The sequence below is a fragment of the Rutilus rutilus genome (assembly GCF_951802725.1).
Source record: "Rutilus rutilus genome assembly, chromosome: 8".
Taxonomy (NCBI): Eukaryota; Metazoa; Chordata; class Actinopteri; order Cypriniformes; family Leuciscidae; genus Rutilus; species Rutilus rutilus.
The window spans coordinates 39,864,685-39,925,632 of NC_140222.1; the positions used below are offsets into that span (position 1 = coordinate 39,864,685).

The window sequence follows — 60,948 nt, forward strand, 5'->3', positions numbered from 1 at the left end:
GTTCATTTTGATTTCATCCTATACTTCTGAACCTATATGTTCTTCATGTACATTCTATTTCTGCTGTTTTTGGCTCTGCATTGCGCTAGAGCCCTTTCAGCGGCTTGGCCCCATATTGCTGCTTGCAGCTATCACGAGGAAAATAAGTATTTGAACACCCTGCTATTTTGCAAGTTCTCCCACTTGGAAATCATGGAGGGGTCTGAAATTGTCATCGTAGGTGCATGTCCACTGTGAGAGACATAATCTAAAAAAAAAAAAATCCAGAAATCACAATATATGATTTTTTAACTATTTATTTATATGATACAGCTGCAAATAAGTATTTGAACACCTGTCTATCAGCTAGAATTCTGACCCTCAAAGACCTGTTAGTCTGCCTTTAAAATGTCCACCTCCACTCCTAAATTAGATGCACCTGTTTGAGGTCGTTAGCTGCATAAAGACACCAACTACTAACATGGCCAAGACCAAAGAGCTGTCCAAAAACACTAGAGACAAAATTGTACACCTCCACAAGGCTGGAAAGGGCTACGGGGAAATTGCCAAGCAGCTTGGTGAAAAAGGTCCAAATTTTCTAATGAAAAAGCAATCATTAGAAAATGGAAGAAGCTAAACATGACTGTCAATCTCCCTCGGACTGGGGCTCCATGCAAGATCTCACCTCGTGGGGTCTCAATGATCCTAAGAAAGGTGAGAAATCAGCCCAGAACTACACGGGAGGAGCTGGTCAATGACCTGAAAAGAGCTGGGACCACCGTTTCCAAGGTTACTGTTGGTAATACACTAAGACGTCATGGTTTGAAATCATGCATGGCACGGAAGGTTCCCCTGCTTAAACCAGCACATGTCAAGGCCTGTCTTAAGTTTGCCAATGACAATTTGGATGATCCAGAGGAGTCATGGGAGAAAGTCATGTGGTCAGATGAGACCAAAATAGAACTTTTTGGTCATAATTCCACTAAACGTGTTTGGAGGAAGAAGAATGATGAGTACCATCCCAAGAACACCATCCCTACTGTGAAGCATGGGGGTGGTAGCATCATGCTTTGGGGGTGTTTTTCTGCACATGGGACGGGGCGACTGCACTGTATTAAGGAGAGGATGACCGGGGCCATGTATTGCGAGATTTTGGGGAACAACCTCCTTCCCTCAGTTAGAGCATTGAAGATGGGTCGAACATGACAATGACCTGAAGCACACAGCCAGGATAACCAAGGAGTGGCTCTGTAAGAAGCATATCAAGGTTCTGGCGTGGCCTAGCCAGTTTCCAGACCTAAACCCAATAGAGAATCTTTGGAGGGAGCTCAAACTCCGTGTTTCTCAGCGACAGCCCAGAAACCTGACTGATCTAGAGAAGATCTGTGTGGAGGAGTGGGCCAAAAATCCTGGCCCAAAACCTGGTGAAAAACTACAGGAAACGTTTGACCTCTGTAATTGCAAACAAAGGCTACTGTACCAAATATTAACATTGATTTTCTCAGGTGTTCAAATACTTATTTGCAGCTGTATCATACAAATAAATAGTTAAAAAATCATACATTGTGATTTCTGGATTTTTTTTTTTAGATTATGTCTCTCACAGTGGACATGCACCTACGATGACAATTTCAGACCCCTCCATGATTTCTAAGTGGGAGAACTTGCAAAATAGCAGGGTGTTCAAATACTTATTTTCCTCACTGTATATTTATTAGGGGCCAAGCCCCGAAGGGGATAGCCCCTATTGTATCTGTTAGTTTACTTTATTATTATTTTTCCCAAATGGGAGTCAATGGCAGCCCTATGAATCGTAAATAGGAAAACGATGAAATTTGGCACAATTGTAGAGATGGTCATGAAAAGTAATTGGACCAATTTTGGAGTCTCTAGGACCAACTCTATAGTGCCACCACCAGTTCAAAAAGTCAATCTTTTAAAAGTTATAACATTTGAACCCTTTCAAATTCAAAAAACTTTATTATCTATCTCTAAATTTCTATTCATTTCCAGTGATAGAAATTTGTCTTAGGTTAAAAGGCTCACATATATACAGTACAATCACACACATCACAAAACACAATTAATACAAAGAAAGTACCTTACAAATAAATAAATAAAGGCTTAAAAACAATATACTAATACAACTTTTTAGTCTTTTTTTAAAATAGAAATTGCAGTAGGAATAAAAGAGTTCCTTTAAGCTTTCTTTTTGGCCAAAGGAGCTCTAAAGCGGCAACCTGATGGCAGTAACTGAAAAGAGGGGAACAGAGAATGAGAGGGGTCAGTAACGATGGAGACTGCTTTCCTCTTTACTGCACAGTTATAGAGATCTACAAGTTGAATCTGCAGGGCCCCAGTAATTTTAGATACGTGTTTGATTACTCTGGATATTTTTTTTCTTGTTTTCAGCAGAAAGAAAATTAAACCAGGATGAAAGGTCATAACTGATTCAACAAGAGAGTGATACACTGCTATCAGGATATTCTGACTTACATTAAAAACCTTCAACCTTCTCAAGAGAAATAAGCGCTGTTGAGCCTTCTTATAGACGCCATTCACATGCTGAGTAAAGGATAGATGCCTATCAATCTCAGTACCCAAAAATGTGAATGTCTCAACTTGTTCCACTACCTGCCATCCCCCACCCCCCAGCCTAAGTGGTTCAGATAATGAATGTAAGGTATTTGATGAACCAAACCTCCCGCAACACGACTCCTTCGCCTTACTTATATTCAACTCCAGAGAACTTTCTTGGAACCTTTGGACCATATAATTAACATATTGTCTATATGTGACCAGGGATTGCTCATCTGTTATGCAAGCCACCAAAGCCATGTCATCCGCATATTTCAAAAGTGACATACCATTAATATCACACTTGATTTCGTTTGTAAATAAAATAGGGGATAACACACAGCCCTGAGGAACCCCCGTATTTATAATAATACTATTCGATTTAAACCCATACATTTTAACATGTTGGGGTCTATCTTTTAAAAAGTCCTTAATCCATAAAACAAGAGTTGAGTTAACTTGTAGTCTCTGCAGGCAATTCAGTAATAGAAAATGTTCGGAAGGTCCAGGTGTCCAGTCACTGTATCCAAGAGAGTTAAGCTGGCATTCTCAACTCCCCGTTTTGGCTTATAGGCAGACTGGAGCGGGTCCAGACACTCAGTTACCTTGGTGGTAAGCTCCCTCGCCACCACCTTCTCCATGCACTTACAGTAAATCGAAGTGAGTGCCACAGGTCTAAAATTTGTCATCTCCTTGACATTTTTTTTAGGAATAATGGTTTTCTCCTTCCATGCTCTAGGTAAATACCCTGTGTTCAGTGACAAATGGAAAAGCTGAGTCACCATCCCACCTAGTTGGGCCGAACACTCTTTCAACATGCGGCCCTCAAGTCTGTCCGGACCAGGGGCTTTCCTTGGCTGTAATTTGGAAAGGATGGAAACAACCCTTTGCTCATCCATACTGATTGGTGTAGAGGCACAGAAATCTTTGGACTGAGCCGCACAGAAATGAGTGAACAGATTTTTTTTTTATTCATCTTTGTTCAAAAGTTATGATGTCGCAAACTTAACAAGGTCAACCCAAAATTGGTTCAGAAGCTATAGCTTGACCAAACTTTGATCAATCGAAAAAGAAAATTGGTACACTTCATAGGAGCCATGAACTGAGGGTCCATGCCAAAGTTGGGAACAGCGGTCATAAGATCTGGAAAAGGGCTATTTTGGCCAATAACTTTTTAACAGTTTGTCAGAAAATCACAGATGTGGTATCTATGGATTCCTTGTGTCATTTTGCCAGGATTGGATGTACCACCATTGGATGTAACGCCATTTTGAATTTTGTTATAAATTGCAATATCTTTTAAAATATTTGACATAACAAAATTTGGTAGAGATGATCGACACCATGTCCTGAAGGTACATGAGAAGTTTGAACACACGCCACCTAGTGTTCCAGAGATATACATTTTTTTTGTAGAAACGCTTATAACTTTTAAAAACATAGTTCAAAATTTGATTTATTTATGTTCAAGTTCAAGTTCAAGGTATCTACGATCATTTTGAGGTAGATACCCTAGAACCTCCGCTTCAGAACCAGACATGGAGTTTCCAGACGCCTGGCGTGGGTGCTAACGGTGCCCCGTCCCTGAGATGTCTCAGAGGAATGGGTCAGGAAGGGGCTGTTGAGAGAAGCATAAGTTCAGGGGAACTAGGTCCAGTTGGGCCATTAAGGGGCAACTAGGAAGACCTGCTCCTTCTCCTTCCTGACTTAGCACAGTGTTGTGCAAGAAGGCTCACTGGGGAAACGCATCTTTGCGTAGGCCCCAGGGCCAGCTGTGTGCCAGCGTCTCCGTGCCCAGGGTTTTCCACTCGGTTGGGGAGTAAACAACCGGCAGTGGGACGAGTTCGGAGAGGCAAACAGATGTAACTGAGCGGTCCCGAAGTGATCCCAGAACAGCTGGACCGCCTGGGGATGGAGTCTCCACTCTCCCTAGGCCACAGGCTGTCGTGAGGCCTCGTCAGCGGCACGATTGATTAGGCCGGAATTTTAAATGGATGAAGCGACCTCAGAAGCTTCTGACTCCATAGGAGGAGGTAGCGGGAAAGTTGCGACATGCTACCTGTCTCCACGGGTTGGCAGGGTGTGTGTGAGAAGGCGTAATTAGGTCCTCGAACTGCACCCATCTGCCGGGTGGTGACACAAGAGGGGCCTGAGGAGTGCAAGGCTTTACAGGGTCGCACACCGCCAGTCTGACCCTCTTGGAACCCAGGAACAGAGGAATTTGCTCTTTCTTTCGACAATTCGGGTACTGTTGGACTCCGGGGAGCCAGCGGCGGAACGGTAACCATCTGAAGAGCTCTTTCCCCCATCCCTGGGTGGCCTGTCTCAGGGACGCTTGGTCTGACGCTTGCCACCTGGTTTGGCAGCGCCTGAGACGGGCTGGGCGGCCTGCCTGCCTGCAGCCGGCTCCACGTTGAGGCCTGGTTGGAGGCTGCTGCCGTGGCCTAGCGGAGGCGGAGGCGGCGGCAGCGGGACGCCCTCGGCAAGATGTGCACCTGGGCGGCAGAGAACTGTTGGGCGCAGTTCTCTAACGTGTCGCCGAAGATCCCAACCTGGGAAATAGGGGAGTCAAGGAACCGAACCTTGTCCGTATCCCCCATATCGCCCAGGTTGAGCCAGAGATGGCACTCCTAGACCATTAAGGTGGACATCGGTACCATTGAATGAACTGGGCTAAGCTAAGTGCTATCAAAGTTTCACCGCGTGCCAGAGCGATTAAGTTCACGCACTGAGACGCGAGAGGTATCAACTCGTCTCAGTTAAGGGAATAACACAGTTTAATATGAAAAAACGGTGGACCATCCCTTTAATTCAAAGGCCTTTTTGCTTAAACACTTTGCACCTACCAAAAATGGCACTTTGTTTGTATTGATTTCCTGTTCTGTGTTAAACAAATCTTGTCTTGTTGGATCTTTAATTTGCTCTAGTTTGATTGATGTTTGTTTGAACAAGAACTGTATTAACGTTTGAACTGGAACATCATTCCAACATCTCACATTCAGTCCAAAATCTCAAATGGTCTTAAACCGTGGTTGTCCAGTGAAGCTGCTCATGCAAAAAGACAATTGTACCAAAGTGTTATTTGATTAAAAGAGTTTATTGCATTGGTAAGTCGTATTATAATTCACTACATCATAGTTCGACCAGTTAATGAAGTATCTAATTAAATATTCCTTAAAGACCCTATGTGAGTATATCTGAAGCAATAATAACCATGTGCTACTTTGCAACAAGCATTAAATGACTTGAATTGCACTGACCTTACGTCTATGTTTATAACTTTTTCATTTGATCCTGCTGATGATGTCTCCACTTGAGCTTACTCTTGTAAAAATAAATTATTCAGGGGCTTTTGATGCAATATTTGAAAAAATTACACATATCATTTCTTATTGTTATAAATATGTTACTGACGATTAAAGATGTTTAGACTGTTTTTGAGTCATTATTGTGTTGTTGTCTCTACTTGATCACATGCTCTAAGGGAAAACAAAGAAAAATGTATTTAAACTTTATTTTCCTTAAGTCTGTACTTTTCTATTGCTTCATCCAAATGCACCACATGCATATGATTACAAGTGCATAACCTGTGATTATCAGCAGGTAAATGCGGAAGAGGAGGAAGTCCAGGATGTATCCCACGTGGCACCACTGGTTCTGTAGATGGTCTTCCTTTCGTAGAATGGTCAAATAAGAGTTCATCTCACTAAGATCCTTACTGATCTGTCTGAGTTCAGGCACATCCAGTGTCATGGTTCCAGACACTAGGGGACAAAAAAAAGCAAACATTTAACATCTGAAAGTTAGTATGCTATACTTAAGCTGTTTCCATCCACCTCTTTTTATGCAACTTTCAGGATTTCACATGTAAAAACGCTGGATGGAGACACCAAGATGCTCAAAAACTTGTGCGCTCAATGGGGGCGGCTAATTTTTTTATCCGATAAGAAGACATGTGCATAAACTACAATGGAAACACATTTAACGAATGAATCCCTCGATGTGCTACAAAAAAAGTAATATGACTTTGCCTCAACAGTAGCCTGGTCCTTCCAGACTCTCGTACATTTCATTTGTACAGGAAATCTGGACACTCCCCATTGACAAGCATTAACGTCCTTGAATTCGGGTACTCTGTTGAAGTTTAAAACTATTGGATCTGCCCAGAGCCACTCTGGATCTGCCATAACCAATCGCTAACGTTTGGTCGTGACATAACCCTACAACTCAAACTAGCGCACAACCTCAACGTCATCGTTCTCAGCCACTCCCTCTGTTTGCTGATTGGACAGGTAAAAATTGGCCGGAGAAAATCCGCGAATATACCACAAACCCAGATGACTTACTGAAGGAAAATTTAAATTGAGAGGAAGTACGTAGGAGGGCGGAGCCAGGCTACCTCAACAGAGCATCTGATTGGCTTTACTGGACTAACCAGCGGACTGATTTCATCGCACAGCATCTCAAATGTTGGTTTAGTCGTTCTGAAATGATGACGATCTCATGATAATGATGACCTCTCAGAAAAATATCACACGACTGTGTTTCCCATCCGCCCCCGACGCAGATGTGACAGTTTTTATTGTGATTTAGCGCTCTTAGAGTGTGTTCACACTTGGCATGGTTGGATTAAAACAAACTCTGGTGCGATTTCTCTGTTAGTGCGGTTCATTTGAATAAGTGTGAACTGTTTTGACTCCTTTACGCATTTTATAAGCTCTTCAGCTGGTCAAAATACCATCATATAATGTAGCTACACACATGCAATGAGCCATTTAGCCCTGAACACAGCATTGTTTTGGGTGTTCGGTAAATTCCGTCGCAATATATATGTAATAAAAGCCGACCAATCAGGTTGTGAACGTATCCTTATGCCTTTAGGTTCGGTCTCTTTAGGTTCAGTGTTAAAATGTCAATGTGAATGCTAAGAAGACCAGGACTAAATTTAATTTAATTTAATTGTTTTGGTCCAGACCTAACTAACCAAGCGAACCGAGCTATAAGTGTGAACACACCCTTAGATGCAAGTAATTTATGATGTATGAAAAAAAAAACCCACAGTGGTATCCCCGACTGCAGCAACTTCCATTTTTATTACAAATATTTTGCGCCAATTCCCAGGAAGTAATGATTTTGTTCTCTTGAACACATGGAATAGAAACGGTGCTTTATCGTCAAAATGTTTTATGCCATGTTTAAATTTTGCACACAAGTTAAATTCACAACTTTGGGTGGAAACATAGCTAGTGAAATTTTGCTGGGGCGTCTTACCATTAGTGGCTGTCTGTCGACTGAGTGTTGGGTTGGTGGCTTGTTTCTCTTCTAGTTTGGCTAAAGGGTCTTCAGGGAATCTGTAGCAAATAAGCCGAGCAATGAAGTGCATCACCAGCACCTGTACCCAGTGCGGCACCTCCCTGTACCTCATTGAATTATGGTGGAGAACGCAGGTAATGAGGACCGTCTCCAGTAGACTTATGACCATGAATGCCAAACACACAGAGAAATAGATACCTAAAGAGGTGAAACCAAATTTTAGAGATTGATGAGTGTTCACATTATACCACATAAGTAAGTTCTTGATTCTAATTGATTAACACTCATTTCAAGCACTCTGGAATACTTGTTGGTCCACCATGGTCTAGTATGTTTGCATAATGACTGTTAAACGGGACAATTCACCATTGTCCATGGCAAAATACTGGTGATACATTCATGTCTCTCGTATGTGTTTTGTTTAGCTAATGGCCTTGGAGGACTTCAGTATAAAGCTGAAAGTATACAACATTTGATAGATGGTTAAAAGCTAAAGATTCTCCAACTGAAGCAAGAGAACAAACTGTTGCTCAGAATATTAACCACTAAAAGATAACTAGTCCATAATAAAGTTCATAACACAATAATGCAAATTTATCAAATGTTTAATACTAACATTGCTAATGCTAATGGGTTAACTTTGTAAATGAACGTGAAGTCTGACGAACTTCTTCATTCAATGATGCTGGGATTATGTTTGCTGTTAAACTCCTTGAGATTTAAATATACCTATGAAAATTGTCTTTGCATGGACACGAAGTAATCCAGATTTATTGAATTACCAGCATGACGGTGAGTAAATAACCAAATGTAATTTTTAGATGACCTGCTCCTTTAAGTAGAGTCTTAATAAAGCAGCCTACTTTACTCTCCAGGGTGTATTCGACCAATGTTCATCATTTGACATTCACACATTTGGCTAATTGACCTATTAAAGGTGTTCCATTAGCAGTGCTGGGAAGCAGGTCATTCATAATGAGAAGAAACACCGTATAGCCCAGAATGAGGGTCATTTTGAAGGAGGCTCGATCCACGCTGTGCGGCGGCAAGTAGAAGGACAGGATGTCAATGATCATGAGGAAGGAGCTGGGGATGATCAGGTTCACCACATACAGAATCGGTCGTCGCTTAATCACCACCTGCAGGATAGAAACAGTAAAGGTCCGTTCACACCATAAATGATAACTATATTAGTGTCCATACCAACGCACATTTGCAGTTTTGTCATCAGCTGCTTTAAATGCTTAAGCTCTTTAAAGCAGGATGGATTCTGATTGGCAGTGAATGTTTTTATTGTTCATCATCTAGAAAAAAACATTCTGAAAGTGATTTCAACGATATTGTTCATTAAGGTTACAGTTGGTGTGTACTGCTACACTTTTAACTTTAACGCTCAATATAGCTATCATTCTTGGTGTGAGTGGGCCTTAAGATGTGGACTGACATTTCATATCCGTTTATTTTTTCTCTTTAAATCATGGAATGAATTAATACAATGTAAAACAAATGAATAAGTTTTGCGGACAAATTATGAATTGATGATATGCAAAGTAAAAAAAAAAAAAAGTGGCCATTCATTAAGAATTTGGTCCCACTACTTAATAATTCGGTCCCTGATTTTAGTTAAGCTGTGGCCACAATGTAATTAAATTAAAATTACTAAATACATTGCAACAACATGGCAAGGATTTAACTAAAATGAGGAAACCAATTAATAAGACATAGAAATTATTTCTTAATTTCTTAATTCATAACATAACAAAAAAATTATTTGGTTACTCACGTAATCTCGGTTCCTGATAATGGGAACGAGTATTGCATCAGATAATCTTCTCTGATCGCTATTGGCTATTGTTTTCTCAGAATACTGAAGCCTGATTGGTTCACATCTGTGAATTTCACAGACGAAAGGCATTTCAGCCCACCGAGATGAAGGCTCCCGTCGAGAGGCCATGGGTGGAGGCTCCACAGCTCGGGCTGGGTGCCACAAGTAAGACTGAGCATCTGTCCTCCCTGATTTGGCTGATGACCTGAGGGTACAGTGCTAAGAAGGCATAGAGGCGCAGAGGAGGCCAACTGTGGGTCAGTGCGTCTAAAGAGCCACTTATGCCTGTCCGAAAATGCTCCAAATCATGCTGACCGTCAGGGGGTGGAGTCTCCATTAACTCTGGAGGTGGTCCGTTCCGGGACAGAATATCTGCTCCTGTGTTCATAGAGCCTGGCACATGCAGAGCTCGTATCGAGCAGAGATTGTCCTGTGCCCACAGGAGGAGGGCTGCCAGTCTGTTCAGAAGATGGTTCAACCCGTCTTGGAGGCATCTGTCACGACTACCTTCCTTCTGGAGACTGAGCCCAGTTCCAGGCACCTCTGAAACAGATGTGTTGACTTCCAGGGGGCCAGGGCTCTGGCACAACCGTGGATCACCTTGAGAATGACACGGCCCTCGCGGCACGCTCAAGGTGGGATGCGGGCCTTCAACCAGTTTTGTAGAGGCTGCATGTTTAAGGCCCAAGGGAACTACTGAGGAGGCTGCTTCCATGTGGCCCAGTAGCTTCTGAAATGTTTTTAAAGGGATGTTGCTCCCCGGTTTGAAAGCCGTAGCTAGCTGCTGATATTTCAGGGAGCGATCCAGTGAGATCCAAGCCTGCATGTTGGATGAGTCGAGTACTGTCCCCAGGAATGCAATGCGTTTGCTGGGTGACCACGAGCTTTTGCTAAGTTGTTGAGGAGCAGAGATCTGTGAGTGCACAGCTCCTCCTTTGACGTGAATTCCCCTGTTTCAATGGGGAGAGAGCCACATCCACGCATTTTGTAAAGGTGTGTGGGGTCAGCGACAGTCCGAATGGCAGGAAGGTTTATTGATAAGGTCTGCAAGAGGATGTGTTTCAAGGTTTGCATCCTGAACGGCCCAACTTATTAGAGCGTGGTTCAGAGATCTCAAATCGAGGATAGGCCTGAGGCCACTATCCTTTTTGAGGACCAGGAAGTAGCGGCTGTAAAAGCCTGACTCGCTGTGGGCTGTGGGTACCTTTTCTATTGCGCCCTTTTCTAGCAGAAGAGAGTTGCTGAGACTTGAGAGTTAGTGTCCGAGACCAAATTGTATATTACACCCCTGAAGCGAGGGTGGGGTCTGCGAGCGAATTGGAGCGCGTAACCCCATTTTATTGTCTCTAAAACCCAATTTGACATGCCCGGAATGGCTTCCCAAGCCTGACTTCGGGCGGCGAGGGGTTGGAGAGTCGCAGATGGCTATGAAATAAAGTACCATGCTATTCTAAACATAGCCATTTATACACCCTGTTTTTGTCCCTTTCTTACCCAGAAAGTGATGATGTCCCATTCGTCTATTCCAAACTTCAAAATGTTTGCGTCACCCAGTATAACCACCAGCTCCCATTCTCCACTGGCCTGCAGGTATCGCTGTGAGTTTCCGGTCATCTCCGCAAAGGACAGGGCAGGACTGACACGCACATCCTTTACTGAAGGGGTTACAATTATTACAGGTATAAGAATTACAGTTCAGGACACATTCAGGAACCTGCTTTGCCTAATCAGCTAAATTAGTTGTTGAATTGTAATCATTTGTTTTCATGTCAACATGAAATCAGTTTATATTTTTTTGTCATATTTATACATTTTTTCCAAAATACATTAAAACTTCCATGCTATTCCCGCATACAATGACTTGAATACACAGCTTCTATGAGCATGTTTTAATTGCTGTATTAACACTTTTTTTTAAAAATCTGCCCTGATATCATTAAAAGAATGAAATTCTTGAAAAGAAAATCTTAAGAAGCTTAGAATACAATTCTTTTTTCTTAGTTTATTTTTATTTTTTAAGTTATGTATAAAGTTATGTATTTATTATGGAAGCTTGTTTCCACCACAGAATCTCACAATTCGGACTATATATATATATATATATATATATATATAGGACTATATATATATATATATATATGAGTTTTTATATCTCACAATTCTCTCAGAATTGCGGGTTTATATCTCACTGTTCTGAGAAAAAAAGTCAGAATTGTGAGATATAAACTCACAACTGTGAGTAATATAGTACGAATTGGGATGTACACTCACAACTGTGAGTTATAAAATCCAAATCGTAAGATATAAACTCAAAATTGTGAGTTATAGTCTGAATTGTGAGATATAAACACAATTGTGAGTTATTCAGTCTGAATTGCAAGACGTAAACTCACAATTATGAGTTGTAGTCTGAATTGTGAGATATAAACTCACAATTGTGAGTTATTTCATCTGAATTGTGAGATATAAACTCACAACTTATATTTAAACTGTTCAAAACATTTTTTTATTGCCATATGCCATATTACATTACTACATGTGAAAGTCCACAGAAACTAAGAAACGTGGACCTTCACAGGCCTCAGAAACACACAAAAGGAAACGCCTCTATGGCGGCAGGAAATGTGGAGAGCAATGAAAGCGGTGATGTTACTGGTATGCATGTAGGAGCCGAAGGTGAAAGAGCAGTTCTGTATGTCGAAAGGGAAGCTGAAGATCTCAAGGTTACAGGCGCTAACAAGCCTCAACATCCTGTCATAGCGGATGTGGCCCGTGTGGTTCACATACACATAAGGACAGGCCTGAGATACATCGTCATCCACACTAAGAACCACAAGAGAGAGAGGACAAATAATCATTTGAGTTGAAATTATTTTATATTTCACTTGTAGCCTATATTATTATCTTCTGCTAAGACGTCCATTACAATTTACAGAATTGGCCTAAACACAAGATGAACACTGCAAAAATATTACATAGCTGATATTCATACTATAAATCTTCTGAGGTCATTGGATCAACTGAGACGCAAAATGGTGCCAGTTTCATTTGTATGAAAAAAGAGAGAGATTTTCAAAGATTATAGGTTTTACAGGAAAAAAAAATTCTACTTCAAAATTTCACGCATAATACAAAGTGTTACTTACCATTTCTGTGTAAATTTCTGAGTGAAAATTGTTTCAAAGACAATTTGTTTTTTAAAGCCCTTTCACTTCAAGAAAGGTACAGTAACTATAACAATAACAATATTAGCACCCAGCGGACGATAATTTTCTATTAATTAGAAATACGCTGCAGTTTTGTCATCTGCCGCTTTAAATGATTAGTTCACTTCAAAATGAAAATTCTGCCATCATTTACTCACCCTCAAGTTGTTTCAAACCCGTATGAATTTATTTCTTCTGCTGTACAAAAAAGAATATATTTTGAAGAATGTCGATAACTAAACGGTTCATGGGCCCCATTGACTTACATAATATTTTTTTCCTATAGGGTACATCAACTGTCTGGTTACCAACATTCTTTAAAATACAGTGGGTACGGAAAGTATTCAGACCCCCTTAAATTTTTCACTCTTTGTTATATTGCAGCCATTTGCTAAAACCATTTAAGTTCATTTTTTTTACTCATTATTGTACACACAGCACCCCATATTGACAGAAAAACACAGAATTGTTGACATTTTTGCACATTTATTAAAAAAAGAAAAAATTGAAATATCACATGGTCCTAAGTATTCAGACCCTTTGCTGTGACACTCATATATTTAACTCAGGTGCTGTCCATTTCTTCTGATCATCCTTGAGATGGTTCTACACCTTCATTTGAGTCCAGCTGTGTTTGATTATACTGATTGGACTTGATTAGGAAAGCCACACACCTGTCGATATAAGACCTTACAGCTCACAGTGCATGTCAGAGCAAATGAGAATCATGAGGTCAAAGGAACTGCCTGAAGAGCTCAGAGACAGAATTGTGGCAAGGCACAGATCTGGCCAAGGTTACAAAAAAAATTCTGCTGCACTTAAGGTTCCTAAGAGCACAGTGGCCTCCATAATCCTTAAATGGAAGACGTTTGGGACGACCAGAACCCTTCCTAGAGCTGGCCGTCCGGCCAAACTGAGCTATCGGGGGAGAAGAGCCTTGGTGAGAGAGGTAAAGAAGAACCCAAAGATCACTGAGGCTGAGCTCCAGAGATGCAGTCGGGAGATGGGAGAAAGTTGTAGTAAGCCAACCATCACTGCAGCCATCCACCAGTCGGGGCTTTATGGCAGAGTGGCCCGACGGAAGCCTCTCCTCAGTGCAAGACACATGAAAGCACACCTGAAGGACTCCAAGATGGTGATAAATAAGATTCTCTGGTCTGATGAGACCAAGATAGAACTTTTTGGCCTTAATTCTAAGCGGTATGTGTGGAGAAAACCAGGCACTGCTCATCACCTGTCCAATACAGTCTCAACAGTGAAGCATGGTGGTGGCAGCATCATGGTGTGGGGGTGTTTTTCAGCTGCAGGGACAGGACGACTGGTTGCAATCGAGGGAAAGATGAATGCGGCCAAGTACAGGGATATCCTGGACGAAAACCTTCTCCAGAGTGCCCTGGACCTCAGACTGGGCCGAAGGTTCACCTTCCAACAAGACAATGACCCTAAGCACACAGCTAAAATAACAAAGGAGTGGCTTCACAACAACTCCGTGACTGTTCTTGAATGGCCCAGCCAGAGCCCTGACTTAAACCCAATTGAGCATCTCTGGAGAGACCTGAAAATGGCTGTCCACCAACATTTACCATCCAACCTGACAGAACTGGAGAGGATCTGCAAGGAGGAATGGCAGAGGATACCCAAATCCAGGTGTGAAAAACTTGTTGCATCTTTCCCAAAAAGACTCATGGCTGTATTAGATCAAAAGGGTGCTTCTACTAAATACTGAGCAAAGGGTCTGAATACTTAGGACCATGTGATATTTCAGTTTTTCCTTTTTAATAAATGTGCAAAAATGTCAACAATTCTGTGTTTTTCTGTCAATATGGGGTGCTGTGTGTACAATAATGAGGAAAAAAAAAAGAACTTAAATGATTTTAGCAAATGGCTGCAATATAACAAAGAGTGAAAAATGTAAGGGGGTCTGAATACTTTCCGTACCCACTGTATATTCTTTTGTGTTCAGCAGAAGAAAGACATACACTAAAGACCAAATAACTTCTACTCTATGCTATTCTATTCTATCCTTCTACATTCAATTAATATTAGGCTACTAGAAGAACATTTGTTCATTATTTATATATACCTTGCCAGAACGTTAGCTACAATTTTTTCCTGTTTGCTCGGAATATACAAATATTAGGAATATTTTTTTGAGCAAAAACCCCCCCCCAAAAATGTCCCGATCCTGCCGACTAGATGGCACTTACAACTCAAAAACAATAATGTCAGGAGTCCAGAGATCTTTGACAGGAAGAGAGATCTTCGTAATGCCATCACAGGGTTCTGGATCCCAAATGAGGAACTCATGGAACCAGTACTAAAACCAAACATGATTAAATTACAGGATTGTGTAATATTCAGGCGATTATTCAAACAGCTCTTAGCGTTTATGCACCAAACTTACCAGCCTGAGCCAGAGGAATGTGGTAAGAATTTGTGCTTTTTCATTCTGCAAAACAGAACAGGAACATCAAATGTTCAGATGCGAGGATAATTTACACAACCAGACGCATATAGCCAGTCCCGTATTGACTCACAACTCCCAAGATAGCGTAGAGAGTGAAGGAGATGTTGGTGATAGTGGGGGTGCTGAGGTTGACTGAAGGTCTGAAGGACTTCTTGTCAATGACTTGCTGTAGAGATTCATACGTGGGTCCACTTTGTCCCTCTTCACACTGAAGCATATTCACCACACACTGCAACACTTAATAACACAATAAACCAGAGAAACTAACTTAGTCTAACTTCATTTTCACATTTATTAGCACTTTTTATTTGGAGTTAGATGCAAATACTGTACTATGCAGTATTTTTGTAAGTTGTACACTGAAAAATATGGTGTAGAAACAATTTTCACTCAGAACTTAATGTCACAAAAAATTGAATTAAACATGAAATTTTAAGAGAGAAAGACTGAAATAGTATTTTCCTGTAAAACATACTCTTATAATCTTTGTTTTATGTACAACGTGGAAAAATCTTTTTTTACAGTGTATAAGGAATTCTGCCACTTTTAAGGCAATCACTTTCAAACATTTCCAATTGTATATTTTATCATGTTTGATCATCCCTAATGGATATGTTTATCTTTCAACCGTAAATTAAAGTATTTTCCTTTTAGTCTATGTTATCTAATCTTATCTTGTATAGAAAGCAAAATAAATTCACAATGACAGCAGAATTAAGACGCTGTATAGAAATCGTACTTAATTACTGTAATTTCACACATCCTCTAGAAGCCAGCAAAGCTAACTTTAAAACATGCTTTTAAAATAATTGTTCATTTTTATTTATTTTTTTGACAATTGATTCTGAATAAAAGGTAATACTGATTCATTATCAAGATATTTCATTATTGTTTTTAAGTTTACAAAGACAAAACTGACCAAAAGTATTAAGTCCGTGCTCCACATATAAATTCAGTTCATTACCTGTAAGTAGAATGAAACATGCCAAAAGAGAACGCAAAAGATGTCCCATAATGCTGTGTGTATGAGGTTTAAAACTGCTCAAGTTTAAATCACACGGCTTACTTCCACTGGTGAAGTGTGCTGACTCTTTACTGGCAACATCATGTGCGGTTACATGTTGTTTAACACCTTCGGTAACCACTGACCTAGCTTGTTTTAATAGCTTTGGATCCATTTGGTTGAACTCATTAGTGATCTATCTTGTTTTTCCATTAGATGAATGATGTCCATTAGATGATGTTCAGTGTCACACATTTAATTAGAAGAAAGAACACCGGATTCACACAAGAGCTGTTATGGCTCTTCAAGATCCATATAAATAGATAAATCTACGTTTGCAGGTTGTTTTTTTTATATACCATGGCTAGTTTTTTATTTTCCACAGGCTGGCCTTGTTTGTATGGCACCTAACTTATAACATTATTATTATTATATTTTTTTAATTAACATGCTGCATTATTATTGCATTTTCATCATTTACCATAATTAAAAATTCATATTAAAAATATTAAAATATATTTATTTCAACTCAACTCAACTCAACAAACACTTTCAAAAAACAACCAGAAAACCAGGAGCAAAGTTTTTTATATTTTTATTATAAGTTTTTCTTCAAACTTAACTGGACAGTGACTAAACTTGAAATTGCTATTCATCCTGTACCAAAAACTAATAAAACGTTTTGGTGATACAGATAAAACAGAATGTCGGATTCAGTTTACAGATTTCAGTCATATTCAGATTTAATTTACTAAGTTTATATATATATATATACATACATTATAAGTATTGGTATACAAGATAAGATTAGATAACATGGACTAAAATGAAAATACTTTAATTAACGGTTGAAAGTTAAATATGCTAAAAATATCCATTAGGGTAATAAGTAATAAGCAATTATAAGTATTGGGACAAAGTTAAATATGCTAAAAATATCCATTAGGGTAATAAGTAATAAGCAATTATAAGTATTGGGACACTTAAAGCTTCTATAAAGAGTATTTTGTTGATGATCCCTTGCATTAAATCAGGAATAAATCTGGGCTTCATTGACCTCATCAAACGTTTGGTGTCTTCAGTTCACAGAGCAGGCAATAATATACTACACCTTTTTGTCTAGACTGTACGAGTGCAACCACAGAACCATAATTGTGCTTAAACTCACAACAATAAAGAGAGTATACAGTATAAAGAGCACACGGTCAATGACCCGACCAAACATGATCCATTCATTGGTGCTGTTGTCATTACTGAAGTGCTCTTCAACTTGGTGGCGGATGGCCAATAAATCTTTACTCATCTTCTTAATTTCCTCTAGACATGGTTCCCAGACACTCACTGGACTTGCACTGACTTGTCCTTTCTTTGGAATATCAGTCATGGTGTTTTTGTAGAAAGTGCTCTTAGATCTGTTTGCTGTAGACAAGAAACAAGAGCACTGTTGGAAAACATATTTTACACCAATGATATTAACTTTGATATAAAGTTTGCACAAATAACTCTAGTGCAGGGGTTTTCAAAGTCAAAGAAAGTGGGCCTCCCTTTTGACACAATGTACACAATGGCTCCTCCCCACCCCCCAATTTTGACTAATTTTATAGTCAAAATAATAGCGTCAGTGTGTTTGTATGTTCAGTATGTTCTTCTATCAGTGTGCAGAGAGCACCGCACACACATGGTTTGTTTTGCGCATCAATAATAACGAACTCTCGTCTCGTGTGCCTAATGCATGACTTCTGCATGTCACTGAAATCGTCTTTACCTTGATTACAATCGTCATCCATCAAAACTTTACTAGTGCAACACTGGTTTGCTTTATCCAAACTGTAGTTTGAGTATCATTATGCTCATGCAGCGGTTGGGTGTTTTGAACAACCGTTCAGTCTAAATTTTACAGCACCATGAGAAACAGCTTGAGCTGCTCTGAAACAATTACAGAATAGGAGAGAGATCATGCTTTGAAGCCAAATACACTATTCTCTCCACTATCTCTGATGAAATCGGCCGGGTTTTCTCTGCACTGGGGCTGTTGTGGACTGACTGTTTGAATGCATTCGGCTTACTGGATCCTTGGACTGAAAACTTTCCAGAACATGTCAGGGGAGTCGCGCCCCACACTTCGAAAACTTCTGCCCTAGTAAGAGCATCCGGGAAGACAAAAGTATCTGCTTACCATCACAGTTTTCTTCACAAGATGTCTTCATACAAGCAAGCTGAGCCAGATATTTTAGGACCAGAATCCTGAGCCACTTAGGTAAGGGAGGAAAGTCACGGGAACCACACAAGATATTGGTGATGATGACAGTCTCAAGTAGACTTGCTACCATCAAGGCCATGCAGAGAGAGAAAAACACATCTAGATCGAGAGAGAAAGATCAGATCAGATAAGGCTAGAGGTGAAGAAGGATTTCCTGCTTCTGAAAGAGTCTTGGGCTGTGTTTTTTAAATATCTCGTAAGCGTAAGTATAGATCGTAGAGACCATTAGTACCATTGATGGTCTACAGGTACGATGCTTTTGAGAAACGCAGCCCAGGTTGTTTTAAGCCCAAAGTATACCTCACTTTTTATCTGTAATCTAGCTTCTGCACACAGTGCATCACCATAGTATGCGCATACATTATGCCTGCAGCCTGATTTGTCTAACCATGCATACTCTATCTGCATAGGTTGCACTTTTTTTTTCTCTAATTAATTTGTCCTCAAGGTGGTAACAGTGCCCCTGGGATATTAATTCACAATATAGTCAAAGAATGAGGGATGAGACAGACACACCAAAGAGGTCAGAAAGTACCCATATTTCTACAACTCTAGCTAAAAGATTAACAATATGTTTATATGGGTTATAACTCATGGTGAGAAATTGGAGGAATGAAAAGGATGAAGCATTCTGCAGACAGAGGGCAAGTTGTTGTTAATGCACATGCGTTGACCTCCTTTGTATGCGTAAATGTTAAATGTAGTATACTTTGGAAGGCTATGGCTTCAACTGTGTGTCAAAAAAACCCCAAAGTTTTAAGCTGATTAGCCAGAACAATCTTCATGATTAAACTGGTCAACTCAAGGTCTTTAATACCTTGAAAAAGCTATCTGTTAGCATTCCCATTCATCTCAAGGATGGTCGTCAATGGAGAAATGTACTCCCAGATGGTTGTTATGACATATACCAGCACTAACTGGGCCTTGCTAACCAGCCAAATTTTGACCCCTTTGGTTTACCAAAATACTCTTATTGAGTAGGTTGCACCAGCATCCCATGCTGGAAACCATCAACATATGCTGGTGACCATTTTGCCTTTTTTGCAGGGTAAAGATGAAAAGATACAAAATTAGAGAATAAGAAGGTTTGAGAACATACTAATAAGGGGTAAGTTGTTTCCTGTGACAGGCAGCAGGTCATTCATTAGCAGCAGGAAGACGGTGTAACCCAGGATGAGTGTCATTTTGAAGGAAGCACGGTCCACACTTTGAACAGGCAGGAGGAAGCTGAAGAGATCCAAAGAAAGCAGGAGGCTGCTGGGAATCAGGAGGTTCACCACGTAGAGTGTAGCTCGACGTCTCAAGACAATCTAGTCCACAACAGTGAAGGAAAAATATTAGTATCAAGTGTTCTCAAGTGTAAACTTCTTTTCATAGTAGCAAACATAACACTTAGGGGTGAATTCACTAAGAAGTTGTCTAACCTCCTTGTATTGTATATCCATTTTTGTTGTTTTCAACTTTATCTTCTGTTGTTTTTATTTTACTGATTTTATTTTATTTCTGACATTTTCCATCCTCTTCTTCAACTAGAGTAGTCCCACCAAATAGTGCATTCAGTTTCTGCCACAAGTGCAGACGACAAGCAAAACCATGTTTTTGAAAATCAACATGAACCTGCTTATTGTCACAACACATTCTGAACACCTGCATGAGTTGTAATCATACACACCTGCAGCTAATCACCATCTCATTTGGACTTGAACTGTGTGTTACACTGTTACCGTACCTGCATACTCACCTCACATTTCTCACCTGTTTGATCTCCATTTGTTTCAATAAACTCCCTCTCTTGGTTTCGTCTCCCTGCTCGGTGTTGGTGTGTCGTTACAGAAAGGCCAGACCAAAGATCATGAACCCAGTGGGAGAGGAAATTCTGTCTTCCATTTTCTTGAATGGTTGGGAAATTCAAGCAGTATGTGGAGAAGTTTTTGGAATATTGCCACCTGGCATCGTAGGATGATCATATTCTGATGGACTTTTTTCTGGATGGACTGGACAACAACATCGACCTACTGTTACCTTCCAGTGTGACCCTGGCACAATATATGGACATTTTGCTGTGGCTGTGTGGCTCATCATTTACTGTAGGTGAGGTAGAGGTCGATGCCCTCTACGGAGCCAGTACCTGCAGCCTTGTCCGTCCTTGAGCCAAAGCAGTCTGACCAGGTGTGTGAGCCAGTTCTTACATCTGTGCCTGTGGAATTTAGAATGAGGAAGTGAATCGTCATCATCATCATCCTCCAGCATCAGAGAGTTCCAGAGTTTCCCAGTCAGAAATAATTGATGTCCTGATTTCCTTATGTTCCCAATCTCTTCCTCCTCCACTGGTTCAGGTCAGTTTCAAGTCTCCTATGTTGGCCAGCTCCAAGTCTTCTTCATCGTTGATGCACTCTCCCTGCTTCCCAGTCCCACCTCCTCTGCCTGTACAGTGTTGACCAGGAGGCAATTCCAGAACTCTCTGCCTGTCCTATGTTAGCCTAGGAGACTGTTTTTGAACTCTCTGCTTGTCCTGTCACGTCCAAGGAGGCCAGTGCTACCCAGCTCTTCTGCCCTGTCTCCGCTGGCTCCATTCAGGCCTTCAGCTCCTCCTACGCTGGCTCCACCTAGCAACTTGGATTCACATTGTTCGCCAGCTCCACCTGTTGACCCTCTGGCTCAAACTCTACCCTCCAAGCCCGTCACTCCACCTCGGCCCGTCGTCCTGACGGCTCCACTTTGGCTCCTTGCTCTTCCGGCTCTACCTGGGACCATCATTCTTATGGCTCGACAGGACTTCCTCGTCCCTCCGGCTCCACCTTGGTCAGTAGTAGCCCTGCCTTCGCCATGGACTTCTGGGCCTTCATCTGCAACTCGTCTCTTTCAACCCTTTTGGCTCCGTCGTGCTCCTCCTTCCCTCCATTTTCAACTCAGTCCTTAGGCCTGCTTCCTGGAGCGCTGGCTTGAGGTGACTCCCTGGCTCCTGCCACTATTGTCTCCTCCCTGGCTCACCCCACTGTCATCTCGTCCCTTGCTCCTCCTACCATGGTCTCCTCCCTGGCTCCTTCAACTGTCATCTTCTTCTTGGCATGCCCACCGTGGTCTCCTCCCTGGCTCCTTCCATTGTCATCTCCTCCCTGGCTCCTCCTTCCCTCCATTCCCCCATGGATTGTTGGATAAATTCTGGAGCATCTAGAATCCGCTCCTAGAGTGGGGGGCGCTCTCACTTGCCTGAATTGTAATCATACACACCTGTAGCTAATCACCATCTCATTTGGAATATTTACACTATTCACTTGCACTAAGGGTCTGGCCTTGTTGTATGTACCATGGACTCACCTTTTGCATTGGACATCAAGCATGACATCATACTTTTGGGTTGTTTACTAACCATCTAACCAAGTTCTATTAGCGGAGATATAAGGGGCTTACAGTACGTACAGGAAGAAACTTTTCATAGTTCCTAGAACTAATGGCTGACATATCCCCTTTTTGTGTTTGCAGGAACTGGGAACAATGTTAGTTCTAGGAATGCCTTTTATGGGAACTAAATTAGCTCCTACTTCAGAGTAGGGTCTTACCCAGCACAATAGGAACTATCAGTGACGTAAGTGTAAGCCGAACGCACTCGAAACACCAACACCTGCCGTATAAAAGCTGTGTACACACACAGATTATAGCCTATATATTTACTCCATGAACTAACTCTACGAACATGGAAAACAGTGATAGATGGACCTCTCAACATTTACGTGAAGGAAAAAATCAAACGCAACTTTGAGGGGACCAAGAAAAACATGATTATGTATTTCTGCTCAGCTTGCGACATTGGGCATCAACCACATGGCAAATGCTAATGCTTTTTCATATACTGTCTATTTTCTTTGTATAACAGTTCTATCTAAAAACGTATTAAAGTCATTTTAGGTTTCAGTAGGGTGCTCACGAGCACCCCCCATGCGGTCGCCGGTCAATATGTGCCCTCGATGCGCACTTTTGCTTTTCGCACTTTCGCACTGGTGCGAGCTCCACAGCAGACTTCTTCCTGACGGTCAAAGCGCCATTACGTCACAAAAGTGCGGACTCAGAGGAAGACTGCGAGTGTTTAGGGTGCCATTTGGGACAGGGTCATAGTGTAGTCAAACATACTTTACGACTTTTTTCACAGTGTTGAAGCTATGCTGAATAGTCAGAGTAACATACGCCAAATCATGACAGTAAATCACTGTTGTGATTCTTTCTTAGTGAATTACCCCTCTCTAAAATGCCACCAACATAAACAATGAGGTTATCCCATCCTCCTTCCAGAAAGATCTGTACAGGTTTTTCTGTCAGCAAGTCAATCAGCTCCCACTCTCCTTTAGTTGTCATTGCTTCAAGAGACTGCTTGAATATCTGCTTCGCTGAATGAAAGAAGAACAACTGAACATCATCACCTGTAGAGAATGAGACCAACAAGAACCATGTAATCATAAGTAGCCAAACAAGGAAAATATAGTTTTCAGTTTTGCTTACTCACGAGAGTGTTTGTAAGAGTTGAAAGTATATGAGCAGTTTTGGAAATCAAATGGAAAGGTGTAGATGTCCAGTTTGCATGAGCTGATCACATGAATCGGCCATCCATCTAGAACTTCACCAGTAGAGGTCACATAGACATAGTATGTGTCTGGTGCTCGATTTTCATCCATGCTGCAAAATGATGGTGGGTGGCAGGTTATAGACAGACAGGGAAATTCACCAAGAATTTTACTTCTTGCATGTGCACAATCCAACACACTCACATGGCAACTATTTTACATTTTGCTGAATCGTTGGCTAATTCATAAGAATTCGTATCTGTCATTTGAATATCTCATTCGTATGTTTTTGTACAATCTGCTATACTTCCCAGTGACAGTTAGGTTGGGGTTAGACCTTAATGATTACTTTTTCTAAAAATCTTACGTTTCCATACAAATCACATCATACAAATTCATACGAAATCACCAGCACATAAATTAGTTACATTAAAAATCTGGTTGAAAAAAATAAAAATAATTGTTGTAGTTTCTGTTTCCTTGTCACCAGTCAAAGCTGTTATATTTGACTTGTGCAACTTACAATTCGTTAATGATAATGTCTGGGACCCATATCTTCTCTCTTGGTAGTGAGATCTTTTTTGTTCCACACTCATCAGGATCCCAGCTCAAACCTTCAATCTGCCACCTCTACAAAAAATTATAATTCTATCAGCACTGCTCTTTAAATAGTGCTCTTGCAATAGTTAAAACAGACTTGGATGTATACAACAATTCACCATGACGTCACAACAGTAATAGACGTTCTTCCGGGTGGCAAAAGCTGAAGCGTTATTATGTCAACGATAGTAAATTGCTTGGAAGGGAGACCCACAGTCGACAGTAAAAATGCAATAAAAAAAAAAGAAAATTAAATATAATGTGTTTTTTTTTAATCATAATAACAACTGTGTTTAATGATATAAGTAAAAAATATAATAAATATGTTATATAGTAGGCCTACACATAATTAGCAAAATACTCTCTCTCTAGCTCTTTTTTCTAGCCAAAATAATGTGCTATATAGCCTATCATGGTCATTAAATGGCTTTCCTGAGGTAAATGTTATGTGACATAATTGTTCTCCAGCTGTTATATTGACCTTTGCGCGGTTGAAAAACACTGATTGGTCGATATTATGTATGAGGAATATACATTTCGGTAAGTTGCGTGAGAAAATTGATGTGTGGCGTGAGAGCGTGTGAAAAGTGACAATTGCGCGAGTCTCACGGTCAATGCGTGAGAGTGGGCAGCCCTCTTTTACTTCAGGCAGTGACTGGCAATGAGTCTGATCTTCAAAAGAGACAAGTTTACTAATATTAGTCTCGAATTTCCCCGGCGGAAGATAAATGCTCTGCTGTGATTTTGTAGATGGACCGTTTTGAGAATAAGGGCAGAGTTGAAGGGCAAGCAGGGTTGGCAGCAGAAATGTAAACGTTGGATGAATCATATAATTTAGGGGATCGTTAAGATTTCCTACTTTTGACGACACGACGTCCACTCAGAGCCGTTAAAAAACAACAAAAGTAGGAAACTGTTGCAGTCGCCGGCTGGATCTCTTCAGTTAGTCAATAGAAGCCGCTTGCGTTCTGCCACCCGGAAGTATCTTGGTGCCTATTGTTTACAAACATTCTGAAAAGGCCTATTAAGCACTGTAAAATGTGATTGGATCACGCAAACCGGCTGTTTTCTACCAGGTCTAAACAGTGTCTTTGTCATGACTCTTACCGTCCTCACCCACAGATATGTTTCCAACACCTGTGATTTTTCATTCTGAAAGGGAAAATATATGTATTCTGTAACCATTTTTAGTGGAATAAGTGTTATTCTAATGTCATAGCTTTGTTAGACTTTTTTAAGTAAAAGCTGTAGTCTTCCAGATATGCTTACCACTCCTAAAATGCCATAAAGAGTCAAATCCACACTGACGTTGGTGGGAGTTTTCAGACTTATAACCGGCCTTGCCTCGCTGTAGCTGATGACTTCCTCTTTCATGGCATTAAGGAGAGACTTTGTTGTTGGTTCTGAACAGTTTAACGGCTCTACAGATCCTAGCAAGAGAGCTGAAAGAACAATACTTGAATTTAGTGACATTTTATGTATTTCAATCAGATTATAGATATTAAAGGTCTGGGCTGAGTTTCCTGATAACGTTGTCTCTTAGCGCGCTACGAAGACTCTTAAGGTATAACTTAACTGAAGGTATACCATTTCTAGGAAGCTTAGGAAGCTGCCTAAGATATACCTTCTTACGTGCGACGTTACCCGGTGCTGTCCGTGGCAATGGTGCTGAATTGGTTGATATCAATGGCTCGAGAATCAATTATTCTCTCGTGCAGGGGCTGTTTATGTGAGAAAGCTGTGTTTTTTATAAAAAAAAAACACTTTAGAAATAGTTGAAATTGCATTTACTAGGACTAGGATATTATAAAAAATAATCCAAACTATAATAGCCTATAATAGCCGTGCCTACATATTTTAAAATTGTATCATATATTGCTGCCAAAATAACCATTTAAATTTTTGATGTGCTTTCTTCTCTTTCCCATTTTTGGTTCGCTGAGGTGGAGCTGTGATGAAATATTGTTCTTGTAAATACTTTCAAGCATTTCAGTAATAAAAGTGTACGTCACGTAGCCTACGGTGCTCGGCAGTGATCAAAAAGGATTTAAACAGTGAATTTTGAATCTCTTCTTGTAAACTCAGAGATGTGGATTCAGACGGCTATTAAATTACCGTACGACCTGTTTGTCAAAAAACAGAAGGTACTAATTTGGCCAGGGATTTTTACGCGGGTTGGGTGAGAAAAACACTGATATTAAGGATTCGGACGGCACTAAAATTACCGACTTACCCCTGTAAATGTTTAAAATACCGTACGAGCCCATGATAAACAATATTAGCGTCCGAATAGGACTTAACTGACAGTAGCCTATGCTTTCACTGGCCTTTAAAAGCACTCTTTAATTAAAATAAATTTATAAAATTGTATTATATATAATAATATAATTAAAATTCTAACAACAACATTCTTTGCATGAAAACACTCGAATTAGCCTAATTTAACACTGTCTGGGTGTATTAAAACTTCAGAATTGTATTCATATAGACCAGCAACAGTGATAAGGTAAGGCTAAGAGTGGTCCAGACCAACCTTCCGAACGTATGAATTACAGAAGGTATACTTAACTGAGAACGTTTCGGGAAACACGTATTAACGAAAAGGTACAGCTTAAGGTGTAACTTAAGAACGACGTAGCGTTAAGAAGGTTTCGGGAAACCCAGCCCTGGTTATGCAGTGGACAATGCGGTTTGTGTTTGTTAATTAATGCATCTTTTTGGATTAACTTTATTTTTGATGGTCCACTTTAGGCTTTCTACTATAAGTAACTATAAGTAGCTTTGCAACTACATGTCAACTAACTTTCATTGGAGTATTAGTAGACTGCTAGGTTAGGGTTTGGATTTGTAGAATAAGTTGATGTAGTTTCAAAGTTACTTATGTCTGTTGAGGAGTGAGCAGATATTAAGCTGACAGTCTACTAATACTCTAATGAAAGTTAATTGACATATAGTTGCAAAGTTACTCATAGTCAGTCTAAAGTGGACCATCGAAATGTGTTAAGATTTTTTTGTCAAATTTTTTTTTTCTACAATCAAATGACCTCAAAACAGTCAAAACATTTTTTTTATTTGTATAGAAATATATCTTACATTGTATAATGAAGCAGTTGGTGATCCACTGGAACCAAGTGTGAGTGGAAAACCATGTTGAAGCCTGTTGAATCTAGCATGCAATATATGGCAAATATGCAGTGATTAAAACAAAAGTATGGAGCCCCTAAAGGGACATGGTGATGAAACGAAAAATGAGATGGGAGAAAAAACTCTTGCAAATGGTTTGCGTTCCCCTGAGAAACCCGAGCAAACGCAATGTTTCTTGATGGAAAAGCATACGGTTTGTGAGTAAACGCAAAAGTTGTAAAATATATTTTTTTCCTCCAGTCGTGTCCTTTTAGGGGCTCTGTACAAAAGCTTTACCAAGATTCTTTAACATTACCAAGATATTAAACAGTACAAAATGATAATTTCCCTTAACACTTTTTAGTGATAGTTGGGGAAATTAAAAACTCCAGATCAAGACAAGCTAAAAAGAAACAAAGAAACAACTGTAACATTTCAGCATACTTAAAAATAAGGAAACCCTAATTAAAAAAAACATGGTCAATACACATAAAATAAAAATAAAATGTTATAACCCAAAAATTGACATACTTTTCTTAGTCTTACCTGTGTTCTTGGAAGACAGATAAAAGCCATCAGGTCCTCAGTCAATTGGACTGCAACTAAATATTAAGCAGATTTTACTTTGCCAATTTGTATGTGTGGAGGTTTAAAGCACAATGGATAAATAACCTAAACACTTGCTTTTTATATGACTTATTTGTTTACACAAATTAGAATAACCAAAACAGGGGACAATGTCTTTTTCACACCCATTTTTCTAAAATCAATCTCAATATTTTACAGCCATTCGACAATATTCAATATTTGCTTGCCCAGCAAGTAATTTGCAGTAGTCAAGATGAAAGCAGACTGGGGCCTGAACCAGAATATGAGCTGCTTCTCTGGTAAGAAAAGTTCTCGCAAATGTTTTAAAGGCAACCTAAAAGACAGTTGTCTAGAGTTGTATCAATGTTCTTGTCTTTCTGTGGGTGAGATGGTTGAGTTGACAATGTCTTGGCAATGGTGGTTCTCGGCTGTTTCTGTTTTTAACCATTAATAGATTTTTCCTTTGTTACCACTTAGCAAAAATAATACAACTGTACCAACAAGCCAAAACGTACAGTTTACTGCACACTTTTAAATACAAAGGTTCTTTATTGCCATCGATGAGGGTTCCACGAAGAACCTTTAACATCCGTTAAATATTTCCATTCCACAAATGTTCTTTAAAGGGGTTCTTTAGATTGTTTTTTTTACATTATTAAAATATTAATAATTATTATTATTTTTAATTTTTTTAAGAACTTTTTACAGAAAGGTTCTCTGGGAAGTGTAACAATGAGTGTAAACATGGAAAATGGAGTGTAAACATATTTTCTCTACAGTTTTTATTCTTAATTTTAGTAGATTATTTATTTAATCATTATTTCTAGGTAACCTTGATGGCAGAATTAATCAAATTAACAATTAAAAATCTTTAAAAATGAATTTAAAAGTGGCCTCTTCTTTATTTTAGCATTATGATATAGCACCAATGGGTAAAGTCCCTGGTCTCATTCATGTACAGTGATGTCTCTTACATCAGTTGTCTGTTTCATTACCATCTTGCCTAAAAGCTAAAATAAAAATGATGGGATAAATAAACCTGTGGCGTAAACCATGTCCACTATAAAATACAATCCATAATGCTTTCCTGTTTAAGATGGACAACAGGTATTAGCTTAGCTTGCTAAAACAAGCACAGTTGAGGATTTATGCTGCCTTCAAGTTTTATCAGAAATTTCCTATTTCCCGCTTCTAAAGTCGTGATTACGAGCTTGTTGCATTCAAGTGATTTGTTGTCGGAAAGAACAGGAATCATGGAGGACACCAGGTTTATTCTTGACTATTTCTTGAGGAAATCTTATTAACGCCAAAATGTAAAGATATTTAATTTTGTAGTGTCCCATTCATTGACAACCATAAAAACATTCACAGCACTATCTAGATAGTCAGCTTGCTGACGATTCTGGAATTTCGGTCAAATACAGGCTATTTTCGCTGTGTATAAAACATACAATATGCTTCAAATGATTATGCATATATGTAAATATGCACTACTTTAACGAAAAGACAAGGTGATGTGGCTGTTGTGGAAAAAAAAAAATAAAAAAATAAAGAAGAGCAGTCACAGCAGCAATCGTTCTCCCCTCCACCATGTTTAAAGTTTTTGGCCTGCCCAACTCGGGAACTTGGGTATCAGAATGAATCTCGAGCTTCCCAGTAGTAAATCCATTTGAGAGGGCGTTCATGTCCAATTTTCAAACTCAAACGGCATAAAATTTAACACCAAAAAACAATGGCAAACAAATTTCAAAATTGAGCCACGAGAGGAATAACAAACTCACACGTTCTCCTACTCAGGCAGTGACCACAGGGTTTAATGGATCATACAAACTAAGCAAACCAAGGTTGAGAACAATATGCTACGCTTACACTATGTAAATGATGGGCATTTGTAAAACCTGAACATTTGATTCAAATTAAACAACCAGATCCTGCATTGTCTTTTATCTCTTTGCTATCTTCTTCTTTTCATCACCTTTGTCTCAGTTTTGGACTTTCGTCCACACTTAGACAGCATTTTTTTGTCTAGTAAAAATGGAGCTGGGGTATTGAGTGTGACCTGGATGTACCATTGAGTGTTGAGGTATGAGTTTACAGATGTTTCAGTGTGGATTTCTCTGCGCAGTGATAGTTGTGGTGTGTACTCTGCTACTAATATTTAGAATGATTTTTAGAACTATATTTTTGTCATTATCGTTATAGTGATCGTCCTTGATGTAAACGGGCCTTAAGTGTCATATCCTGTTTTAGAATTTCTGTTTTAAGACTCTTATTTTGATGTTTATTTTGTTCTGTTGTATCCATGTTCTTATTTCCTGTTTTCTGTTTCTGAGAGCTGTGTTCGAAATCACCCCTTATACCCTTAAATAGGGAACAGCCATTTGTAGTGGTGTCCATAACCATAGTGGACCTTATCAAGTGCACTCGTTCAATCCCATAATGCACTGCAATAACGAGTGTATAACCAATGTACTCTTAACGCCTACAGAATACCCATAATGCACTGTGAGGGTCGTGCCGAAGTAATTCTTGCGTCTGACCAGATGATGGCGCCTGTAGCCCAATCATCCATTCATCCATTTTCCAAACCGCTGGTCCAATAAAGTGGTGCAGGTATGACGTCACTTTGTAGGCCAACCGGCAGTTCCCATCATGCTGGTTCCCTTGACAAAAACCCAATAGGATTTTCCCATTGGCTTTTGGATTATCGCTAAAACAAGCTCTGTGATCAACACAAGTTTATGATACTTGCACGTTTTGTCCATCAAGATAATTATCACAGATGAACACAACTTTTATTAATTTTGAAGCCTAAATGCAGTCGCCAGAATTAAAAAAGCTGAAGGCTATAAACGAAATACACCACGGTCCCATGAATTCAACTTCACCATCACTAAGCTTCCGACAACTCTTTCAGTTTTTATCTAAAAATGTAGCCACTTGTTAGCAGCCTCCTTTTTCAAGACACGTAACCGCTTCAAAAAATCACGAGTTGGGTAATATTGTGTATTTTATGTCTTGTGTTCACCACAGACCTTATTTCAGCCATTTAACCAAAACCCCATTCAAAAAACCTATGACTTCGGGATGATGGCAATGGAAGTACTAAAATGCAACTTGCTTCTGCGTTTTGGCCTACAAAGTGATGTCATACCTGCACCACTCTAAAAGGGGTCGCGCACCGGATGAGAAGCGCAGCGTCGCGTCGCATTTAGGACAACTCGAGGTATCGCACACCGGATGTGCACTTTCTCAGTTGATGGCCAGCAATATAGTTATGTTTAAGGACATTATGAAATTAAGTTAATGTCTGCATTATGTTATGATTGTACTGTACAATTAAATACAGTCGATGCTGAGTCTGCAGTTTGAACACTTTACCTCAGGGCGTCCATTAACTGAATTAACTGAGAATCTCACCTAAAAATCTGATAACATCAGGAATATTCATCCAAGCAGTTGATTTCTGTAAATTAATGTAAAATTAAATGTATATTGCAGCACAGGGTGAAGTCAAGTCACATTTATTTATATAGTGCTTTTTACAATACAGATTGTTTTAAAGCAGGTTTACAGAGATAACAGGAAAATAATGCAAAAAAGTTTGTTCTCAGAAGAAAACAGCTTCACAGTCCAGCTTAAGTAAGTTCAGTGATGTTTCATTTTTGTTTAAAAAAAGTTATTAATTTAGTTCATTTATATATATATATATATATATATATATATATAGCCGCTCTGGAATAAACCGTGATGTCATCGTCCAGCTCTGTTCAGTTCTTGTATAATAGTGTCAATGCAGGCAGATCAATATTATTGTTGAATATTAAAAAAAATATATCTTAACCTTAAAAAGTACCTTAAGTGGGTACAGCATAATATCATACAGGTATAGTGAATATAGGAATAGTGAATGAGGGGCAATTTTGAACACAGTTTAGGTTTCCAAGTTCGTTCTCATATGTTTCTATATTAACTGATTTAGTTCACCTGTGTCTTGTTAAGTTCCTCACTATCCCAGTATATATTCTGTAGCTCATTGTTTTCAGTTCGAGTTGTCAGTTATTGTCTTAGCTGTTACAGTAATGGTAAGATGTTGCACTTGGGTTTTTGTCCTTGTTGGTGGATTACTCTGTTCTTGGTTCTGTTGGATTATCTTCTTTTAATAATGACTGCACTTACATCCACAACTCCTACTCTCTTCCCTAAGCCACCATGACACTACGGGTGCTTTCACACTGGCAGTTTAGTTTGAAACGGTTTGCATGAAAAATTGGTAATGTGAAAGCTGTCATGCGGACCGGGGTACTGAACCCGAGACTACCTGCAGGAGGTGCTCTGAGTTTGGTTGCTCTGGAACTGTGACGTGATTGACATGAATGTGAAAGCACCTGGGACTAAACTAGAAGTAAAGTAACTAGCGCATGCATTTTAGTTGATGACGAAGTCATTAGTTCAACAAAACACATGTAAGGGATGACAGTGTTGATGATTTCCCTTGGATACGAGCGAGTGAGCATGTAGTGTATTCGTGCACAGTGAGTACAATCAGAGCGGCAAATGAAAGGCTAGCAATCTGCTGTCTCCTCAAAAGAGTCCATTTGCAAGCAGCAGAAAGCTGCCTTCATGCGTCACACATACAGTAAACCCAAGTGTCGTTTACTCAGCTGTGCATAATAGCACCAAATTATTAAAAACACAATATATTGACCTGCGTCCTGTTTTCTGTAATGCGCCGTGCACGTTTGTGATGAAGCAAAATGAATGCAAATGCACCAGGGTTCGATAGAGTCAAGTTGAGTGTGAAACCAGACCAATGTCGTGGAGGGCACCGGGAACAATCATACTCGGACTCGGACCACAGAAAACATGACCAGTGTAAAAGCCTCCTAAGTATACGGATTGACAATCTCACTTGTAAAATGGAACGCTGTAGAATGTAGTCCAATGTTATGAAAATAAAACAAACAGCACAGTCTATTGACTTCTAAAGCAGCTTTTTTACGATGTCTATTCAGTGATTTACTTGCCTGCCACAATAATTTCTTTGAATTATGTTAATCTGGATGCTTATTTCAGTAAATACTAGTATAGCACATCTTACTTATTAAACTAAAGTTTTATTTCATTATGGCAAACAATTTTCAAAATTGAGTAATGTGGGGTAAAAAATTACTTTTCAGGCAGTGGCCACAAGGGTTCATACCTACAAACCAAGGTTGAGAGTTGGGTTAGAGCATTTACACTATGTAAATGATGGACATTTGTAATTCTGAAGATTTGATTAAAATCAAACAAACAAATCCAACATAGCTTTTTCATAAGTTTTGTTGCAGCAAAAATAGAGCTATTGATTCATGATCCAAAATGCCATGGTTTTACTTTAGCTGTTTGGACATGGTACCACGGTAATACCATGTTTTTGGGATATGGAATTCTTTGAAGTTCATTAGATTACCATGGTATCTGCACCTGCGTAAGGTTCACTAACATAGTATATGTTGTCTTGTCTTGTCTTGTCTTGTTTATTTATATAGCACTGCTGAAACAACCGAGGTTGACCAGAGTGCTTTACATAAAAAGAAAAAAGATCAAACATACAAATGAACAAATCAAACATCACAGACACCACATATATCACATAGATTGAGTTTACCTGTTATAAGCTGCCAATGCTAAATGAGATTTCAGCAAGTTCCTGAATACTGGTAAGGATTTATCAGGTCTTATAGAGAATGAGAATGTGACGTCACAATGTTTTCACTCTGTGGTGCATTTCAGGAAGGCGCCGCCATATTAGCAGGATACGCTGTCCGTTGCCATGGTTACTTCGACAGTGAGACCGAGAGAAAGAGCAACAGAGAGAGAGAGAGAGAGAGAGAGAGAGCAGTATATTTGTTCGCATTTTTGCGATTAGATAGAGGCAGCTCATTCCATAATCTTGGCCCTGCAAACTGCAAAGCGCAATCACCTTTTTGAAGGCGATTTATCCTTGGGACTACAAGAAGTTTTTGATTTTCTTAATGCAATGCTCTGGGGGGAATATAGGGAGTCAAAAGTTTTGCAAGATACGTGCGGGCCTGATTATTGAGCGATAGAGGGAGTTACAAAAATCGAGACGCGATAAAACGAAGGTATGAACAACTCTTTCTAAGTCAAAGTTTTTACTAGGAGACGCAAATTATAAAAACAAGCTTGTACCACCGAATTGATTTGCTTCTCCATTTATAGGTTATCATCGATTAGGAAGCCTAAATCTCATACCGAATGTTTACAGTACGATGCCAAATGGGCTTGAATCTAAAAGTACCTTGGTAGAGTCATTTGGCTGGTCAAAAACAATGACCTCTGTTTTGTCCTCATTTAACATTACGAAAAGTTTTGCCTTCCAGTTTTTAATATAATTAAAAATTATAAGTTTCAAATATAATTATAACGCGAAGCAGAGGGGTCTTGAATCAGCCTGAAGGGGTTGTATTCGCTATAACCACCGCCTTGCTCTACATTATCCCACTTATTACATGGCTACCTACCAAATAAATGCTGTCTGCAATAAAAAGAAAGCTTCTACTGCTTTAAGACATAAGCTACTGTATAACAAAAGACACTGTATGATGAGTCCATGTATGCAGTTGAGCAGTCTTTAAAGAGATCGACCAGTGAATTCGAACATCTGCATTTAAACGTACAGTTTTGTACAGTTACAGTTTACAGGCCGGGATATTATGCTTTTTTGTCAAAACTGGACCAGTACAACCAGAATATTAGTATGGTGAAGAAGCTAACAGTGAGGAAAACAACATACAAAGCAAACAGAAATCGATCAATGACCTCCCCCAACTGTATCCACTCCTTTGAGTTCTGATCACTGGAGAAATGCTTATCAACATGCTGGCGAATGGTGAGTAAATCTTCATGTAGCATCCTTAGTTCCTTCAGCTCTTGCCCATCAATATTTAATGGTGTTTTAATGCCCTTTTCATGGTATCTAATTTGGTTTATTTCTTTCTCAGGTGAGCAGGAAATTATGTAATTGGTGTTTTCTGTTGGCAGAAATAGTTTGATTTATTAATGTGATCTATAGATAAGTAAACATTATCATTGATATGTTGTAAATAGACATGCTGCATCATTCTAAAGCTTATAACTTTAGTGTATTTGATATATTCAGTATTTTATTTATTTATTTTCATGTAGATGCACACATTATATACTGCCAGTAGTCCAATTATTTAATTACATATTTTTTTGCAGAAAATGTTTGACTGGTTGTTCAGCCGGTATGAGACTCACTTTGAGGGGCAGAATTCTGGTCAGAGATTTTCTGGCCCAAACAAACCATTCGTGCCAGGTAATGCAGGAACAACATTTTAATCCAGTTTGGTAGAGGAGGATAGTCACTCGAGCCACAAAGAATATTAGTAACGACAATTGTCTCCAATAGACTGGCCACCATCAGTGCTAAACACACAGACAAAAACACATCTGCAGGGAGAGAGGGAGACAATAACATAAGTTCCCAAACTTCACATTAAAGTTATTGATGTATATATCAGTGGGTCTTAAACTGTGGTATAGAAGGTCCGCAACATGACACTAGAAATTTACAACATTAGCCCCCCTCATGTTAAGTTTGATAACTTGAAGAGCATTTTAATTGTCTGAAAAGACTGCATCAGGTGGATACTTCATGACTTTTACTAATCTTGTGATACAAAGTCTTATAAAACCCCTGATATAGAAAACATTAAGAAAAATGAATTAACACAAACTATGATTCACTATTAATGGAATGCAAACTGTAGAAGCTCACTCTGACAGATTTGCTTTATAGTATTTATTCTAGTCACATGTCTGCAAAGTGCATGATTACTTTATGGTAAAATTAGCTAAAGCTTCAATAATATCCACCTACTGGATTTTGTTTAGGGCAGAGAAATGTATTAATGAAATTTAAATAGCTAACTAAGAGGTTACTTAAGGAAATGTATACGATCTCTATAACCTACATTGCTGGTGTCTCTCATAAAAAGGACAATCTCAGTAGAGGGTTAAAAAACGTTCCTGAGATAACGGGAACGAGCAATGTCTCTGGCGTTTATGGGGGACACTCAGTTTTCTCCAAATATGGAAGCCTGATTGGTTCACATCTGTGCACATGCACAGACAAATGGCTTTTTTAGCCCAAGCCAAGGTTACGTTAGTAACCGGAACGTTCCCTTTCGATACGTTTCATTTGCATTGCGTCAGTCTCTGATGATTATGGAGAACGCACAGCAAAACGCTGTGCTGCTAGCACAGAATAGAAGCTGTCCTGCGAGGCCGTAGCCTGGCGGCGCTTAGTGACAAGGTCTCCAGGCAGGCTACTAGAGTCAAGGACCTAGAATGTCCAAAGATGGCAGGCTCGTGTTTGGGACTGGAGCCTGTGGGTATGATATCCCCAAGAAAAATCCCTGAGTGTGGAGACTGATTAGGCAGACAGAATCCGCGCCTGAAGGGCAGGGATGTCTTGGTTATAAAACCTGATAAAGGTGAACAGCGAGGACCAGCCGGCCTCCATACAGATGTCAGCAATGGATATTCCGCTACACTAAGCCCAAGAGGAGGCCATTTCCCTGGTGGAGTGGGTCCTCACCCCGATAGGGCACTGCAAATCCAAGGACTTGTAAACTACCAATATCGCATCTACTATCCAATAGGACAATCTTTGTTTCGTAACTGCCAGTCCTTTAGATTGGCCTCCAAAGCACACAAACAGCTGCTCCGACTGCCTGAATTGGCTGGAGCGCTCAATGTACACCCTAAGGGCCCGAACTGGGCAAAGTGGGTGTGGCATCTTTTCACCCTCAGTGGAGGGGAGAGCAGAGAGTTAAATTACTTATGCCCTAAAGGGCGTGGACAGCACCTTAGGCACATAGCCTCATCTGGGTTTAAGGACAACTTTGCTTTCATTGGGCCCAAACTCGAGGCAGGAAGTGTCTACTGAAAGAGCCTGCAGGTCACCAATTCGCTTGACCGATGTCAGAGCCAGCAGGAGAGCGGACTTTAGCAAGAGAGGCCGAAGGTTGGCTGTCGTGAGCGGCTTAAACAGATGGCCACAATGTGCCCTCAGGACAATAGACCTCAAGAAGGGACTGTGTTGGGGCGAGGCAGGTTAAGCCTCCTTGCACCTCCGAATAATCTGACCACCAGGTCGTGTTTCCCAATCGACTGGCCAGCTATAGGAGCGTGGTACGCTGCAATAGCTGCCAAGAATACTTTGAGCTTGGACGGAGTGCGCCCCCCCCCATCCAACAGCTCCTGCAGAAAAGAGAGAATGGAAGTGATCTCACAAGAAATGGGGTCTGTACGCCGGGCTGCACACCAGCCGGAGAAGATTGATCATTTCTGCTGCGTGTTCATGATCTTCTGGGGGAGGCGTGAAGGTTCCCATCGAGAGGCCACAGGTGGAGGCTCCACAACTCGGGTTAGGGATACCAGATTGACTCCTCCAATTGGGAAAGGAGGTCCCTTCTTAGCAGGATTGGCCATTGTGCTGCAGACAGCAGCTGAACCATTCCTGGGAACCACTGCTGGTTCTACCAGAGTGGTGCCACAAGTAAGACTGAGCATCTGCCCTCCCTGATTCGGCTGATGACCTGAGGAAAGACATAAAGGCACAGAGAGGGCTATCTGTGGGCTAATGCATCCTTTTCCTTCAAAAAGAATTTCGGGCAGTGGATGTTCTCTTTCAATGCAAGGAGATTCGCTTCCGCCTGGTCGAAAATGCTCCAAATCATGTGGACCATCTGGGGCTGGAGTCTCCATTACCCTTGAGGTGGTCCGTTCTGGGACAGAATATCTGCTCCAGTTTTCATGGAGCCTGGCACAAGTTTTGCTCTTAGTGAGCGGAGATTGTCTGAGACCCCCCTGATAATTTATATAGGCTACCACTATCACGTTGTATGAGATGGCAGGACACGGTGCCCTCTGAGTTCCGGCTGGAATTCCCTGAAGCCAGAATCATTGCCATCATATCCAGGCAGTTGTTCCAGCCCGACATTGGCTCTGTCCAAAAGCCAAAGGCTGGCCTGCCATCACACAGGGCATCCCAACAAGTCTTGGAGGCATCTGTCAAGACTACTTTCCTTCTGAAAACTGAGCCCAGTTCCACTCCCATCTGATACTGTGATGGGGAACTATCTGGATATGAAAGTATGCATCCTTCAGATCCACAGATCCCAACAAACACAATACAAAAGTACTGGCAACAAACACAATGCCTCAAACACCCAGAACTGAACTGGAAGGCTGAGGAAGGCTGTCAGCGTCCTTGATCTCCGTTAAGTTGATTCAAAGGTGGTGCTGAAGAACCACCCGTTTGGTCATGATGCGGCCGATTGCTTGGGCCGTCGATTTAGTGGCATGCAGGGCGAGGTCGGTTGCACTGTGCAGCTCTTTGAAGGCCACCGGGTCAGGGCCGTTCTCGTCTATGTCACAGAGGAGTTTAGCCTGGTAAACCTGGAAGACTGCCATTGTGTGGAGGGTGGAGCCAGCCTGGTCAATAGCATAGCATATGCTCTGGCCGAGAGTGCAGATGTCCCTCTGCATGGCTTGGATGGGTGGGAGGCTTTAGACTTTCAGCTGAGGGCCATGGGTGGACAGAAATGCTCAGAGACGGCTTCCTCTAGTGGGGGAAGTTTAGTATAGCCCTTTTACTCTGCGCCATCAACCATGGTGAGGACAGATGATCTTTGCGCTGAAAGAGAAAAATTCTGACTCAAATTACTTTTTAGAGTGACTTAAATAGTCGGCCAGCCCGTTTTGGCAGGCTGAAAAGCCATTCATCTGTGCAGATGCACAGACATGAACCAATGAGACTTCAGTATTCTGAGAAAATGCAAAGCAAGTGAACGGTATTGAAAGGGAACAAATAATAATAAAAAAGTTTCACTTTAGTTTGAAGGTCACTTTAACACATTTTGTTGACTATAAGTAACATTGCACGTACATGTCTACTAACTCTCTGTAGAGCGTTAGTAGAGTATTAGTAGACTGGTAGGGTTAGAATAAGTTGACATGTAGATGCTAGGGCTGAGACAATAAATCGATTCTGAGATTTTCAGTATGCGATTCTCTCAATCTCAATCGATTGGATTCTGATCTTAGTTTTTAACAGCAGATGGCACTGTAGGTTAGTTTTTAACCACACTCTCAAATGCTCACAAAGAAGAGAGCTAAAGGGCGCTTGTGCATTCGGTTGAGTGCGAGATGAGTCCATGTAAGTGGTTAAATGTACTTGCACCTAAGAATGTTTTTATGACGCGAAATGAATGTAAACACAGCCCACTTCGAACACACTTGTAATTTGCTTCAAACTTTATGAAAGATTATTTTATGGAAGATTCAAGCAGTGTCTGTAAGGAATTGGAAGAAATCTTCCAGAATTGTTTGAAGAATCGAGATGCACCGTTTTATTGTACCAGCCCTAATAAATGCAAAGTTACTTCTGGGAGCATCACAATAAAGAGTTAGCAGATATTAAGCAGATAGTCTATATTCTAATTAGAGTTAGTTGACATGTAGTTTCAAAGTTACTTATAGTCAACAGAATGTTCAAAAGGGACCATCAGAATGAAGTGATGGAACATGGTTGCAGATAGTTGGTACTTGAAGGTTGAATTTGATTAAAGGCACCTGAATAGTTTAAGAACCACTGGAATATATAAGGTACATTTAAAAAAAAAAAAAAAAAAAAAAAGTATATATATATAAACAATTTTTTCAATTACAGAAGGGTCCAAAAGTCTGAGATTTAAAATCTAATTTAAGAAGAGTTAAGATTTTGAAAACATTTATAAAAAAGAAATGTTACATAAAGAGAAAAATGATAATAAAAATTTGTAACAAGTTTCTATTAGAATTAAATACAATACTGAAACATATCACAAGTGGACTCAAGACTGTTTATATACAGTGATAACAGACTTATTAGAGGGATGGTGTTTCCTGTAACAGGAAGCAGATCGTTCATGAGGAGAAGGAAGACTGTGTAGCCCAGAATAAGAGTCATTTTGAAGGCAGAACGATCCATATTTTGAGGAGGCAGGAGGAAGCTGAACAGATCTACAGTAATCAGGCAGTAGCTGGGGATCAGGAGGTTCACCACATATAGAGTTGGTCTGCGCTTCAGGACAATCTAATACGAGACAACCATTAGAACAATAATAATAAAATCAAAAAATCGAATAAATAGTCCATTAAAATAAAAAATTCTGAACTAAACATGAACTTAAAAACATCTGTTAATCTTAGTAAAATTCACAAATATTCACAATATTTATCAACTACAATATTTAGGAAATGAAGGTGACACAAACATGAAAAACAATTTCATCCCAGCTCTCCGCCCCGTCAATGGTACTGTATGAGTTGGCAGATTTTCTGCCGGTTATGGCAACCAGTTGCCACTCCCCTTTAGTCTCCATGTACTTTAGGGATTTTTGAAACATGGCCTCCACTGGTTCTAAAAGTGATAGCTGAATATCTCTATCTGTAGAGGGAGAAATTTATATGCAGATTAATAATTATTGCAGATTTGCATTTTCATTTCCCATTTTAAGAAATCTTGAGAATTATTATTATTATTATTTTATTTTTTTTGTGAGATGACTACCTGCCTAGTGTCTTTTTAAAAACATTAATATTCTGCTGACTGCTATCCAAACAGATCGTCAAACCCACACAAATTACGTATATTCTTAAACCAGAACTGAATGTTAACATTCTATTAATCATGATTTCATCATTTAATTTACATCCTAAAAAAAAAGTTACGTTACTTACTTGTGTGCTTGTACGAGTTAAATGTGTAGGTGCAGTTTTGAATATCAAAAGGAAAGGTGTAGATGTCTAGGTTGCAGGAGCTGATCACATGGACTGGCAGCCGATCTACTGCTTTGCCGTTGTTGTATAGATAAACATAATATGTGTCTGGGGCTTGGTTATCACTTATGCTGTAATCAAATAGGGCAGCATGACACAGACAGCAACAACAGTTGTATTTATTACAACTATTGACAAAATATTAGTATTATAGTTGGTTAGTGTGGTTGTTGATTAGTCAACTCAACTTGTCTGTGCTGATCTTGAAAATATATTGTTTTGCACATACTAGGGATGGGGAAAACTATGTACATTGACCAAGAAGCATCCAGTATTATCTGTAATTTAGTAATTCTGTTTAGTAATTCTCAGTAATTTACCCATTTTGTCTTGCCTGTAGCATTCACTATTTACACTTCATTGTGTAAATAGTGAATGCTACAATAATGCACACCCGAGGTGGTAATGCAGTCACTACGCGAATCAGGTGTGCATTATTTTTCTAATAATGCAATGGCCCAGAGTCAATTATTCCACTAGTTTTACGGTTACCACACACTGTTCAAATGTTTTATTATAAAATGTTTGTCAGATTTTTGTCCCTAAAACACTTTTGTGTGTAGGACTAATTTCTTACGCATCTATTGCCAAGCCTCAGTTTCTAATTCCAAAACATCATTCCAGAGCTAGTAACGGAGGCTTGAGCCATTGATATGCAGATCAGCCATTGATAATGCGGTCAAGACTTGCCTGAAACTACTTTAGTTGTGTGTTTAGTGGGAAGAAATCGCACACCTTAGAATGTTCGTCTACCAAACAGAATCAAGCATTCAACAGCCCTGTAGTAGAACCTTATTTAATGGTGTGATTTATAATATGTTGTATTTTAGAACTCACAATTCATTGATGACAATATCAGACCTCCAGAGTTTTTTTCTTGGCAGTGTAATTCTGTCTGTTCCACATTCAACAGGATCCCAGCTCAAACCTTCAATAATCCACTCCTTTCAAAAATGCAAATATCATAATTGATTAATTTTCTGTTTATATAATATGAAATATAAGTATCAAAATATCATATTTAAGATTTTAGGAATTGAAGGCAAATATGACAGTTCATAATAGATCCTTACAAACCGCAGCCAGATAAATGAATCCAAGATTTGAGCTTTTTCGTCCTAAAAGGGAAAACATCCACAATTTCTACTTAGCCATTTGCAAATTAGGAATGTAATGTGACTGCATACTGTGATTGGTATATTTGGAAATGTACTCACCACACCTAAAATGGCATACAAAATGAAACTCAAACTGATCTTTGTAGGTGTTTTTGGATTAATAACTGGCCGCATTTGGGTTTTGTTGAAGACACTCTCTCTGAGTGATTGTAGGAGGGACTCTGCGGTTGGCTGAGAGCAGTTTAAGGTGTCTGCAGATCTCATGAGTGCAGCTGCCAGAAGGGTTCGGCCCCAAAGAGAGAAAACAGTACAAAGATAGTCATGAAGGAAACAAGCTATATGCAAACTAAACCAAAAAGACGTATTACAGTCCTTAGAGGCCATGAACGACAGGCTCTTTTTACGATTTGATTATTGAAATGATTATCTTACATTGAATAATGAAGCAGGTGAAGATGAAATGAGTTGTAGAAGATTGGCAGTTCATTGTCTAGCCTGCAATGACAAATGTAAGCATTTGTTTCTGTATTCGTGATACAACCAAATCTTTAATAAATCAATAATAAGGTTTCTTGAGAACATTTGGACCTCTTGGCTTTGGAAAATATTTCAAAATAAACTAACAACCAGGTTTTTACCAGACCAGGTTCCGGTTACATGAGAGCCCTTAAGTTAAGAAAACCCTTAGTTATAAGATTAAGGGTACCCTTATACCCCTTTTCCACCAAGGCAGAGCTGGTGCTGGTTCGGAGCCAGAGCCTAGTTTCAAATCGGTTCTTTGTTTTTCCACCGCCAAAGCACCAGCTCCGAACCAGTAAAACTGGTTCTTAAGTAGCACCAAATCATTGCAGGGTCTAGAACGGAGCCAAGAAAGAACCGCTTGCGTCAGAGGCTGGGGGCGGGGTTACCGTGGCCAACAAGACTGAAGAGAAACTTGTGACCGCCATTTTCAAATAGCAGCTAATCGAGCTAACAGCAGCTAAACACGATGGACGCGATCTAAAATATAAATCTAAGGTTAAAGTCGGCATCTTATTGTTAAAAATAAATGTTATGTACATGCCGTTACTCTCGCTTGTAATCTCCGTCTGTACTAATGGCGAGCCGCGCGAACACGTTGGATCCGCCGTGTTTGGATGCCGATGTAGGTCCGCAAAGCCATGAACATCAATAGCAAAGCAACGTGCGCCATTGTTGATGATGTGTTTGTGTTTGGCGCCGCCGCGCTAACGTTGCTGAAAAGATGAGACGTAGCTGTGACGTAAGACCTGGCTCTGCGTTGGCTCTTTTAGCCTGTGGAAAAGCAAACCGGTTCTTTGGAGGCTCGTCAGTCGAACCAACTCCGAACCGGCACTAGCTCTAGCTCCGAACCAGCACCTGGTTCTTGTTGGTGGAAAAGGGGTATTAGTGAAACCTGGGTTGCTACTTAAGGAACTTTAAAGCTGTCATTAAGTATTTTCCCTAAATTACTTAGTTACCTTATACCTAACTAGTTCTAGTATGTTGCAACAAAGTCCTTAGTAACCATTTAGCCCTAAAAAAAAATTATGCGATCAAAACAGCTCCCTTTAGTCATCTGCTGAACTCAAACGCAATGGATTATTTCATGGTAATTGAGGTTCAGGAAGTACTGATGTTTGTTTTTAGCGATCAAAATAAGCCTGTTGAAAGTACGGTGTGAAGCAGTGTGTATTGTCAAAAATAAAATTGAATGAACACCGGTTTCATATATTTTCATTACTTCTACTGTGCGCTGTGCCAGGCTTGCAGGCTTGCTTGGGTGTCCTTAAAGAAAGCCCTTACAGTACCTCAGCAATGTTTTCCCCCTCAGGAATACCTTTAAGTCAAACCACTTATGAGGTTTCATGCAACCAGGTCCAGATCTAGTTTAGTTTCACTTTATTTTAAGGTGCCCTTGTTACAGTGTAATTATACAAACAAGTTCTGAGTAATATTAAATAACAACATGTACTTCTTATATAATTAGGGTTAGGCTTTAGTTTATGGTTTGTTACTTGAAACTTTGCATAATTTACGGTTATTACCATAGTAAGTACATGTAAGATGTGGAACAGTCTATTTGACCAGTTTACTTGTGATTCTAAAAAATCTTGACATACATTCATTAAATACCTTTTGTGAGTGAAACAAATAACTTTTGGATAATGATACTAAGAATAAAACTGATTGGAATTCTACAAAGCAAAACGTTTATTTCCAACAAAGCCATTAACTCCTAATAATTTTCAGTTGAAACCCAACCTTCTTGTTAATTGCTGAATCTTACCTTGAATATTGACAGACGTTCTATATCCATAAAGTACTTGGTCAGTGTTGTGACTATCAGGGACCCACAGATTTTCATTTCAAGATAATTTCTCAGTTTGACAGGAAATGTGTTAGAATGGTGATTATAACAGAATGGTGAATAGGTGATTTGCTTAGGCAAATATGAATTAGTCATCTGGCTTGTGCTGGCTTGCAACCCTGAACACTTTTGCAAAAGTCAACATTTTACTTCTGGAACATTCTTTTGCATACTTAAGCTGAGGTTAAGGCATGTGGCATTGTCTAAAATTGTGGTTTAGATATGCCTGTCAGGGATTTCTGTGTAGATAAATCCAAGAAGAGAGATGTGTGACGCAGAATGAACGAATATATAACTTTTAATAAATAGTAGGAACGCAAGAGCACTACACACATGAACATAACATTAACACGAGACAATGAACTGAAGAAACTGATTAGCTGATTCAGGCGTGTTTAACTAGGGTTGGAGCTAAACTCTGCTGGACAGTGGCCCTCTAGGAACAGGTTTGAAAGAGGTTATCCAATGTGGCGGCTCTTGCTCTCAGAGCAGCATGCTCCGCTTCAGTCTTTACATAAGCAGATGAAATTTTAGATACAGCAGATGCCTTTGATGATTAAGATCTGCGAGTCTCACTAGCGGCAAGTCTCACTCATCTATTTCATTACTCGAAAGTTAAGGGGTTGACTGAGCATGGGTATGTGAGGATGCCCCAGGTTGTGGAGACGCTTGCTGGCTACCTCTTCCCTGGTGCAGCATCCTCTTTGAAGACCCCCGCCCTGCCCTGCCCTCAAAGCCTTTTCAAACAACATTGCGGCCAGGCTGGTGGAGACATGCACACTGTGGCGGTGTTGCAAGCTTACCAGGCTGATCCATTGAAGGACCTGAACCAAGGAAAGGGGGTGTCCATGGACCCTGTCCAGAAGCTCCGCCACACCACAGACCCTCTTCTTCACTAAGCAGCAAGGCCCGTACTATCGGATGTTATCTTGCGCCCATGGTTGCAACGGAGCGGCAGCTTGTTGGTTCCCCACTGCTTCCCTTCAATCCCCTTCCCTCTCTCTGAGGGGTGTTGGGGTGCAAAAGGTTGTTGTGTTTGCTCTTACGGGAGTTAATCTTGTTTTATGTGTTTTTTTTTTTTAAATAGTAAGTGCAATAAAAGGTTGTGCTATTCAGATAGATGTATTTAAGTGGCTGTTTGTGCTTATCTCTGTTTGGAAGAAATACATCCATTTCTCTCCGGGGGATGTTGGCTGTGAGGAGCTCATTTGCAGTACAGGAATGGTGTTCATTTTTGTTTTTCCGATTAATATAGAGAATATTATGAGCAGCACATGGAATGAGATTTCTGGAATCGAATTCTTAAGGTCAGGAATCTGATATTTGTTATACAATTATAATTTCGATTCCTCTCATCGATTCCTCTCATCGATTCCTTTGTGTGCATTCTAATATGACGTTAAACCATTCACGTGCTGTTTTCTGTACGGCACACACATCTAAAGCACGCTCACAGAAAATGTCATTTTAATGTGATTACCATTCACCCGCAAGAAGGCGGCGAGGTTCTTTCTTCCTCGTGGTGCCTCTGCAGACTGCCCGCCCAGAAGGACGATGCTGAGCTGAGCACTGACCATGTCATGTCATTTCCAATGTCAAAGAACATTGCTAGGGAGTACCCCACAAGCGACGTGAACCAAAAATAGGCAAGGGCCATCGGTTCATGTGAGACATCAACTAAAGAAGTTTGCAAAAGTGAAATATTTGCATATTGCCACACTGAACATCGGTACACTAACCAGACGGAGCAGTGAACTCGCCAAAATACTTCAACAACATAAAGTTGACATTGCACGCATTCAAGAGACAAGGTGGAAGGGCCAATAATCATGGGACATTGACAATGGCTATAAGCTCATCTGCCATGGTGTGACCAACAGCAGAGGTGTAGCTATTATTGTAAACACCGATCTGCGTAGCCAAGTCACCGAGGTCCATCGTTATTCAGATCGCATGATGTCTACCATCATTGACACCATGGGCCACCAGGTACACATTTTCTCGGCCTATGCCCTGCAAACTGGCTGTGTCGAAGAGGAGAAAGATCTATTCTGTACGTAATTACAATGTTCCAACCAATCACCGACAGGGGGAGGATGTTGTGAGGTTTTGAGCCAACTTCTTCTTCAGCTCCGACTTCACGTGCAGCCGTGCACGAGCACAAAACCTTACAACACCCTCCCCCTGTCGGTGATTGGTTGGAACACTATTTGTTTTGGTTTTGAGTGGTTGGTGAAACCAATTGTTTTTGTGTGCAGATCTCAGAGCCTAAGCTGCCTGTAGACGCGTTTTTTTGACGACATGCTTATGGGGCGGGCAGCTAGCGGATCGTTAGGAAAGATTAGATGAATGTGATAAAAAAAATGTTTGGGCCTGAAATCACTGATACAACCTTTAACATAAATATAAATGGTAAGAATTTAATTAACACTGATGAATAAACAATGTTATAAGATAAGACAATTAAATAGCAGTCCCAAACTAGTTATTGTTAATACAATAACGTTAGTAAGTTGGAATGAGCCACAACAGTCATCAAAACTATAGAATTGATGGTAGTTTAGGTTAAGGCTACAGAAACTACAATCCTTCATACTTTCCTGATTAAGATGGACAGCAGGTATTAGCTTAACATGCTTGAGTACAGTTGAGGATTTAGTGACAGGGCATAACATTTTACATCAGAAAACAATGGCAAACAAATTTTAAAATTGAGTTATGAGAGGAATAACAACCTCACATATTCACCTTCTCAGGCAGTGACCACAAGGGTTTAATGGATCATTCAAACTAAGCAAACCAAGGTTGGGAAATGGCTTAGAGTACTTACACTATGTAAATGATGGGATTTTGTAAAACTTGATCATTTGATTAAAATTAAACAACCAGTTTCAGCATTGTCTTTGAACTTCTTGTCATCTTCTTAAAAGTTTTGTTCCAACAAAAGTTGTAGATCAATCTCAGCTGACTTTTGCTGACTTTTGTCTGTTGAAGAACAAAAACAATCCTTAAAAGTACCTATGATGGTGTCAGTGCTGTCACAAGCTATGTTTCCATCCAAAGTTACACATTTAAACTATATATAAAATTGGAATTGTCACAGCGGGACTGCAGCAGAAATGAAAACAAAAGCAGGATCTATGCACAACAATTAAATATAACAAAACACTCAAGCTTCTCATAAATAGCAAGACATGATCAGGACAACCATCTAACATCGACAATAATGGACCAGGGACAACTGAAATTGAGGGCTATAAATACACAGGCAAACACTAGGGACTAAATGAGACAACTAGAAACAGGTGTGACACATGAGGGCAAATAAAAGGGCAAGTGACATTACCCCCCATCAAAAAGGCATGTCCATGCACCTTAAAACACCAACAAAAAAATCCAACAGAGTAGGAAGGGTGGGGGCTTATGAGGAAGATGCAGAAGCTGGCACGCGGGACAAGACAAGGGAGGAGCCAGCGAGGAGATGACAACGGGATGAGCCAGGGAGGAGATGGCGATGGGAAAAGCTAGGGAGACGATTGCAGGAGGAGCCAGGGAGTGACCCCAATCAGCAAGCAGGATGAAGGCCCACAGTGTAGCTGATTGTGGGAGGAGCCATGGTGAAGCCTTGATGTAGAGGCAAGGCAAAACCAGGGGGACGACAGAGGGGGAGATGGTGGAGATGGAGACGAAGGCGGAGCCGAAGAGACCGGGCGACACTGGAGACCTGGGGCCCTATTTTAACGATCTGAAACGGAAGTGTCAAAGCGCAAAGCGCAAGTAACTTTGTGGGCGGGTCTCGGCGCTGTTGCTATTTTCCCGGCGGGATAAATGACTCTTGCGCCGGGCGCAAATCTAAAAGGGGTTGGTCTGAAGTAGCTTCATTATTCATAGGTGTGGTTTGGGCGTAACGTGAAATAAACCAATCAGAGCATCATCTCACATTCCCTTTAAGAACAGACGCACTTTTTCCTTGGCGTATTGCTATTATAACGGCGGATTTGCCAGGCGCGCGCCAAGAGCGGTTCACAGCCGAGGAGACCAACGCTCTCGTCACGGCCGTAAAAGAGAGAGAAGTGACATTGGGGATGGGAGAAACACACCCAAATTAGCTTCGGTTAAACAGGCATATAATAATGTGGGTAAATGTGTAAGCTAGATGTATGCTTTTATAATAAATTATTATATTTATAATAAATTGTCAATTGTCTATCTATCTATCTATCTATCTATCTATCTATCGTTTGTAATAATATGATTTGCAAAAATGAAAACTGCTGCTTCTGTGTAGATTAGAGAATCACAGTGTATGAGCGTTGTGCACTCTATACATTATGGTCAAGCATGCGCCCTTAAAATAGCATAATGAACAACGCGCAACGCGCCACTGACTTTAGACTAGGTTTTTTCTGGCCAGTGGCGCAATTGTTTTATGGAACAGTAAAATAGCACCAGGGAACGTTTGCGCCGGAACACGCCTCCTTTTTTGCGCTGAACCGCCCAGGGAGCGCAAGTTCATTCCCTAGTTTAGCGACGTGCTTCTGTGGAGGGAAAAGCGCGTTTTGCGCGGGTGCAAAATAGGAATGAAACATGCGTCGGTGTACAAAGTCAATTGCGCTGGGCGCAAGATAGGGCCCCTAGGCAGAGCCGTGGGGACCAGTGGCCGAGGTGAAGCCAAGATGCTGTAGGACTGAAGCAGAGCCGGAGCGATCAAGGACCGAGGTGGAGCTGGAGGGAAGGAGGAACTCAATGGAGCCAGGGGACAAGTCGCAGACAAAGGCCCAGAATCCCATGGTGAAGGCAAAGCGACGACTGACAAAGGCCAAGCTAGAGGGACAAGGAAGCCCGGAAGGATGATGGTCCCAGGCAGAGCAGAGGAAGCAAGGACCCAAGGTGGAGCTGACTGGGCTTGGAGGTTCGAGGTGGAGCTAGAGGGTCAACAGACCAGGGCAGAGTTGGGGAACCGGAAGTCCAAGGTGGGACTTTGCTGAGAGGAGCCAGCAAAGGAGGATCTGAAAGACTGTAGGGAGCCAGCCAAGACAGGGCAGAAGAACTGGATAACATGAGCAGAAGTTTACAAAACAGGTTCCTTGGCCGTGACAGGGCAGGCAGAGAGTTAAAAAACTACCTCCTTGGTCGGTACAGGAAAGGCAGAGAGTTTAAAGACGGCCTCCTTGACCGATACGCGACAGGCGGAGAGTTAAAAAACGGCCTCCTTGGCTGATATGGGACAAGCAGAAAGTTCAGAAACAGCATCCTTGGCCAACATAGGACAGGCAGAGAGTTCAAATACGGCCTCCTTGGCCGACATGGTACAGACAGAGGAGGTGGGAGTGGGAGGAAGAGTGGGAACATCCACAACAACGCAGACTTGGTGCTGGCAGACCAAACAGGCACGGTGCTGGGCAACAAAACAGGCATGGTGCTAATCCCTTCACTCTCTTTCAATTCCTCACACAATTTTGTAGAAATTATTTACAGCTCACTCTCACAGGCAGGAGCATTGGCAGGGCTCCACTTCATGCCCTTGTATTCCACAATGACGCTTAATAGGATGGATGGTGTTGCCAGCTCATGCACCTGGTCAGACCTACTACTGGGCTCGGGTTCGGGGTGAAGATGGCTGTCTGTCCATAATGAGCATGGTCTCTGGGGCTGAAGCGACCTCAGGGATGAGCTCAGAGTAAAACTTTGCCAAACAAATGAGGACATATTCCCTTTATGAGAACTTTTCCATCTCAGGTAATTCCACCACCATGATTAGCACCAATCCAAAAGATTAATCTGAGACTGTTATCATCTCAGTTTGTTTGTTGTGCTAACTCACAGAGGCAGATAGTTTATTCCAGTAAGGAAAGACCCCTCTGGCTGAGTTGGATGAATGCACCTGCTAGATCCATATCTTGGTCCAGTATTCTGTCATGGCGTGGTTGAGGCAAAGGATGAAAAACAATAAGATGGATCTATGCAGAGTTGTTGTTTTAACAATAACAAACTAAAAGTTTGTTCAGGCTTGCATCCTGGCTCAGGCTTGCATCCAGAAGCGCTGCACTAATGCCATCTTCTGGATTTATTTTCCTGTAATGTTCGTTACATCATATTTTCCTCATTAGAACTGTCCTTGTTAAAAAAAGTGTTAAACTACATCTTCTGCCTTGTTCATTCACACCACTTTCCCATATATCCCTTATTCTTGTCCCTGTTAATCCAACTTTTCCTAATTCTTCCATCATGTTTTTCCACTGTTTTTCATATTGTCTTCAGATCCAAATCAGTTCGATCTCAGTGCATTTTCCCCCTATTCTTGTATATATTGTAATTATTGCATGCAGTAGATCCTGATGACTATTAGACATACCTGTCATGAGACTGTACAGAGATGACACTGAATCACTATCAATTAAAGCTGATAGTGCTTTAATTGATAAAGCAATCAATCAATTGGACCCCCCTCCCCTCACCTAACCATCCATTCTAGTGCCATCATGGTGGCATATAATTCAGCTGCATACACACTCATCATCATTTGTGATTCGTCTGCTTACCTCACCTCATTGATTAACAATGACAATTGCAGATCCAGTCCTTTCGTTTCTGGATCCTTCAGTCCATCTGTATAAATCTGAATATAATCTTTATATTTTAAAAATTCTTTGTATTTAAAAAAATTCTGTTTCCAGATCCATACTGTTGTTTATTTGATATGATTTGAAGTCATTTAAAATCAACTTCAATGGTTTATATCATCTATGCTGGGGTCGCAGAGGTCCTTTCCGCACACTTCTAATTCTCTAGCTGCCACATCTCCTATCCACCCAAAACTTAACTTTTGTGCTCTCTCGCTTTCCCAGTTAGCTTGCTGTATTCTTTTGGTTGGATCTCCTTATCCCTTTATACAATATGTTACTAGCAATTGTTTGTGTCGAATGTTCAGTGGCATTTCTCCTGCTTCAAATAGTAGTGCACACACTAATAATGTTTTATCATTATATTTATTACTTTTTACACTTAAACCTCCACATTCCTGATTTGTTTTCCCCATGTGAACCTTGAGTCAAAGTGAACTCCTAAAAAGCAGAATCTTTTAACTCTCTCCAAGTTACTTCCATAGTTTTAGATTAATACCTTCCATGACATTTTTTTTTAAGTTTATCACCTTCCATGATAAACGTAAGGTTGAGCCACTGTAGTCACTTGGACTATTTTAACGATGCCTTTACTAACTTTTCTGGGCCGGCAGATGCAATTACCTAGCAGCCTCTGAAGGAGTGAGACAGCTCTCAGATTTAATCAAAAATATCTTAATTTGTGTTCCAAAGATGAACAAAAGTCTTACGGGGTTGGAACAACATGAGGGTGAGTAATTACTGACAGAATTTTTGGAACTGCCACAATCAACAACCTGATCAACTCTATGCGAAGGATATGTGTTGCACTGCGTGAGGCAAATGGTGGTCACACCAGATACTGACTGGTTTTTGGACACCCAATGCTGTAAAAGGCACATTTTAGAGTGGCCTTTTATTGTGGCCAGCCTATGGCACACCTGTGCAATAAGCATGCTGTCTAATCAGCATCTTGATATGCCACATCTGTGAGGTGGATGGATTATCTTGGCAAAGGAGAAGTGCTCACTAACACAGATTTAGACAGATTTGTGAACAATATTTGAGAGAAATAAGCCTTTTGTGTACATGGAAAAAGTTCAGCTCATGAAAAATGGGGGCAAAAACTTACCAATAATTTGCTACAGTCATGAATAATCTTACCTTGTTTGTGTCCATCAAATAAAATACCCACTTAAAAAAGCACAAGGATACGTAACAACTTCGTTTTGTGCCAGAACTTTCACACTTTCATTCATAAATTTACACCGTCTGTGTTGCGAAGCGACGGATCGAATCACGAAATCCAGTCACAAATGGAACTTATACTGTACAAAGAAGAACGTCATGGAATCTGTACAATGAATACAATTTCGATATAGATTTATGTCTGTGAATATTTAAGCTCAAAAAGACTGCTATTGAAATCTGAAGTCTGCATGTTCTGCGCATCTCTGCTAATGAGCGCTGCAGTTTCGTCTACTACACATGTGTGACGTGTGACGCTCGTGTGTTTTCGGCGTCTGCCATCTCATGAGGGCATGGACACATGAACTTCACCAGAGAGTCACTTCAAGAGCATTTGACCATTTCATTTGTTTAAACTATCGTAATTTATTCATTAGTTATATCACATACACACAAACTCTAAGGTCTTAACGACGACCCGTCAAAATAAAAGGTTGTATAACTTGAAGAAATTACAACAGAAATATATTACTATTGCACAGTAGAGTATACTTCAAGTAATAATGATAATAATAATAATAATAATAATAATAATAATAATAATAATACAGTTTATTAAAACATACAGCAACTCAAATGTCTTCATTACAACCCGCCAAATTAAAAGTTACTTGTAAGAAATTGAAGAAAGAAATTGCAAAGTAAAATGTATTTCTTAAGTAATAATAATAATAATAATAATAATAATAATAATAATAATTTAATAATAATAACAACATCTATTAAAACATTATTTTAAAGGAATATCATACAAGTTTTCATGCGTTTTATTTTAAACAGTAAACTTGCCAAAAAACAAAAGGAGTTTACATTTTTTATTTAATTATTTTTTTAAGATGAACTAAATTGTTAGTTTTATTCATTGATTTGATTACCACCATTTTAAAAGTAAATTTGTATTTGTCCTTACAATGTTTTAATATTCTCTGTACTCCTGACAGCAAAATAAACCACAATAAAGTATCAGTGGGGGGAAAACGCGATATACCTGAAACCACCAGAATCTTAAAAAAATATCATGATAGATTTTTGGTCATACCGCCCTTTGGTCATATACATTCTTTCAGAATGCTCTCAAATACATGTAGACAAACTATATGCATTAGTGAGTGTGGTGGTGCTTATGGGGCGTCGCTCTGGGACGGGTGAGTATGAGGCTGGGAGGGAAAAATCACAGTACAAAAAAACTAGACTACACCACTGTTTCTAGCATTCTAATTACATTAGATTAATTTTATTATGAATGTATGGATTATTTTAAATGCCTTGCATGTTTTTGTCCCATTATTCTGTTTATATCTGTTTAAGTTTTTGTGAGTTAATGCCATGTAGCCAATGGCTTGATTGTTACTGTACAAAGCACTGCCGCTTTAAGAAACTTGTCGTCCGAACGCGCGCTTTCTCTCTCATTCCGTGGGAAGAGGAGCCTGAGGTGAAGTTGTTTTGTGGCTTTGCCAAAGGTAATAATGTTGTTATTTGTGACAATACTTGTTCAGTTTACGTTTTTCATGTTGTTTGGACATGCTTTTACATGTAGGACCGCATATCTTGTAAGTTAATAACAAATTGTATATTGAACGACACATTCGCATAAATGAGTTGGCTCATTTGCTGTCCCTTTACCAACAGGTGCTATATGGGAGAAAGCATTCAAAAATTACGTTTATGCAGCTATGTTCATATTGATTAATATCATTGTTATAATGTGACAAACATTAATGCTGGCTATTCCATTGACAGCAATTTAGGGCGTTTCTTCAACTAGGGCACTTTTAGCCTTGTGAAGTTGAATAAAAAAACTTGTTCAAAAGTCACGTAACACAGTGTCATAAGTTTAAATAATTTGTCTTGTTTTAAGGTCTGTAAGAGGACAAACTTAGATTACAAGATAAATTGTTAATATTTAAAAAAATGTTCGACCTACAATGAACAAAATAATGTCACTGAACATTTCCATAGAAACCACCTAAACAATCTTTCACACAAACTTTTTAAAGGGACATTACAGTGTTGTGGTGGAAATGACACCAATACTGTCCAACATTAAATACTATAATGCATTTTAATTATTTTACTAGTGCTTAATTCAGGTACATTAATAGTTTCCAGTTAAGTCATATTTTTAAACTGTATTTTCATTGTTGAAGTTAAAAAGTCTGGGTGTGCGACAAGGAGAAAACAGTGATTTTGACAACTATGAGGAGGTTGAAAGTAAGAAAAAATCATAATAGAAAGGTAGTAAAAAGTTTTTAATGTGGTTTTATTGTTAGTTTGACAAAGAAAGAGGAATCTGTCCAAAATTATGTGTTTTTAAAAATATGACCAAAGAAAGAACATAAAAGTGCCCATAGTCTAAGAATCACCCATAAATGCCATGTAAAATGTGCTCTTCTGTAGTTTGCGGTAAGCAAAGTTGAGGAAAGTAAAAGAGAAATGATCAAAATATGTTATGACCATTTATTATCTATTACATTACCATCTCTTACAGCCAGCAGCATAAGTTTAATTAAAAAAAAAAAAAAAAAAAATCAGTCAGACATCACTTGTTTAGCTTCAGTTGTAAAAATCCAAACTATTCAGTTATAATATTATATGTAGTAACATTTCGTACCATTGCTTCTGTCTGAAAAACAGTTGTGATGTTTGAATGAATGAGTGTTTTTGAACGATTCAGTTGCAATGGAAGTTTAATGAGAGAATAACAGAAAAAGAGTCAGACCAACAATTGAAGTGTGGGTGACCTCTAGTGACTATGTGGTGATCTAGCTTGCTACTTAAGCAACTACCATGATATGCATTATGTGTTTACACACAGCATTGCTTTATTGATGCAAAATTAAATATTTAAGACATGAAAAAAAATTTTTCTTCTTTGCCATATAAAACTAAACAAAAACATTAAAAGATTCTTCTCATAATTTACAATTAGATTAAGATACTCTAATTCTTATTTCAGGACTAAATGCTGAAACAAATTAGAGGACAGAGTGTTTATCATAAGACCAGTATAACTTCTGATCATTGAACATTATGTTTTCTCTTATGATTGATGACTCTTTTCCTGACTTTATTTGTAGCATACTTCTATTGCCTTTGGCCAGACGTTTCAAATCCATTTTAGGCTGGATTGGACAGAACGTCACATAATGTGGGCTAAAATTCATATTTGGTAAACCTTGGTCCACCATTACTCATTAAGAGCGTACTACATAGCAAACTACCAAATGCTGTACGTAATTAAAAGTAAAAGCTACTATATAACAAAAGACACTATGAGGAGTTCCATGTATGCAGTTGAGCAGTCTTTAAAGAGATCGACCAGTGAATTTGATAATCTGCATTTAAACATGTACAGTTTTAGCTGGGACTTTATGCTTTTTTGTCAAAACTGGACCAGTACAACCAGAATATTAGTATGGTGAAGAAGCTAACAGTGAGGAAAACAACATACAAAGCAAAGATAAATCGATCAATGACCTCCCCCAACTGTATCCACTCCTTTGAGTTCTGATCACTGGAGAAATGCTTATCAACATGCTGGCGAATGGTGAGTAAATCTTCATGTAGCATCCTTAGTTCCTTCAGTTCTTGCCCATCAAGATTTAATGGTGTTTTAATGTCCTTCTCGCGGGATCTAATTTGGTTTATTTCTATTTCAGGTGAGCAGGAAATTATGTTATTGGTGTTTTCTGTTGGCAGAAATAGTTTTGAGTTATTAATGTGATCTATAGGTAAGTAAACACACGATTTATCATTGATATGTTGTTAATAGAGATACTGCATAATTTTTTAAGTTCATGATTTTAATGTATATGATATATTCAGTATTTTATTTATTTGTTTTCATGTAGATGCACACATTATACTGCCAGTAGTCCAACTTGTAATTCATTTGCTTGTTTTTTTTGCAGAAAATGTTTGACTGGTTGTTCAGCCGGTATGAGACTCACTTTGAGAGGCAGAATTCTGGTCAGATATTTTCTGGCCCAAACAAACCATTCGTGCCAGGTAATGCAGGAACAACACTTTAACCCAGTTTGGTAGAGGAGGATAGTCACTCGAGCCACAAAGAATATTAGTGATGACAACTGTCTCCAATAGACTGGCCACCATCAGTGCTAAACACATAGAGAAAAACACATCTGCAGGGAGAGAGGGAGACAGTAACATAAGTTCCCAACCTTCAAATTAAAGTTATTGATGTATATATCAGTGGGTCTTAAACTATAGTACAGAAGGTAAGCAACATGATGCTAGAAATTTACAATATTAAGTCTCATCTTCAGTTTGATAACCTGAAGACCCTTTTAATAGACTGAAAAGCACCAAGTGGATACTTCATGACTTTTACTAATCTTATGATACTTGATGAGCTTCAGATGACCACCATGAAAATGTTAAACCCCTGATATAGAAATTTTTTTTTTTTTTATTTTTTTTTTTTATTACCACAAGCTATGATTCACTATAACTGGTATGCACACTGTAGAAGCTCACTCTGACAGATTTGCTTTATTGTATTTTTCTACGGTATGTTTTAAATAAACTTACTAGAATAAATACCAGTCACATTTCTGCAAAATGCATGATTATTTTATAGTAAAATCAGCTAAAGCTTCAATAATATCCACCTACTAAATTTTCTTGAGTACAGAGGAAATTAATCACATGTATATAGGAAAATAAGAGGTTAATTTAAAAATCAAATTATTTTTACACATAACCTAAATTTTTGGGATCTCATAAAAAGGCAATCTCAACAGAATATGAGGGTTAAAAAACAAACAAATAATAATAATAATGAAAAAAGTTAGATGGAGCATGGCTGCAGATAGATCTGATTTAGTTCTGATTTAATTAAAGGTGCCTGAATAGTTTGAGAACCACTGATGTATATGATGTACATTAATTTTTACATATTTTATATAAAAAATAGTTTTTTTTTTTTTTTCAAAAAGTGCAGTGGGGTCCAAAAGTCTGAGATTCAAATTTTAATGCAAGTAAAGTTTTAAGATTTCAAAAATTTGTAAAAAATAGAACGTTACATGAAGCGTAGAATTATAATAAAAATATAATTTGTTATAAAAAGTTTCTATTAGAATTAAATGCAATACAGAAACATTTCACAAGTGGACTCAAGACTTTTGGACCCTGCTTTTTATGTACAGTCTGATAACAGACTTATTAGAGGGATGGTGTTTCCTGTAACAGGAAGCAGATCGTTCATGAGGAGAAGGAAGACTGTGTAGCCCAGAATAAGAGTCATTTTGAAGGCAGAACGATCCATATTTTGAGGAGGCAGGAGGAAGCTGAACAGATCTACGGTAATCAGGCAGTAGCTGGGGATCAGGAGGTTCACCACATATAGAGTTGGTCTGCGCCTCAGGACAATCTAATACGGACAACCATTAGAACAATAAACAAAACAAAATCAAAGGAATAATTCATTCAAATTAAAAATTCTTACCTAACTATGAATTTAACATCACTTAATCTTAGTTTGAAAAATAACATTTTCTTGCTATAACAATATTTATCAACTACAATATTTAGGAATTAATGGTGACACAAACATTGTAAACAAGTTCATCCCAGCTGTCCAACCCGTCCATGTTAAAGTATGAGTTGGCAGATTTTTGTCCGGTTATGTCAGTCAGTTGCCACTCCCCTTTTTTCTCCATGTTCTGTTGAGATTTCTGAAACGTCGTCTCCACTGTTTCTGAAAATAATAATTGAACATCTCTATCTGTAAAGGGAGAAATAAATTTGCATCAGCCACAATGGATGTAAAAATTTTTTAAATCATTTATTTTGTGAGCGAGATGCAAAAAGCACTTTTTATTGAGTTTAATATTCCGCTGACTGTCATCCACACAACTAACGTAGTAAATGTGGTTTTCTTTCCTTAAATTGAAACTGAATGTTAGCCTGTTATTAATCATGATTATATATTTTAATTGATGGCCTAAGTTATTACTTACTTGTGTGTTTGTATGAGCCAAATGTGTAGGTGCAGGTTTGAATATCAAAAGGAAAGGTGTAGATGTCTAGGTTGCAGGAGCTTATCACATGGACTGGCAGCCGATCTTCTACTTTGCCGTTGTTGTAAAGATAAACATAATAGGTGTCGGGGGCTTGGTTATCACTTATGCTGTAATTAAAAAGGGTAGCATGACACAGATAGCCACAACAGTTTTATTTATTATTACAGATATTGACAAGATGTTACTAATATAGTTGATTAGTAATATAGTAGATTAGTTGATTTCTTTTGTGTTTTAAGTTGATTAGTTGACTTGTCATTGTGTTTATTTTAAAAAAGTGTTGTTTTGCACATACTAGGGATACAGGCACAGTGAGTACGTCGCTTGCCTGTGCCATGCCCATGCTTAGGCTGTGCTTACTGAGATGGACTGCTCTCACTGCGAGAGCATGAGTCTCTCCCTGCTTTGTTCGCAGCTCACCTACTTTCATGAAGATGGACCCGCCCCTCCCGCTCTACAGTCTCTGGCCTCCAAGGAACCTCGGAGGAAGAAAAAGTCGGGTTTGAGTGAACCCATGCCGGCTCAGGATCCGTGTGCTTCCCTCTCCCTGCTACATTTCGATTCACCGGTGCTCTCCTACCGTGAGAATCAGCGTCCCTCATCTGCTGCGAGCGGTTTGGTCTCTTTCGGCCAATCAAAGGAGGAAGCTTCCGCTGACGGCTGGACGTGCTCCGGAGAGGATCCCGGCTCTCTTCCTCCCAAAGAGTCAGCACGGGCTGGTGTGGACAGTGAACTGCTCTCGAAGGCCGTGGAGGATTTCGGCTTGGAATGGTCAACTCCGGAAGAGCCTGCCCGCAGCCACCTGGGTGAATGGTTCCTGCCAGGGCTCCGCCAGCGTACCTCCTATCAAAAACCGGCACCGTTCTTCCGAAAAGTACAAGATGAGGTCACCAAATGGTGGCGTGCCCCCTTCTCGGCTCACATCCACTCTTCTGCTTCTGCCACCCTCACCTCCGTTGACGGCACTGAAGGGAAAGGATATGGCAAGCTCTCCTCTCTGGAAGATGTGGTCGCTGCACATTTCTGCCCACCATCAGCCCTGGGACTGAAAGTCAAGGCCACGCACCTGTCTAAGCCCTGCAGGACCATCTCGGCCTTAGCAGGCAGGGCCTACTCAGTGGCTGGCCAGGCTGGCTCAGCACTTCAGATGATGGCAGTGCTCCAAGTTTTTCAGGCCAATCTCCTCAGCGCAATAGAGGAGTCCGGCCTGAGTCCTAATGCCTTCAAGGAGTTGCGCACAGTGACCGACCTTGCTCTGCGCAATACAAAGGCGACTGTGCAGGTGATTGTCAAGACCAGGGCCACCTGTGGTTGAATCTCATGAGATCAAGGACGCAGATAAAGTCGACTTCCTCGACTCCCTAGTCTCCCCCACGGGTTTGGTCGTGCGGAATACAAAGACACAGAATATAAAGACTCATCAAACTGAGCCACTGACATCATGAAGTAAACTTTGAAATGCTCAGGATAATCCCGAAGCTCTTTGATAAGGAGGTGTGGAACTCTCCTTCCTCTCTACGCAATCTCAGGATTGGATGGACCCAATATTTCCTCTTTTTTTCTCTTTTTAAGAAGAGAGAGGACAACAAAATCATCCTCACTGCTTAAAGACATTTTGTATTGTTTTACACTCAACTTGATTCTATCGAACCCTGGTGCGTTTGCGTGCTGAGTGAACAACACAGGTTTACTGTGTGTGTATGTCGCATAAGGTGGCCTTCTGCTGCTTGCAAACTGACTCTTTTGAGGAGACAGTGGATTTCCCAATTTGTTGCCCTGATTCCACACGCTATGCGCGAATACACTGCAGGCTCACTCTCACTCGTATCCTAGGTAAATAATCAACACTATCATCCCTTACATGTGTTTTATTTAACTAAATACATCATAATCAGCTAAAACGCATGCGCAGGATACTTTACTTCCTTAACAATTGAGCACCCGAGTCTGTGTTGCTTTCACATTTACGTGAACCGCGGCACGGTTTGGGAGCAACCGAACTCAGACCACCTCCTCCAGGTAGTCTCGGGTTCGGTACCCCAGTGCGCACCTGGGTCCGCATGACAGCATTCACATTAGCGGTTTTTCATGCGAACCGTTCCTAACTAAACTGCCAGTGTGAAAGCATCCTTATTTATACACCAATAAATAGAGGGGCCTGAAAGTGCAAAAAAATAAATAAAGTGCACTGTTACTAAAGTGTGTTTTTTTTTTTAAATAAAAGCTTTAATGAGGTAAACAAACATGTAAAAAAAATAAAGCACATACAAATAATTCTAACCAATTACAAAAATTAAAACAATCTAAATATCTTGATTAGCTATTTTAGTGCATAGCTATTTCAGTGAAGCTTAATAATCTCAGTTGAGCAGAAGTCTTGTGAGTGAGTCACAGAATCTTTCAGCATTCTGCCCTGTAAGCCTACTTTGTTTGTTTTCATAAATAGCTCCAACTTCACTGAAGACTCGCTCACTGGGCACCGAAGAAGGTGGGGGTCAAAGGAACTTTCCTGACAGAGGAGAAAGAATCTGGAACCTTTTCTCATATTGTTTCCACCATTCAAGTTGCTTGCCCATCCTTCTATCAATCACTGGTTCCAGAAGGTACTGCTGAAGCTCCCCTTCAAGGCTAGACCCATCAACTTCAGAACTAGGACCAAGCAGAGTGTCATACATCTCATCAATCAGTTTCTTCTGGGTTTCTTCTGTCCCGGGCCTTTTTGAAAGGGTGCTGGAATCATCTGACTGTGTTCCTTCACCTCGTGTGGTTTGTGTGTTGTCTTGCTCTAAGCTCTCTGTCTCTTCCTTAAGCCAATCTTTTGCATTTGATAGTGTGGTGTCAGATGAAAAGGCATGTGCCTTGTACCTTGGATCCAGACAGGTAAGGACTGCACATTTCACCTCCTCAACTTTTGCGAACCATCGGGTGAGAATCTCCACCATCTCCTGTCTCATTGTTTTAATCCCATTAGAGGAGAGGGACCTTGCCTGCTAAGAAACATCTTCAGAACTTTAACAGATGTGATGATGAATGACACTGAACTCTTGTAGTGGCTCATTTCAAGAGTGGCCTGCTCCACTGGAGAAAGGTTGTCAATAAGATTACTGACAATATTCCACTGCTCAGCACTCAGGCTAGTGAACCCACCAT

At 39.9% G+C, this 60,948-nt stretch overlaps 2 protein-coding genes across 2 annotated transcripts; both read right to left on the bottom strand.

Moving 5' to 3' along the window:
- Positions 1–6,093: 6,093 nt before the first annotated feature.
- On the bottom strand, positions 6,094–25,160 carry LOC311295656 (uncharacterized protein; the record flags this gene model as incomplete). The annotated part of the gene is made up of 17 exons (XM_084417121.1): positions 6,094–6,320; positions 7,828–8,067; positions 8,798–9,008; positions 11,189–11,349; positions 12,348–12,517; positions 15,108–15,217; positions 15,305–15,349; positions 15,438–15,604; positions 16,332–16,462; positions 17,477–17,789; positions 18,547–18,729; positions 19,730–19,940; positions 22,885–23,045; positions 23,129–23,298; positions 23,710–23,816; positions 24,894–24,938; positions 25,056–25,160. 17 exons carry the CDS (start codon positions 25,158–25,160, stop codon positions 6,094–6,096), a joined length of 2,757 nt encoding a protein of 918 aa, XP_084273247.1.
- Positions 25,161–34,767: 9,607 nt separating this feature from the next.
- Positions 34,768–58,141, bottom strand: LOC311295657 (5-hydroxytryptamine receptor 3C-like; the record flags this gene model as incomplete). The annotated part of the gene is made up of 8 exons (XM_084417122.1): positions 34,768–34,979; positions 39,462–39,672; positions 39,854–40,026; positions 40,320–40,489; positions 50,260–50,270; positions 55,751–55,896; positions 56,936–57,146; positions 58,127–58,141. 8 exons carry the CDS (start codon positions 58,139–58,141, stop codon positions 34,768–34,770), a joined length of 1,149 nt encoding a protein of 382 aa, XP_084273248.1.
- Between the last annotated feature and the right edge of the window lie 2,807 nt (positions 58,142–60,948).